The sequence below is a fragment of the Pocillopora verrucosa genome, chromosome 1, assembly GCF_036669915.1.
Source record: "Pocillopora verrucosa isolate sample1 chromosome 1, ASM3666991v2, whole genome shotgun sequence".
Taxonomy (NCBI): Eukaryota; Metazoa; Cnidaria; class Anthozoa; order Scleractinia; family Pocilloporidae; genus Pocillopora; species Pocillopora verrucosa.
The window spans coordinates 10465874-10536672 of NC_089312.1; the positions used below are offsets into that span (position 1 = coordinate 10465874).

At 37.7% G+C, this 70799-nt stretch overlaps 7 protein-coding genes across 7 annotated transcripts; 4 read left to right on the forward strand and 3 right to left on the reverse strand.

Moving 5' to 3' along the window:
* Window positions 1–1086: 1086 nt before the first annotated feature.
* LOC131780591 (probable E3 ubiquitin-protein ligase HECTD2) lies at window positions 1087–16926 on the forward strand. Its single transcript, XM_059097202.2, has 21 exons — window positions 1087–1313; window positions 1388–2034; window positions 3485–3587; window positions 3700–3789; window positions 3966–4030; window positions 5990–6035; window positions 6486–6595; window positions 8647–8692; window positions 9339–9441; window positions 10165–10288; window positions 10855–10954; window positions 11652–11759; window positions 11947–12079; window positions 12730–12818; window positions 12964–13125; window positions 13328–13402; window positions 13877–13964; window positions 14407–14513; window positions 14859–14974; window positions 15366–15515; window positions 15930–16926. Exons 1-21 carry the CDS (start codon window positions 1206–1208, stop codon window positions 16048–16050), a joined length of 2691 nt encoding a protein of 896 aa, XP_058953185.2. The 5' UTR covers window positions 1087–1205; the 3' UTR covers window positions 16051–16926.
* A 1440-nt stretch (window positions 16927–18366) lies between these two features.
* LOC131780584 (charged multivesicular body protein 3-like) lies at window positions 18367–23782 on the reverse strand. Its single transcript, XM_059097196.2, has 7 exons — window positions 23625–23782; window positions 21633–21693; window positions 21323–21502; window positions 20481–20602; window positions 19801–19912; window positions 19311–19351; window positions 18367–18851 (listed from the first exon to the last, which is right to left on the reverse strand). The coding sequence occupies exons 1-7, from the start codon at window positions 23667–23669 to the stop codon at window positions 18759–18761; spliced, it is 654 nt and encodes a 217-aa protein (XP_058953179.1). The 5' UTR covers window positions 23670–23782; the 3' UTR covers window positions 18367–18758.
* A 34-nt stretch (window positions 23783–23816) lies between these two features.
* LOC131780583 (aspartate aminotransferase, cytoplasmic) lies at window positions 23817–33146 on the forward strand. The gene is made up of 9 exons (XM_059097195.2): window positions 23817–23977; window positions 24111–24301; window positions 27580–27688; window positions 28694–28812; window positions 29325–29429; window positions 29828–29978; window positions 30661–30826; window positions 31072–31214; window positions 32173–33146. Exons 1-9 carry the CDS (start codon window positions 23860–23862, stop codon window positions 32313–32315), a joined length of 1245 nt encoding a protein of 414 aa, XP_058953178.1. The 5' UTR covers window positions 23817–23859; the 3' UTR covers window positions 32316–33146.
* Window positions 33147–51337: 18191 nt separating this feature from the next.
* Window positions 51338–54340, forward strand: LOC136281087 (neuropilin-2-like). Its single transcript, XM_066167308.1, has 4 exons — window positions 51338–51395; window positions 51921–52213; window positions 53209–53347; window positions 54018–54340. Exons 1-4 carry the CDS (start codon window positions 51368–51370, stop codon window positions 54338–54340), a joined length of 783 nt encoding a protein of 260 aa, XP_066023405.1. The 5' UTR covers window positions 51338–51367.
* Window positions 54341–56519: 2179 nt separating this feature from the next.
* On the forward strand, window positions 56520–57617 carry LOC136281135 (neuromedin-K receptor-like). Its single transcript, XM_066167357.1, has one exon. The coding sequence runs from the start codon at window positions 56520–56522 to the stop codon at window positions 57615–57617; it is 1098 nt and encodes a 365-aa protein (XP_066023454.1).
* Window positions 57618–58249: 632 nt separating this feature from the next.
* On the reverse strand, window positions 58250–59365 carry LOC136281163 (E3 ubiquitin-protein ligase TRIM71-like). The gene has a single exon (XM_066167408.1). It carries the CDS (start codon window positions 59363–59365, stop codon window positions 58250–58252), a length of 1116 nt encoding a protein of 371 aa, XP_066023505.1.
* A 26-nt stretch (window positions 59366–59391) lies between these two features.
* On the reverse strand, window positions 59392–60444 carry LOC136281190 (E3 ubiquitin-protein ligase TRIM45-like). The gene has a single exon (XM_066167472.1). The coding sequence runs from the start codon at window positions 60442–60444 to the stop codon at window positions 59392–59394; it is 1053 nt and encodes a 350-aa protein (XP_066023569.1).
* Window positions 60445–70799: the final 10355 nt, after the last annotated feature.

Here is a 70799-nt window from a genome sequence, read left to right on the forward strand (position 1 = left end):
GAGGGTAAAGTGTTGTAAATCATTGGTGATATGCAGGTTTTCTGCAATACTTGTCCCTCAAGTAGAGCAGTTGCTTCTGACACATTGTAGGAGACATTTTCGGATGCATTAACGGGATGAAAATTAATATTATAGCTACAGAGAAATCATTTTTACAGGAGCGAAATGATAACCCCTTTCATGACCCAAATTGAGTGTATTTACATGAGCAGTGTTAACTAGAAGAAAATTTTTACTGATGCTTCGTCAGGACCCGACAATTCGACAATCCTCTGAAAACTCATCCTTTCTTCATTCTATATTTTTGAATGGAATTGATCAAAAATAATTAAAAATAGCGTTGATGTAGGTAGACGATTCCTGAATAGATTTTTCTTTCTTTTCTTATCATCAAAACAATCACATTTATAAATTTGATGACAAGGAGACTTTACATCCGTTAGATTATATTCTGCCCGTCAATTCACGAAGGGTGAATGTTTCCTATTTGTATCCCAAGAAAAATCTTCAGGGATTTAAAAGGGATAAGTTTTTTCCGGCCCGAGAAACGGAACACCGAATTAAACAGTTTGGTTGTAAGACATGTAACAAGTTATTGGTCTGTATTTATCCCATTATGCAAATCAACAATATCAACCTTAAGTCCGGCGATTATTGAACTTAATTTTAGACGCCTAGACTGCTTTTATTTATTCCGGACTTGAAAATGTAATTCGCCAATATTCAATATCCTGTAAAGAGATTAGAGTTATGCTTCAAAAACGCATATTCTGAAATCTATCTTTGCAGAAACTAGGAATACAAGGTTGACCTAAGGAACTCTCACTGAAAAACTGGCTCATGCACTCAAGTGTCTGCCTCTCATTTCCTCTGTAATAGAATTTACCTGGCGAATGGAGGAAGAAAATTGCGTAGAGGCATATGAAAAATTGATGAAATTGTTGACGATACTACCATACACCTGTTGTAAGGAAGTCTGTGGAAAGTTTTTCCTCCACCAATCAGATTCCTGTCACGGTAACCAGCCAATAAGATTGTGTTGTCATGTTACGGTTGAACGCACCCACTCGCGCCAATTACCAACAAAAATGGCCGTCGGATCTTGTGCACAGCCGTGAAACAGTCTCTCTTCTTTCTCTATTTTCGAAAGCTGGTTTTCCTCAGCGCCTTGAAAAATCAGTCCGATGGATAGTTAGAAATACGTTATGTCTGGTGGTGGCTCAAAAAACCCTTCCACTCGTCTTTTACCTCCGATAAAAAATCCTCTTTTTAATCCGAATGAAGATCCAGAAGAAGTTAGGGTTACATCCGTGGTGAGTTGTTTGTGTCATTTTCGGTGTATTTCTATGTTCACGGCCTGCTGACCATAAGTGTATCTGTCTTGCAGAATAGTCATCCAGAACGATCTCGTCCCGGGAGAAGGTTGGGTGGTTTGGGGAATCTTTTCAGTTCACGACATCGAAACTCTGGCTCTCCGAGCAAGGCGCGCGAAGAGATCGAAGGATGTCGCGAGGATGCTAACGAAAACTTGAAAACGCTTTCTCCAAGTAGCAGTAGGCCTGTCTCGAAGGAGTCAGAAAGATTAAATAAGGGAAAGACTATAGCAGTAGAGGCAACAAAATCGGACACGGGGTCAGGGAATGTGAAAACGGTGAACTCAAGGGTGCCTAATTCATCACGCTTCGCCCGTAACCTCAGCAACCCAACGGAAGCTGTTAACGACACTAACTCCGATTCTAATTTGCCACTTGATAACGAAAAACATATACCTGTTTCATCTTCAAAGCAGAATTCAAAGTCTGAGATTACCGAAAAGAAGAGACCTGCACTTCTGCATAGAGACAAAGAAAAGCGATTACTGGTGAATCAACATTGCAATGATGACTGCAAGATTAAGTCAGCGAATTCTCGTCATGAAAGACTTCATGCAACTTCCTCTTCGGACACTGAAGTGGTCTCTCGTCGTGAGATCCGTTCACGAAGAGAGGAGAAAAAGCCTGAAAGGATAAAATATCACGATGCCTTGTCGCTAAGGTAAATGAAATTATGTTTTGGTTGTGTTGTATATGATATGATGTCATGCGTGCATCGCGATATTACACGCATTAGAGCACCATGAACAGTAAATTTCACCAGCTTCACTAGTCACAGAGTAGCAGGTCTGAAATATTCGTTTTACGCGTGTTATAAACCCGAAAAACCGAATCTTTCGACACTTTCTATCTCGAACCATCTTGTTTTTGTGATCGTGTGGGTGGTCTGGAAAACAATACGAGAAATTAAAAAAGTTTTGAGTGACATAACAATTTCCCCACTTCCATTGCATGCAAAGCTGTTGGTAATTGGGATTTTCCAATTTCCCATTTTTTTTCTCCAGTATGAAGTGCATTGTAGTTGTACAGTTTATGGCTGTAAAGTTTAGGTAAAACTATGTTTCAAAGCTTCACTATTTTGTGTCCCTGACTGAAACATGAATCTGACCCGTTGTGAGTGGTATAATAAGAAAGAAAACTGTGGTCTTACATAACTACTTTTGTTATGTAGTTACTGGCAGTGTGGCGTATATTATTGATATAAGTATTACTTTAAAATCTTCTGTGGAAACTAAATATGCTAAACTTGCTGAATTCAATTGAATTCTGTCAAACAAATGACACAGAAGAATCATCAGGAATACCCAAATTTAGGTTACTTGATTTAGAATGCTTAGTAACTATTTATTTCTTAAGTTTTGTGACATTTAAGAACACCACCATTAGCTACACAGTCGGTTTCTCTGTTCAGAGAACTATTTTTCATGGGTCAGGATATATTACTGAACCCTTGATAAGATTACCAGGTCCCTCTAAAGGAAAAGAAGAGTTGTCTAACTTGAAAAATACATGTGTGAGGAGAGTGGGCAATAAATTATTAATCAATTTCTTTTATTTAGAATGTTTTAACCTCTTTACTTCAAAAATGTCACTCCGGTAAGGCCTGAGATGGAGGTGTTCAATCCAACGGTTTAATTTCATACTGTATATTTATCTTTATTTTACCTGTCTGCATGATCATAGCAGTTTCCCAATATTGTCTGAATAACTTACTTGTTTGTCAATGTAGGGATGAAGGGTTAAAATTTGAGTATAATTGTATCAATTCCAAAACAAGCACTTTCTCTGAATAGGAATAGTAAAATTCTGAGGCTGTTGACAGATGATGGCAATAATTTCAAATTTCTTCCCTGGCTGTACTCCAAAAACACTGCCTTAAATCATGTTTCTTAAACCATAGATTTTTTTTAAATTACAACTAATTGATCACAAACTATTAACAAGATATTGTCCATTAATGATGTACTTAATAGAGGGAACTATTCAAGATGTGAGGTAATTTTCTGTGTGCATAATTGGGAGATACTTCCAAGACTTGGATCAAAACAGGATGTACTTAAGTGATGATTTTTTTTCTTTTTTTTTCCTTTTTTTTTTTTTTCTTCTTTCAGGAATGACATGAGGACAGCCTTGGCAACTGGAGACTATCAAACTCTTCTAGAATTTTTGACAACAACGTTTGATTCTTTCTCTGAGATGAATGAAGTCTTCAAGGTGCGATTTAATGAAGCTAGTGAACTTTGATGTTATGTCCGCTTCAAAGTGGTTACACATTGTGCAATTATAATATCTAAACACATCCTGTTTTGTTTATTTTTCTTTGAAGCGAAAAGATGAGTATAACTCTGAAGAGTTCTCTGAAAGTGGTATTGATCACGACTTTGTCAGGATAGCATATGAAATTGTTCTTACCCTGGTAATTTATGAATATTTATTCGATCTAAATAATTATATTTTTGCGTGAATTTCATTCTTTTTAATTTTTTAGAAGTAGGTACAATTTCAGACAAGAAAATGTGGTGGATTTTGTTCAAAACACAACTGTACTTGTACTGTGTACTTTTTAAAATCACATATATTTTTACATTTTAGCCTCAAGAGGTACACAAGAATGTTCTCAAGTCTGTGGTGAACAGCCTGTTACAAGAAATCAAAAGGTAACACATGCATAGTTTTTTGTTATAATGGAGTAGTGTTAAGGATTTTGAGGTAGCCAATTTGGAGAGAGGTTTAGTGTAGTGGGATCCACACTCCCAGACATGATCAGCTGGAACACCTCTCCAAACAACTTTTGTAATGTTCTTCACCTGCCTTCCCTTCCAATGTTGTTAATTGCCAATGTGTTCATGTCATCTTGCAGATCAACATTGAGTGGGGTGGGGTGGGGTGGGGGAGGGAGGCAGGAATTGAGAATCCCAATATATTTGTCAGGGAATGTGGGTTTACATGTAATCATACCCAGCCTTGCCTTAGAAAATGTTAGAAGTTTAGACTATGGGTATTGTGCCCAGTGACAAACCAGTTACTTTTAGTTTGAGGAGGGGATGAAAATTTATAAGAAACAAACCCTTTTAGGTTGTTTGGCTGCTAATTGATTCTGCTACAAGGTGCAAAGAAAGTCTGTTTTACAGCTTGCCCTTTGGATGAGCTGTACCTTACATCTACTAGCCTGAAAGTAATTTGTACTGGCCTGAAAAAATTTTTTCACAAGCAGAAAAAAAAAAGAGCTGTTTTGCTCTTGGTGCTGCCACAGTGTATAATTTTTTCTAAGTCCACCATTTGCAACATGTGAATGATTAACATGCATTTTAGACATTTTAGAATTTAGAAACACATTTTTTTTGACAGAAAAACAGGGTTGAAACTTTGAAACCAAAGTTCTCAAGGGACACACTAAACGATAATGTGGACTATATGAAAAGCTGCCTGCGAGAGCACTTCATTCTCCAGTTTGCTGCCCAAAAATTTTCCTGCCAGAGTATCTCTTAGCAGCTGACAGGAGAGATATTTAAACTATTAAAGGGAATGAAAATTTGATAGCTTTCATCAGTTTGCTTCTCATTCAAAAGTAGTGCATTCAGAAGATCATTTTTCTGAAGAAGGTTTGTTTGAGAGTCGGTTTTCCAAGTCAAGTTTCAGTGAAAAAATTATGCAAACAAAAATTATGCAAATTTGTGGTTCATCATGTTACAAGTAACCAAAGGTTTTTTACGTTTCTAAAGCACAAAAATGTTCATTTCATTTCTAGCAACTTTTTGTCTAAAAGATTAACAGGTAAAAACAATAATATGTGGTCTATATATTTTAATCAAAAAACACCTGGGGTATTGCTGTTTAGAATTTACCATATTGAAATGCACGTGACCAATATTTGCCAACCATTAACCATTTATTATGGTTAACCATTATTAACCATAATAAATTTCTCACTGGAGTTCAGGATCAAAACCTTTTGTTTACGTTCCTCACAAATGATTATGAAGCAAAATTTAGACAAATAGCTTTCTCTGGATTAGTAAGAATTATTAACATTTACCTCCCAAGTTTTTTTCAATATCTGCTTTTACTTTACGAATGGGATCTCAATATGTCTCGTCTGACATGTAATGCTATACTTTGTCTTGTTATGCAGATTTCACCTTGTCGGAGCGACTTTCGGTCTGCATGAATTTATTAGGAATTTAAAATATTTTTCTATCAGTACTTCAGATCTGTAATTTTAATTCTCAGAAAAATGTTCACTTGCCTTTTGGGCAAGTTAAGCACAGAATTCACTAGCCTGATTGCAAAATCCACTAGCCCTGGGCTATCAGACAGAACTTTCTTTGCATGCTGTGCTGATACATGTATTTATTAACTTGAATGTACATGCAATCTTTTCTTTTTTGTTCTTGTAAACATTGGGCATTTCCAAAATTTTTCATTCTCCCTCTAAGAATGTTATGTTGAGTCACTAGCTGCACTCTTTGCAATTTGTTGAATAACAAAACACCATGTTGTCTGGATCATTTTGTGTTACTCTTGTCATAGTGAACATTATTCTTATAAGGGTACAGTAACTGCAGCTGCCATGGTTCACTCAATATAATGTAAAACCTTTTATTTGCTTTTCATAGGCAAAGAACAAAGGATGATCTTAGGGCATTCACAATCCTTCTGCAGGTAATTAATGAACTGTTTTTGCAATACACACAAGAGTACATTTTTTTCATTTTCAGAAATATGAAAGTAAACACAAGTAGAGGTTACAAGCATTTCTTTTGATTATTGGCTGCCTAAAAAATATTACACTAGAATGCCTTGTGATAATACAATAAATTGAACTTGGACTGTAGACTGGGTTCAATGTAATACCCCCTACCGATGTAGCCTCACAGTTTCTTAAAAAAGGTAACCCCTTAATGAATAATTCACTCTCAGGTTTTCATGTTACCATGTTCCCAACAATAGCACTGTCACAGTGTGGTTCTATTTCTTTGTAAGTAAACCATACTCAACCCACAATTCCTCTAATAATTCTGGAAAAGGGCTTACACTTGAAATGCCACACTTTCTTTAGAAACTTACCCCCCTAATATTAACTGTCTGTAGTAACTGTCTGCTTAATTTCAGAATCCTCAGTTTGACAAGTCATCAACATATGTAATCTTTGCTTATCTTCTGCGGCAAGTGTCATCTCTCACAGATGGAGAGCATCAGTACCTTGTTCACTGGTTCAGAAGGTGATTAAATTTATGTCATGAGAATAATGCATAGATTGTGTCAGTCTTTGATCCTAAGGGAGGGTGGGAAAGTGTTGTGGGTTCTGTGATATGCATAATTTTTAAAGAATACCACAAAGAAATGAAAGCATTGTCATGGGAGTGAGGAAGTGACAGGCTCCAAGATGTTACTCTCTTGCAGAGGATTGTAAAATAAAATAAAAAAAAAACAGCAACAGAAACAAAAACAAAAAACCAATAACCAAAAAAATGAAACAACACTTGCACGCTGTCCTCAGTATTAAGACAATTACATGTATTTTGATTTGTTCTCTGTTATGAAAAGCTAGGAATACAGGACATTTCACACAAAAGACTTTTTGCACAAGTCTTTTAGCACAAGTTTGGAACGTTCGCACAATTCTTAGTGGTCATTTCGCACAACAATTATAAGTGAGAAACATCAATATAAAAGGTATACTAATTGATACTGATAAGACATCTCACCTTCACATGTCACTTTGAATAAGATCCAACGACGAGAACGTAGACATTTATTTACGTAATAACTTCAACTAGATTGAAACGCTTGTGAACACGATTACTTGAAGAAAGGAACAAATTTTTCTCTCTATGAAAATGTAAAGAACTCCCTATTCGAACGATTACTTCTTTTACTTTTCATTTGTTAAACGAAAAACCTTTTAGTTTTGACAGTACATCATCCACTACAAACAAACGAACATGACGACCCAACGCTAAGGACGCCATGTTGATTTCGAAAGTAATTGTCACCAATCCTCCCTCCTCTGAAGTCAAAGTAAAAACCTGCAAACTGTATCACTTTTTATTTAAAAGGAGAAAAGACCTATTTACAAAATTTCTGTGTAAATATATAAAATTCAAGTTCACGGCCATGTTACCCGACGAATCATGCAAATTTTAACTCGCTACTTGGTCAAGACTCATAGAAATTTAGCCCTTTCCTGCATTCATTTAAGTTATAGTACATCTAAATTTCTTTGTTTGTTTTGATCTTAAGCTTGAATGATTACTTATCGAACGGCTAGCATATAATCTTTGAATTACTTTGAATTCTTAAAACTTTCGTGAAATCATTTGTTTACATCACGGTTGCTATGACGCTTATCGATCGATACTGAACTCTCCATCACCTAGGTAATTGTTATTAGAATAATTTGAAAGGTTACTACTTGATAGATGTATTAAACTTCTCGATCTTTAAAATGATTACAGATGGAACTTGTCTTTCTACAAGATCACTAGTCACTACCTACACTGACACGTTCAAGTTGTCAAATCACAACACTTGCACATGCCAACATTCGATGTGAATCACTCTCTGACTATCGAGTTATTAACTGTTTTTGCTGTACGTATTACCAGTGTGCCTAATTTTCATTATATAACGAAGATATAAGAAGTAAGTTTTCAATAGCTTTATTTGAAACTCTTACAGATCGATAAAACATGCTATTTGAAGGCGATCGAACAAGGAGGGAAGACTGGTGACAATACTTTTGAAATCAATATGGTGTCCTTAGCGTGGGTCGTCATGTTTGCATGTTAACTTCGTAGTGGACGATACTGTCAAAACTAAAAGGTTTTTCGTTTGACAAAGAAAACGTTACAGAAGTTGTCGTTCGAATAGGGAGTTCTTTACATTTTCATGGAGAGAGAGATTTGTACCTTTCCTTTCTTCAAGAAAGAATAGTGATCGTGTTCATGAGCATTTTGATCTAGTTGAAGTTATTATGTAAATAAATGTCTACGTTCTCACCGTTGGATCATGTGAAGGTGAAATGTCTCATCAGTATCAATCAATATACCTTTTATATTGATGTTTCTCACTTATGATTATTGTGCGAAATGACCACTAAGAATTGTGTGAATGGTCCAAAACTTGTGCTAAAAGACTTGTGCGAAAAGTCTTTTGTGCGAAATGACCGGTTACCAAAGCTAGCTATTTTTTCTTTTTCTTAGAGTACATGTATATATACAATGTACTTACTGTTAGTTAACAGAAGTGTATTCTCTTTGACCTTTTCTAGATTACCTGTTAATTCCTTTAAGGCCATTGTAACAAGGGTAGAGCAGGTAATTTCTATTTGTATACAGGTAACATCTGAAAAGGTTTTGGTGTATATTCTTAAAATGAATTACAGTTCATGTTTTACAAAACTTGAGTACAGAAAGGATAAAGATACTTTTAAGCTCTAAGTGAATAAGCTAATTTACTTGCTACGGTAAAAACAGGAAAATATAGCAGTCTTTGTGTTGTGGTCTCTCAAAGTAAAGTGGTTTTAACAAGTGCACCCCATAAATTTTTATAAACACTGTATGATGGACTATGGGCTTATCCATTTAAACATTAATGTTCAGTAGTTGCTTCATTGTACATGCCCTGGTTGAGGTTTCTATGGTGTTTACATAATATGGCTGTTTGGCCTGTTGTTAATATCCTCCTGCCATGAAAAGCATTACAATCCATACAAAGATATTTTCTAGGTGATAAATTAAATTTATTAAAATGTTACATTTTAATTAAAACTTTGCATCTAATTACAATTTAGTTTCACTATCGACAGGAGTAAACCAAATCAATATCCACTGTAAATGCTTTTTTTAAAACTGGTTTTAGGGAAACATTCTGTAACCAAGTAATAAGTTCTTAGAAGCCAGCAGTCACTTATTTAAACTTGTTCATTCAAGTTCTCTCAACAAGTTTTGTCTCTCTGTAAAGTTTATCAGTGTTCGTCTCATTCCAACCAAAACCAATGAGCTACCGCCTGATGAGAAATGCACCTGGTGGATTCCTTCTGCTGTTAAAGTTCTAGCACTTTTGAGTATGGTTGAGTTAATTTTCTTGATGAATAAATTTATGTTAATCTCCTTATGAATAATTTAAAGTTAATTTTCCTCATGAATAATTTTGAGCATTAAATATTCATCGCCTACTCTAAGTACCATAACATAACATGGTAGAGAATTTGGAATTTAAAAAAAAAAATTAAGTTTCATGATCTAAATAGCCTTTTGTGAATTTCTGTGGAAAGCTATACTACAGATGCTATATTTAAACTGACCTTTTTATTCCTGACCATTGTAATGTGTTATTGTTTAGTATTTAGTTATATCAGGCTGGCATAAACTTGAGTCTTGTTATTTATAGCTGATAAAGTTCTCACTCAGTAATGTCATAAATTCTGAACTGAGCAAGATTGATTCAACATATATTTGAACATGGATTTATTTTCAAGTATTAAGTAAGCTTCATTATGGCACAGCTGTGAGAATAAAAGATAGAGTGAAATTCCAATGAAGGATGCAAGATTTGCCTCCTCAAAACTCAAACACGTACTCAGAACTCAAATATTTAAATATATGATAGAACATTTGAAAACGATAACATTGGGTTAAAAAAAAAAAAAAAAACAGTAACTGAGTACATCACGATAAGCTATTCTTCACCTCCTGTCCATTGAGGCATTGTGCATTGAACCTTTGATTTTAATCTCTTTGTGGATTATGTAATTTTTAAATTTTGTTGTTGTTATTGCTGTTATCAGATGCCTCTAACTGGCTGTTCACTCCTCCTGTTGTCAACCACAGTTTTTTCTACAATCACTCACTAGATCATATTGATCTGATGGCTGAGTATTATTCGTGGCAGAATCCCACAGCTAATCCTGGGTTAGTAAAAGTTCAATATTGATTTCAGTTCAAGTTCAAATTTGTTACTTGTAAGTAACTTATAGACTGCACTATTCCCTACCCACAAAATAGCGTTGTAGCTAATTGAGGCAAGAGGGAAAAGGGAATTTTAAAGTATTACAATTACAAGCTATCAGGCTGAAGCTACTTAAGAGTACATATGCATGGAATATTACTATTACATACATGTGCAATGTTAAAGTTTTAATAGAGCAATTACATACAATACCAAATAGTAAAATTTGAAAATAAAATTTGAAATAAGTTAATTAGACATTTCAGTTTACAAATTGCGTAAATAGAGAAAAAAATTAGGCAATTTTGGGTCAAAGTTGGTGGTGATCAGGAAAGTTTGTAATAACTACTGAACTTATATATGGTATATGATGAGGAGTTCTTTGTAGCCCAGTTGATATTGGAGTGAATCATAAAATCAGAACCACTTATAACTAGTTCCTCTTCCTAAGTGGCTACTCAGATTTTCTCTGTTCTATACTTGTCATAAATGATGGTAATACTGATTTAATTTTCCTTTTTGGTTTTAGAAAATTCTCCTTCTGCCAGTACCCTTTCATTCTTAGCCTGGCAGCCAAACGTTATATTATGCAGAAGGACTCAGAGTCACAAATGCTTGTCATGGCAAGGGTAAGAACAACCTTTTGACATGCAGATGAATCTGTGATCATTTAAATAAACAAATAATAAACAAATATATGTTTCATTGTTGCATTTATTTTTGGCTTGCAAATGAAACTGTTCATAAACGGTGTACAAATCGTGTGTAGCCAAAGTTTACATATTTGTCTTGATGGGTTGGAGATATAAACTCCTCACCTTCTTCTTAGGGATACACATAGGGGTTGTGAGTCTCTCTTAGGGTGTTCTATATCAGGGTTTGAAGGCCTTTTTTTCATCTAAATAGGTTCAGCAGGTTTTTAGGGACATTCTTGATCAAGTTTGACTATGAATATACAACTTGAATTAAATTTTTCAGCAAAATATTTACTTAAGAGGTGCCTATCTTCCCAGTATTTCTCTACGGGTGCCAGGGTTTGCACAGTTATTGTTTTCAGGTCTGATTCAGACCTTTTGTGACTGTAAAACTATGAAACTGCTGATTTTTCTGTATTTTTTTAGTTTGCCAACGCACCTTCTTCTGAAAGATTCTTCCTACAATGAATAATATTGACGAATGTTGCACTTTTCCATCTTAAAAAAAAACATATTTTCCCACGCTTCAAGAGCTCTCATATGACTTTGACCATCTAGACTGTGATGTGTAAGGGTATGTAGAAGTCTTTCTCATGTGATTTATTACTTGTCTTCTTTTACTTACCAACAGAAAAGTCTTGTGGCCAAAGTTCAGAGAAGAGAAATGCCAGACATGGGAATGCTGTTCCTCAACATCAAAGTTCGTCGCTCGAACTTGATTTCTGATTCGCTGAATGAGGTAGAATTTTCCAACACAACAAGTAAATCTAGAGAATTAATTTATTCAGCTAACAACTATTTATTTGTACTAAGTGATTGCACATGTAGATAGAAACATGTACTTTTATTTGTTGACTGTTCTGCGTATAGAATTGTTTCTGCGTTAACACTTACCAATCGTTACAATGTTTTTCCCAATGTCTTAGATTTCCAGAAAGCAAAGAGACTTGAAAAAGAAGCTAAAAGTCACATTTGCAGGAGAGCCAGGGCTGGATATGGGTGGGCTAACAAAAGAGTGGTTCCTTCTGCTCATTAGAAGAATCTTCAGACCAGAATATGGTAACGATATCTGCGTTTCTCTTCTTCTTTCGTCTCTCGATTTGTTCATTCCCTGTTCTCTGTAGTTTGAATTCTCTCGCTTGTGATTTCCCGCCACTGTGTTTTTTGCACCCAATCTCTGGGACTTAGAAGTTTCACAGCTAACTATTCCTTTCCATGTTATTTTAATCATTAAAGAACCAATCAGACTGCTCCAATCCAGTCCTTTCTTGCTTGCAATTTTTGTGTTCATTCTTTTGTGTCTTATTTTACGGTGCCTTTATTAAAATACGAACTCTGGGGTTCGAGCGAAGCTTGTAATTCTGTTTCATTCTTCCTTAAATCACCATCGCAACGGACACATAACACTAGATACAAAAGAAATGAATCGAAAGACTGTACTGCAATCTCTACTCAGGACATGTCCTTTCAAGCCCTCTGTGATGACATACTTATTTCCCGAGAGGTTCGCAACTTGTTTGATCCACCTCCAACTTTATTCAGTAGCTCGTTCATTTACGTTACAGAGAAGCGTACCAAAGAATGTATGGAATTAAATATAAAAAGCAACAGTGAGCGACACTGAACATACCAGTACCTATCAGTGAAGTGCCCCTTTGTTGAAATTCTTGCTGCCTTCAATCACTCTATTATCTATTTCATTGCTATAGGTATGTTTACTTATAATGAAAAGTCAAGAACCTACTGGTTTAGTAAAACATGTGTGGACAATGATTCTGAATTCAACTTGGTCGGTGTTGTATCCTTTTTAGACTAATTCCTGTAAGGTTTAATAATGAACTGGTATTTTCTTAATATATTTGGTGAAGTTTACATGCATGTGTTTCAGTAAAGAACCAGACTGTTTTTGTGGTTTGCATTCTTGACATTAATTGTTGCAATAGCTGATGGGATTAGCGGTGTATAACAGCATTATTCTGGACATAAGATTTCCTCCTTGTTGTTACAAGAAGCTGCTGAGTCCAGCTGTAGTTCCGTTTCATAATCCTAACGCCACAGTTGGTATCGCTTCATTAGGACTTCAGGATCTTATGGAAACAATGCCAGTAAGTTATAAAATAAAAACGTTGCATCGTGTAAACTTTATTTAGTAACTGGAAGTTTGCTCTCTTTAGTTGAGGGCTTTTGCAAGTGCGATGTCCAGGATTTTCGGTTGATTTTTGCGTCGCGAAAATTTCTGTTTAGCATGTACGGAACTAGTATTTGACGACACTCAATCGAAGTTGCCATATCGTCTTTATTTTGTAGGATCTTGGTCGAGGCTTGAAGGAACTTCTGGAATATGAAGGTGACGTGGAAGAAGATCTTTGTCAAACATTCCAGGTTAGTTGAGACACTATCGATCAGGATAACAGGTTCTGGAGTTACATAGAGAGAACAAAGCGGTGATACACAATTGCGATAGGCACATAAAGGGGGAAAGATGCTTTAAGAAAAGAAACTGTTTGCTTAAAGACGATGAGGCAAAATCGTCTAAGGGGATAGCAAATCAAGGGAATTCATTCTAAAGCTTGTAAATGATGAAATGCCAATGCAAAAGTTAATAAATAATGATATGGACAATTAAAGTTTACTTGATTATGTATAGAAAAGACAGTGAGATCTACGAGAAACACCTACATGTAAGAAACGAGTAGAAAGTCGAATACAATGTTAAAAAGAAAATCACTTTGAAGATAAATAGACGTGACAGATTCTATACTTACTTGTGTCCTATAACTTATTTTTTTGCCCTTGGTTGTAATCATCTTCAGCTTTCTTTGGTTAGACTTTTGACGATGGCTGCTTCATTTGCAGATTTCTTACACTATATTTGGTGAAGTTATCACCCATAACCTCAAGCCAAAAGGTGACAAAATCCCCGTTACTAAAGAAAACAGACAAGGTACATGTATAAACCGTACGTAGTATGTTAACTGTAATTCTTATTTCATCGACCAACCAGGGGCCTCTCTTGCCTCAGCACAGAAGGGTTTCTTCAACAATGTCAAATTACCTTGTGTCGCATAGCAGTAATTAAAATTGTATTCCTCATTGATGACCAAAAGTACTATGCGTTTGATCAATCAAAGTCGCGCGCAAGTTGGTGTGTTCGAAAGTATATCTGAGCAAGGTTTCAGAATTCCAATATGTTGGGCATTTCGTGTGTATAAAAATGGAACATTTTTTGCACGGAGATCATGCTGTAGGTTGAAGTAAAAGGCTATTGACGTCCGCGCAGTGTGTTAGTACAGTCGAAAAGCTGATATCAGTGTACGTTCATCCCAACTCGAATAGGGTGTAGTGCATGTTAAAGCTTACAGTGGAAACGTCTTTCTTTTTTTCAGAATACGTGAATCTTTACGTGGATTATCTGTTAAACAAGTCCATCTACCAACAGTTTGCCTCCTTCTATCATGGTTTCCACAGTGTCTGTGCTTCAAACGCCCTCATTGTTAGTATATCAATTGTTCGTTTCCTCTTACATTTGTTCCACTGTGCAGCTTTTTAGTCAGATGAAGTACTCAAATGTGTAAACTGTCTGCGCTCTGTGACCAAAAAAACCAAAAAAAAAAAACAGGCAAACCAGGTCCAATGGTTTGATCTCGCCTTATTCAGAATATTAAACATGGTGACGATTTCGGTAAGCAGGTTTTCAAGCCTGAAGGTTAAGTTTTGAAGTTTCGTTAACTCAAAATCACTTTTAGTTGATAACATGGTAGTTTTCTTTGAAACTAACTTGTTCCAATGGAGATTCAACATAAACTGACGCGCATGTATTTTGCGGCTGTGATCTTAGATGTTACGTTCAGAGGAAGTGGAGATGTTAGTCTGTGGAAACCCTGAACTTGACATGGATGCTCTAAGAAAAGTAACTGTCTATGATGGCTACACCAAGAATGATTCCGTCGTTAGGTATGTAAAGGACAACTGACACAATTCATTCGTCAGCTGACGTTTCGAGCGTTAGCCCTTCGCCAATCGCAGTGACGAAGGGCTAACGTACGAAACGTCACCTTTTAAACTCTTAAAGGTGGCTAATTTACGTTATCAACGCATTTGATAAAAGTAAATTACCCTGTTATACTCTCCCATCGACGCAGCACCACAGTTTTTTAAGAGACTTACCCCCTTATTTATTTGTAGTAGAGATGATGTCTGGCAGGCAGACAGATAGACAGCTTAAATACAGACAGAGTAACAAATTTAGACCAAGGCAGTCATCAGGCAAAAGGATGGTTAACTCTTAGATCTAGAGGTTACCAAATCTTCTGCGACAGTCTGTCTCATTCCCTTCAATCTTTAGGTATTTCTGGGACGTAGTTCTGTCCTTTTCTTTGGAGCTGAAGAAAAAACTGCTGCTATTTGCAACCGGAAGTGACCGTGTACCGATCGGTGGGATGGGCGAAATGGAATTCAAGATAATCCGTATGGAAGTAGCCCACAGCACCAGCATGTGAGTCAATCTACACTGAAACATCAGTTGCGAACTAAGTTCGAAAGAGCGCATTCGACTTTTGTTGAAAAACCGGAATAAACGCAACGGTTTCTCAGAGTAGAGGAAATATCAGAATGAGCCGATGAGAACTCAATTTAATACTTGTGTGGGAACTCCCTGAAGCGAAAGAAAAATGTAAATGAAATAGCTTTAATCTTGCATCCAGTTGGCTTAGAGCATAGAACGTGTTTTAAAGACCAATCGTGAGCGTATAAAGCAACCCGATGCATTCCAGGATCACAGGCAAATAAAAACTACATGAAAATTTCGTCTGCAGTACTAGACTTCAAGCGTCGCATATCTTTCATAGAAAAAACAAATAGTGACTGATTTACGCGTATCTAACGATTACATTTGATTCTTTCTTTTTAGGTTGCCAATGTCTCACACCTGCTTCAACCAGCTTATTCTTCCTCCATATAAGAACCGAAAGATCCTGAAGCAAAAACTCACTATTGCTATTTCTAACGCAGAGGGCTTCGGAATCGAGTAGTGATCACAATGGAAGGACTTTGTGAACGTCTCATTCTTCGCTTACCATCAGTAGTTATCCAATCCCGCAAAGCCGGACTTGGGCGGGAACAGCTCACGAGACACACAGCGATCTTGTCACCCTTATAGGAATGCATGGACATTTTAACAGTGTAAAACGTGTCAGAAGAATATTCTTTTTCTAATTCCAACTTCAATCAGCGGGACTAATCTTAATGTAACACACTAAGAGTTATGTATTGATTTGTTTACTTTATTTCAAAATTTCCGATTGCTCTGATATTTCCCTTCTTAAAAAAGGAGGACCCAACCGTTTGGTTTGACTGACAATTTCATGCTTTTGCTGTGATCGGTAAGGAAGGAAACGTTTTCAATGAATTGGTTTTAGTGGATCATCGCGCAACATCAGAGTCGATTAAAACATCAGTATTTGACGATTCTATAATCGAAAATCGCCGGTTCAAGTGTACAGTCTCGGCCAAAATAGTGATCTGACCTCATTTGCAGAGTTGTGGCGTCTTCCAAAGGTTGTGATATTTGGTAATTGTTTTGCATTGACTTCTTCAAACGCGTTAATGATTAATTTTTCCCAAGACTTAATTGTTAAGTAATTTGTTTTTAAAAGTGTACAGGTATGACAGTTGTAAACAGTGTATATACCTAGTCTTCATATTGAGATAACGTTTTATCAAAAGGACGATTTGTTTCAATGAGTGAATAGATGTTTTGAATAGTACTTTCTGTTGACAAGGGCTCTTGGTATTCTGGTCACTTTCTTTTAGGAAGTGAAGTAAAACATTTCAAGCGTATTTGATCCTAAATCATTTCCCGAAAATTCATTTGGAAAGGAAACAATAAAGAGTGCTTGCTTGTTAAATTGTGACCGTGGTGAGTAAAAAGCAGAATGTCTCAGTTACGAATGCTATCTGCTTTCGAAGATGACGTGACTCTTGAAACATGCCTATGAGCAATTCTCACTCTCCCGCAATAATGTTGTTAATATCTGCAAAAGATTGGTGTGTAGCTCAGGGAGAAGTTACAGTTAGTCACTTCTTGGAATTAAAAGTTAATTCTTTACAAACCATTAGCGACCACGCTCTTTGCGTCGCGCCTTTCATGGCTGTTGACGATCAAGCCTTTCCTTGCAAGTGGGTTTACCTTATTAATAGTACGTAAAGTTTGCGTTTTGCACATTTCGAATAGCTGAGGCGTTCTTGGGCTTGAATATGGGTACATGTTGTTCATTGATCGGCAGGAGGTCGTGGTTTCAGCGCTGTTTGCATATTGAACGAGGAATTCGAATATTGCCAGGATAGGAGCCGACTAATTCTGCCAAACAAACTTCAAGTCGTCGCCAGTAAGTGCGCATGTGTTCCAGTTCTTCCGTTCATCGCTCAGTGCTGTGCACCGAATGTGAGAGCAGTATTGGCAACAAATTAGCTTTAATCGTCTTCATTGTGGAAGATAACACGATTTTCCATCAATGCTACGCGAAAATTACAACTGAATTGCTAGGAAAGTCGAGGAGGAAAGTGCGTGTTCTGCGTGATTTAGTACATTTTCGCAAAGAATTTTCAGAATTTTGTACAGCGCACAAAGTTCACACACGGTTTCAAGGAGCCAATGCGATCAGACCTCTGAAGATGGGAACTTCCCACCAACAGCATACGTTTATGAATTTGCCATTGGGTGGAACAACATCAGCAACTTAGCCAGACGCGGACTATATCATAAAGGGCGGTCACTGTCGTACCAAGTCCACACGTAAAGCAATTTAATCATTTCAAACGATTCCATTTTTTAAAATATATTTTGCGTGAAATCGACCGTAATTAATTTGTTCTACACATTTACTCAAGTGAACTAAGTAACTATTTACATGAAACCTTGAAACCTTCATCACTAAAACAAGAAAAAGCTACAAAGGTTTACTTCTCTTGCTGAATTAAAGCAAAAAAGGGCAAGAATGTACGAACTAGCGGGCTGTAAACAAGATATGAGGTCACTTTCTACGATTTCCTACAGTGTGTTAGTAGAAGGAACCCTGCCAGCGAACCATATGCTCTGAATTATTGGTTTTGACTTAACCAATAGAATCACCCAGCCCACGGCTCTGGAATTTAGTTCTCAGTCGTCTTGTCACAAGCGTGGGACAAAAAAAAAATTTTTGAGTCCCTATGAGGATCGAACCTCAGACCTTCGGATTCCGCACTCCGATGCTAGTCAGAAATGTCTTGCTTTCACAGAAATCTGAAAAAGGAATCTGGAAAGGCATTCTGTAAAGGAATTCTCCGATAAGAGCTTATTTGCTACCGTAGAGAGAAAAATCAACTTCATTTATTACCTTTACTCGCTTACTTTGTACTCCAGTTTTCACTGCTACCTTAGCAAATGCAACTTACTGCTCCATAGTGCTCTACGGATTTAAATCTTAACTTTTTCACTGCTACGAAGCGAAAAGCTCGTCGCCTTTCTTGTTCTTAAAAAAAATAAATGTAACTAGTTTAACTTAAAACCTGGTTGGCTATTTTGTGCCATTCAGTTGCAATGTGTCCGAGACTTCTCTTTAATGGAGTAGAGCTTAGAAAGAGAGAAGGAGAAGAAAAGGCAAGATAATGCTAAAAAAACGTACAAAAAATCTGAGATGCTAGTTTTTCTAGTTATTTCAACCCAGCTCCAGGGTTTACATAGAATCTCTTGTGCAGTTATTTAACTTCGCAAAGCCTCCAGTCGAGCCTTCATGTCCTCCATTTCACCTTCATCATCTGATGGAACCATCGCTGCTGCCCCTTCCTGTTCTCCCTAAAAGAATGGGAAAGAATTTTAAAAATAATCATGTCATTCTAATCATGTTGTTGTCTTCAAGAAGGAAAAAACAATTTCGCTACCACATGCAGTGTGTGCCCTGACTGTCAGTTATATTGTATTTTGTTCAAATGAGAACAAAAAAACTGTTAGCAGTCATAATAAGCCATGTAGTTAAAAAAACAAGTCAAACTGAGGCTACACATGCATGATTACATATTGTAATTGAAAGGAAACTTGATCAAAGGACAAAATATGCAAAAGAAAGAAAACATAAAGCAGTTTCATCACAGTACAACACCATGTGGAAAGAATTGGATAAATACCAGCTAATCCTTGAAAGAGGAAATAAACCAGTTTGTTTGGCATTCCCATAAGTTATGTAATGGTACAAATATGATAGGATTGACTCTAATCAGTGATGCCCAAAGGAACTTTTCATATCATAATACTTACCGGTAGTGTATCTGAGACATGCCCAGCTTGGCCAAGGGTACCTAAACAACAAAACAAAAACTGATTAAAATACTTCACACTTGTGCTGTTTGAAAGAAAGAAAAACTCTTACTACAGTAATACACACTCTCACAATTACATGTATGTTGAATTGATCACTAAAACTGGCTAGTAAGTAACCAACAGAGATTAAGTGATTCAATAACAGAACTGGCAATTACTTTGTAACAAATGAAACAACAACCTAACCATAATCAACTCAACAATTAAAAAAAGAGCAATTACAGTGTAGTAGAATTCAGGGTTCATGATTGATAATCCTCCTGGTTCTAAGTGAATCAATCAGCATTGACCATATTTCTTCCACTCAAATTCAGCAGCTCAGTGGATCTTTCTTTTTTTATTTTTTTCATGCTCTAAGTTCTCCACAGTACATGTCCTTTTTGCATTATAAAACTATAAATTAAAATACAAAAGCAAAATATATGACCTTTTGTTACTTCAAAGAGAATTTTATCAACTTCTTCCTGAGCAGCCTCCTCCAGATCATCATCTTCTAATACTTCAAATGTGTCTTCTAACATCTCTTCAATTATACCAGCCTGCATGAAAATAGGTTTAATGTAATTGAAAACACATGTTAACCCTTTAAGTCCTACTAGTGACCTAGACAGAATTTCTCCTTACAATATCAATACAATATCTACCAGATAAGTGATGAGAAAAAAAAATATCAATTTGGGGATAATTAATGGATCCAATACTAAATTCTCTGAACTAACATTATGAGAATTGTATGGTTGACAGTGAGGAGAATTACAAATTTGATCTAGGCCTAAAAGGGTTAACAGTTACCACACTGTCAACTCTAAGTTTAAAATATAGCATAATGTAAATCTAGAAGAAATGCAATGGTATGAACAGCATCTAGAGCAATGCATACCTGAAACCACATACTTTAGAATGTGATTGGGAACTGACAAATTCTAGTCAAGTTAAAATCATAAATCTAATGAAAGAAACTATTCTGTTATGTCTCTATAAATAGAAACCTTCCCTCAAGTTCAAAACAGCTTGAAGTTTGTAAGCATGCACCAATAAATGATATACTGTTAATGTGCATTGCTCTCAGTTTGCTTGCACAGCTTCTTTGTCTTCTTCTGCGCATACCTTCATCATTTCTTTAGACATTTCATTCATTGTGGCCTGTATCTCTGGCACTTTCACCAGTTGCTGCATATATTTCATCACCTCACTACTCTTTTCTAGGGAACCAGCCATTCGCAATGTAGCTGAGAAAAATGAGTACAAGTAGTGAAATTATTTTTTAATATATGATAAGTATTCTGTAAGTCACTAATCATAATATATTCTCTTGTTATTCAAACAAGCTCGTGATAAGGGACCAGCCATTCAAAGTGTGGCTGAGAAAAATGAGAAGTATGGTGTCTTCCATTATAGAACCAAATACAATAGAGCTGAAATTTTACCAGTGAGTATATAAAATTCTACCACAATGATTGAAATTAATACTTGGTGCAAATTTCAAGTCAGTTTGGGATATAAGTTTGGTAATTTAATTTTTTCACATACTAATAAATACAAGATTACATTCATGGAACTTGTTTTTAGCAAAAGAATGTCAATTCTTGCAAGAATGACAGAAAAAGATCATCACTCATTTTTCAGTGATGCTTCCCTCTGAAATCTGAAATACAATTCATGTACATGTACATCTGGAACTGTTTTATTTTAGTTACCTTCCTCATACTCACAAAAAAAATTCAAAAATACAACCACCCTTGCAAAAAAGAAAAACTAATTCAATCTATAGAGAAGATGAAATTTAGTCAATGTTGATACACCTTTTTCTATGTACTAGAAATAAAAAACTCAATTTACTTCCTTACAGAAAATTTATAGTCTCAGTACCCTGGAGAACTGCTACATATAGCTAACCCTGGAAAGTTGACAAAGGTTTTGCTCACACTCAGGGTGTTAAAATGACTCACCCAACTGGTTCTTCATGCTCATCTCTACAGAGTTCAACTGTGCTTTAGAGGAATATATTTTGTTGACAGCTTTTCTAGATCTTATAATTTCTTTGGCCAATATTGTACAAACATCCTTGTGCCCTTTCTTTGCAGCGTCATTGAGAGACCTTTTAGCTTTTTCTTCCTCTCTTTGAATGGCTGCAAAAACAATAATGCATCATGTTTTGAAAAACAATTTCCAATGGTTAAATTTAGTGGTGAATGGCTAGGAATACCTCATTGACATTTTCTGCATATCAAATTTAAAAAAGATCAAGCTTGCACTTACCTCTGATTTGTCTGTCAAGAGCACGACCTTCTTTCCTCAAACCTCTGCACCATTCTTGTACCTGTACATTGTAAAAAGACCAAGTTACACTGTGTATTGACACTGATTTTTGAGCCAGTCACTTCAAGGTTTATTCATTTTTTCCTGACCAATTTTTTTCTGCCTTGTTTTGGTAGCTGATAACAAATGTTAAATTTTAAACATTATTAATACCAAATGTTGTTCTGCTCCAAGTCTCTGAGGTTAACAGATTTGCAAAAGAACTCTGCACTTCAGGATGAGTATCTGCAAGATGTGTGTGGTTTTTGAAGGACTCCTGCCCCAACCTTATTAACTTACCAACAATTTGGCAAGATAAGAATTGATTTTGATTTTTCACTGTTAAAGGGTTCACCTGAAACATTCCAAAACCAATTTGAATTTTAATAATGTTCTCCTTGTTCAAACAGAACAGGAAGCCATCACTGTTGTTTAAGGCAAAAGCATGGATCTTATGTTAGAAAATATTTACTACTTGCTTTAAATGCTTAAATTTGCTTTGCATCCTATTTTTCTTTGCATAGTATTCATTATCTTTATCTGAATAAAAAAAAAAATAAAAATTACACTTAATTAAAAAATTTCAAAATACAAAGTAGATAACAATTTGCATGAACAACTGCCTAAACACTGCATACCTTCTGAGCACTACATGTCTAGTGAGAGATCACTAATAAAAGATAACAGTGATGTGTAATTGGATGTAGTGTACATGTACTGTAGGTTAATATTAGTGAATACACCTGTAAGTGTAAAGATCATTTTTCAATCAGTAGCAAGTGAATATGTAATATTTTGATACAAATTATCCTGGATCAATTGCAGAACTACCAATCACTTAAATCCTTTCATTCCCAGGAGTGACCTGGAACTAATCTCTCTGTCCAATGGTTTTATCATACTCTATCTAGCAGGCAGGTAATGAGAATAAGGGTAAATGTCAACAACGGAATTCATGATCCAACACCAAGTTCTTAGAAGCAACAATTTATGGGAATTCTATTATAGATAGTGAGGAGAATTACTATTGAGATCTTGAGAGTGAAAGGGTTAACACTTTAACCCCTAAGAGTAACTAGCATCTAATTTCTTGTTACAATATCACCCATAACTTACACATTAAGGTCATGAACATAAAGGAATTGATCACCATTTAAAGAAGCTCTTGATTGTTAAACAAATTCTCCTTGTGAGCACCAAGTCATGGTTGGCAGAGAGATGTATAAAGAACAGTAAGGAGAATACGCATAATGAAGTTAAACTGTAAAGGCCTGAGAAACTTCAATGTATCAGTGCTAGAAACTACCACAAACAGGTGTATGTATATGTACCATTTCTTGTATGAAGGATCTTGGTATCAAAAAAGACATTAATAAGAAAATTCAATACCTCTGGTATAAATATTGTTGACAAAGTAAGAAGTCCTATCTGTTCTCAATCATAATCAGTAATCTACAACACTTGAGCTACATTGAGGGCCGTCATCATAGAGTGGTCACAGTCAGTTACTTATAATTATCTCGTAGTTTAGTTTGCAAATCACATATCTTCAACAGCCTCGTATAAATTAACATTGGAGTTTGAATTATGTCCCATAAGTAACGTTCCCTAAAGCTGACGATCGCAACGAAGCTCCGTTGCTTTCACTGGTGTAAAAATCGAAGTTGTCAGTTTCATTTTGAAAACTCAACATGCACTGTACTGCATGCATTATAAGCGAGTATCTTATCGCCTGCAACGGGCTTGGAGCGTGGCGATACAAGTGTTCATTCAGATATTTCATCTCCCTCTAATACTTTGTAATCGAAAAGAAAAAGCACATACGGATTTTACTTGCCAATATTAAGCTGAAGTAAATAACAAGTAACATATCACATTTAATGTGATGTTCCTCAGTAGCTCTAGCATAAAAGGATCGTAAACGTACGTAAAACTCCATATAAGCTAACAAACCTGTTCTTTTGGTGCTTTCTGCGGGGTTTGTCCAAACAATCCCATCGTAGTTTTCAGCAAAATAAGAAGAAATGTTTAGAAATGGAACGAGTATCGTTCATTTCCCCGTAGTTTCCTAAAATAGCAATTTTTGGACTCGTGACGTCACGGCTGTAGTCGATTGCGGTTCGGAAGGAAACGAAGCGTGCAGCGAGCAATTATCGACAAAATTAGTGGCATTGCCTAGTGGCACGACATGGCGGCTGCTTCGATCTTCAAAGATGTTCCTGGAGTTCCTACAGATCATGTTTTCTGTGTCAATCAGATGTACAAAGATGACCAGAATCCCAATAAAGTCAACATGGGAATTGGAGGTAAATCTTACTTTAAAAATCAGACAAGGCATATGAGCAGATATTAATATTCATTAACGGTCTGCTAATTTTAAGTTAGTTCGATATCCTGTCTTGGGATTAATTAATTTTGCTTCTCTGCTGATTTATCAAGCTTATCGCGACAAAGATGGAAATCCAATGGTACTACCAGTGGTTTTGAATGTTGAGAAGCGACTCGCTGAGGAAATCGCATCGAAAATTCTAAATCATGAGTACTTATCAATCGATGGTCTAAAGTCCTTTTGTGATGCGGCTAGCAGACTGCTTTTGGGAAATGACAGCCCTGCGCTGGTAGAGAATAGGGTAGGTTTGATACACACTTAGCATAAATTATCTCCTCTCTTTATACCATGGGAACTAGGGCTTATAAAATGATGAAGTTCAGCTCTATTACGTCATTGGCGGCCATCGCCTCGTCTGTTTGTTTGTTTGTTTGTTTTTTTTAAAGCGGGCGCGGGGGGGCCTAAGCAAAATTTGTCAGCAGGGAGGCCCAATATCAGCATTGCGGGCATGTAAATTCTTTTGGGTTGTTTCAGTGCTACCAACTGAAAGTTTTTTTGTTTAGAGGAGTACTAAAATTATCAAACCCTTGAGACAGGACAACACTTTAATATAGTTAACCCTTTCACTCCCAAGATCTCATTTACAATTCTCGTTACTGTCTGTTATATAATTCTTGTGATGTTAGTTTGGAGAATTTGGTATTGGATCAACTAATAATCCCCTAATTAATATTTTTCTTTATTCTCATCACTTGTCTGCATGATATTGTAAGGAGAAATTCTGTCTTGATCACTCATGGGACTTGAAGGGTTAAGACAGCTTATGCCTGGGAAACTATTGTTGTCACAAAACTTTCCATGAAATATGGATTATCTTTCTGTGAGTTAAGCACTGATCATGAGGTATGGATGATCATTTTTAAATATTGTCAATAGAAGGTGTGGCAGTGTCTTTGGAGTGGGTGGTAGTTGGGGTGCTGGCAGTGAATACCATGTCATGATTTTGTACGATTTCATTGTGAAATAAGAGAATGTGTTATTAAGATTGACATCTTTGAAGGTGTTTTGCCTAGATATTTTTCTCATTAAGCATTACAACAAAAATAGGTTTATATTACAAGAAAAAAGAAATCAATTGAGACAAAAGATAAAAGTGAACTGGTCTTCAGTCAGAATAATTGTGAAAATGAGAGAGGGTTTAATGAAAATCAGTTAACAACAATCAAGTGTTTCATAATGTTTCAACAAGCCAGATTGGTCAACTGAAAAGCTCAGGCTGGTGATTAAGACATGCCTGATATGACAACATGAATGATGTATAAACCCTGCAAAGCATCTTAATGAATTACACCACTTAAGCTTAGTAAATACAATTTAATATCAATTGTAAGCAAAATTTTAGAAAGGTTTATGCGTCAAATCTTGACATGTAACAAGAACAAGTGCTAGTCTACTCTGAAAAAAATTGAATTTAACATATACCACTTCTCTTCAGCCATACAATTCAGTCATGCCTTCTTTTCCCTCTAGTTAGTTGCCAATTGGAGCCACTAGAGACTATTAATAATAATAATAATAATAATAGTAGTAAAGGCTTTATTACAGTGTATCCATAGAATGGCTCTTCACCCAAGTAAACTAAGTTAATCTACACTAAAAAACTAACAAATTCATGATGATAATGTACAATTAATAATTATAATACAAAGCATTTGGAATTGAGACCGAAGCAAATTATGACAGATGAGATTTCAAAAAAGTAAAGGCGTGCTTTGAAAATGATTTGCTGTCCACACATGATTTTGTCCCTGAAGGCAGCGAATAGAAGATCCAGGCAGCAGTGTCCTAAAAAGTATTACTACTAAGTCCTTATGCTCTCAGTTAATCCAGTTCAGCTGGGGTGTTGACCTTGGGATTTTAAAGAAATCTGAGAAAACAGTACTGTAAGGAATAGGCATAACAGGTTTGATGAATTTATTTTGTTGGCAATACATATATGTTATTTGCCGGCTGGGAGGTCTGTATGGTGAAAAACTGTGACTGAGGTCTTGAAAATACTGCCCGAGGCCGTAGGCCGAGGGCAGCATTTTCAAGACCGAGGTCACAGTTTTTCACCATATGGACCGACCCTTAGCCGGTAAATAACATATTTATTGTTTTTAAACTTGACGAAATTCTCTCCGAAAGAACCCGAATGATTTAGGGCTGTAAATACGGCAAGATCTTCCATAAACTGAACAATTTTTGAGTGAGGAAATGGTATTTAAAATAGAGGTGATGCAAATTAAAGAGAGATGCCTCAGCGAAACATTTTCATTTCCGTAACGATAAAGGTGATTTAAAAGGCTTCGAAACAAACTTTGAAACATTATTTTTACAAGTATCTGTCACAATCTGACACCTGTCAATTAGAGAGCGCGCAAGAGAAAAAAAGCGTAGGAACATTTGAAAAACATCAGAACTAGTTTGGCAAGGGCTGTCACGACAATGTTTTCTTCAATGATGTCAATGATCTAACGGAAAGTATTATTCACTCTCATCGACCATTCACTCATGTACGAAGATTTACCTCTGTTCATTAAGTAAATGGCGAGGAAAGTAATTGTGAGTAAATTCAATTTTTTTACTTTGAAGTTGTGAGAGTTTGCTGGTTTGTTTGCTGCAATGGCGTGTGTGACTCTGGTCTTTCCTTCACAAAAACTAAATTCGAACGGCACACTCCAACGAGACACAAGGGAATTTAATGCGGCCTTTTCTCAAAAAATTCCTTCAATTTCTGTTGTGCAATTTACGGTACAAATGTCTAAATTGAAGGGAATTGGAAAGACTTACCGGGAGCGTATATTTGTTGTAGAACTTAAATTAAAACTTCGCTCGCTCTTTCACTACTAACAAATTGCTCGAGAAAATTCAGATATTAAATGAATGAAAGTTCCATCGTTCAGTTTAACTGTAACCAAATACTTCACGTGTCAACTTTCTGGGTACTTTTTGTGAACGATTAAAATTAATTATAATTGCAGACGGTTTTTAGGCCGCTTGTCAACTTCGTAATGACACTATTGTTTATTCAAATTCATTCTGAAACCAATATTTTTCTGTCAACCAAATTGATTTGATAGAGAGAAAAGAGAGGATTCATAAGTTATTTATCGGCTTGAGGTAGTGACCGACGTGTTTGCTTAAAAATACTGCCCAGCCGAAAAACGAGGTATATTTATGAAAAAAATGACAACGAAAGTTGGGATGCACTCGGCGACTCAAGAAAGCGTTACCGTGGCCCGTGGGCAGAGATAGGAAAATACTGACCGGGTAAAGAACCAATCAGATTGCAGGATTCGTTACCGTGCCCTCTAAAAAAACAATAATAACTTTTATTTAATATAAACTTCATGAAAAACAAAGAAAAGAATGAACTGACCTCAATTTCTTTTTTTCCCAATAACCTTTTTGTCAACATCTGTATACGTGTAATATCTCACACCAATGCTTCAGTGCTAGCACTATTCTCTCTTGTTTGTAACCTCGTGCTGGAAGAACTTTTTTGTCTTGAAATGTTATATTCATCTCTTTGGACAGGTTTGTTCAGCTCAGGCGATCTCTGGCACAGGAAGTCTTCGTCTTGGGATGGAGTTCTTGAAGAAATTCTACCACTCAGAAGTTATCTACGTCTCCAATCCTACATGGGGTGAGTACTTTCTTTTTATTAATAATTTTTAAATGTGATTATGTTTGTGCTGATGATGTTTCGTGTTGGCAACAGTAGTGTAGAGGTGACCACTAAATGGAGTTGAAAATTATAGTGATTAAGGAAAACAAGTTCAGGACGTTGACAAACGACCACTTAATACGGGGTGACTGCTTAATAAGATGCTGCTTAATACAGGTTCAACTGTAATGTACTTTTTCCATGGGAACAGTATTGCAAGGGCTTCACTAATAAACACCCACCTACTTTGTTATGGAGAGTAACTTTTACTCCTGGAAATTATAGGAGCATTGATAGACAAAAGTACTTAACAACAATCACCTGCTCTACGTTGGAGGGGATGTTTAACTCCTGGAAAGTAAAAACGTATGCAGTGTGTATCAACCAGATTGAGAATCTTCATTCAATCTAGGAAGATAACAATTGGCCATGATAGAAAGCAAATTTCTCCTTTTAAAGGGTTCAAGTGAAAATTAATGTATGAAAAAAACAAAACAAAACATGATACATTTTTTGTTATATCTTCCAAAAAGGCCTCTTCTAGTGTTTCTGCGTAAACACTGATTATCAGGCTGGGACAATCTGAAAAATTGCATGGCTTCTTGGAACAAGAATAAGCCATTTACAGCCCTCTAAAGCAAACAAAGCACATTCTTATGTCCTTCCTTGATAGTGGAGACCTTTATGGAAAGACTTTTAAAGAGAAGGTCTACTTGGCCACAGATATTGCAAAAAGTGTCATGGCTATTATGCTGGAAGCACATCCAAACATTCATGATCATCACTCCATCTCTATATTGGAAGCCCAAGTGAAGCCCTTTTATCTCTAATTCAAGTACACACAAATGTTTAGTACTTGTGCATCATAACATTTTGCTCCATTTAAGTTACACTGTAGGTTTTTCTTTGATAAGAAATATCACTTTTAGTGCAGTGAAATTCTGATGTCTACTACAATTGTGTTTGTCTTTCACATGTTTGTAGGAAACCACAAGAAGATGCTCTTAGCCACTGGTTACAAGGCTGAAAACATCAAGGATTATCGTTACTTTGATAAAGCAACAAAAGGTTTGGATTTCCAGGGCATGTGGGAAGATTTAGAGGTGAAAATGCAACATAATAATTTTTGTGCTATAGAAACTAAAGTTATAGATAGAGCATTTTTTTTTTATCTTAAGAGGGAAGAGGTTGGGGTCTTAGATGGTAAAATGCTTTGAGAAAAGTAAAGAGCAAAGAGCAGACTAGTGTGAACAAAGTTGAAAGTTAAGTATTAGGGACAGAGTTGCATGGAAAGGTCTGTTCAGACCTATCTGGCAATTCTCTGGGTTACTGAAACGACTTTGAACAAAAATTATGTTTAATGATTATGGGTTTTCAATGCGTTACATCTTTGAACCCTTCCATGTGAATAGAAATTGCTAATCAGTGCATTTTTAGCTATGTAAAGTATGTATTAGGAACTGTGCAAAACTACTTGCGCATCTGAACATCAATTCTGTCGAAAAGAAAGACATACTCTACTATAAATGAACTTAGATGGAAGAAGATGGCTAAGAATTAAGTAGAATGAACTTCAAAAACTTATCCTCTATTTTGCTACCATTGTTTTTTCCAGAATGCTCCAGATAACTCAATAATCCTGCTTCATGCCTGTGCACACAATCCAACTGGAGTAGATCCCGACCAGGAACAGTGGCAAAGGATTGCTGAGATAATGAAGGTATTCTAAACTACTTATTCACATATTAATCAGGTGTCCCAAATAGTTTCAAACCAGTCATTACACATTCATATCAAATACATGCCTATGTAATTGATATGAATATTTGATGCTTAAGCTGTTCAGTGTGTTGTGCTTCTGTCAGGGAACGTGGATGGTACAGCTGGTTAAGAGAGCTTGTACCTTGTTATCCTATCAGTCAGCTCCCCTGGGTACTGTGGTACAACTTGTACTGGGTACTTGGTACAAACCCCCCCCCCCCCCCCCCTTAAAAAGAGTATTTCAAAATTTTGAATTGATGCTTTGAAGAAACACTCCATTGCTGCATCTCTTATGTTACTTTATAATTTAATAGTTACTTAATGGTGCATTTGGTTTTTTTTTTTACTTTTTTCCAGAGAAAAAAGCTGTTTCCCTTGTTTGACATAGCTTACCAAGGATTTGTGTCAGGTGACCCTGATGAGGATGCTTGGGCTGTACGCTACTTTGTTAGTCAAGGATTTGAAATGGTCATAGGACAATCATTTGCCAAGAACTTTGGATTATACAGTAAGTACTTGTGGCAGGTGGTTGACTGTATTTGTGAAAACAAAAAGATACAAAGTTAATTGATACCTCCTCCTTTCCCTTGCTTCGTAATTTCACAGTGCCAGGTATCAATGCAGGGATACTCTGATGTGTGGCTGTTAGGCAATAGCCTGGTTTACCCCATCTTGGGCGACACTTGTTGTGGAATGAATTTTAAAGCTATCTTTGCAATAATGAGTACCACTTTAGCAGTAGTGAAAACAAGACCTGAAAAAAATTCAGGCCTGTATGGGATTTGAACCTATGACCTCTGGGATACTGGTGCAGTGCTCTAACAACTGAACTAACAAGCCAACTGGGAGCTGGTCATTATGTTGGTTGGTAAGAAACCCATGATGAAAAGTGACTGTAAATATATGAAATCATGTATGTAAACTGTTGTTCACAGCAGCAGCCAACTGAAAATTGTTCATTGGCATATGCTTCCCTATGAAATGTGAATAGGGGAAAACATGAATAATGAAATGCCCTTACATGTATGACCCAGGGCTTAAAGGGGTTTTTTGAAGATAGACATAGGTTTATGTATTATTACCTTAGAAACAGCTTTTGATGGAAGCTAAAAGAAAGATTACTATTTAAACACTGAAAATATAAATTTTAACTAAAGTATTTGTTCAAAGCTGCTAATTTTTCTTTGCAGATGAGAGGGCAGGTCATACATGTGTGGTGACAACAGATAATGAAACAGCTGAACGTATCCGTAGCCAGCTCAAGGCAATCATCCGCCCAATGTGGTCAAATCCACCCAATCATGGTGCACGTATTGTAGCAACCATACTGAACAACCCAGCCCACGCTGCCGAATGGTAAGAACGATCTGTTAGCTGAGAGCCAAAATTTCATCACTGTGAGTGTTAATTCATTTTTCTCACGTGGATCAATTTTCTCGTTACTTACATTGACCAGGAGGAAGGGGAAGATTTTCCGGGAGTCTGGCACTAATTAACAGTGCCAGATTCCTTCCAGTTTTGCCAGAAATCTCTGGTGATTTACCAAAAGGACATTTCTTATTTCAGATATGTTAATTAATTTGATATTTTGTAACTTTTAGGCGTGAAACTTTAAGGACGATGGCTGGGCGTATTTTAGAGTGCCGAAAACTCCTTTACAACAAGCTGAAAGAACGTGGAACACCAGGAACGTGGAACCATATTGTGGACCAGAAGGGAATGTTTGGATTTACAGGATTGAATGGTGAGTGGTTTTGTTATATGATTGCATGGTTTGCATAAATGGAGACTTCTGCAAACCTTTGGTTAAGGTTATGAGTTAAGTGTCCCATTACTATTGGAACCTGTCCCACTTTTTCTTGTTTTTTTTCTTTTGTTGTTGTTGTTGTTGTTGTTTTTTTCCGCATGAAAGGAGTAGGGTGCTCTAACTGGAAGTCTGTAGTTCTAAAAGTCTAAAAGTCTACCTAAGCCGTGGCGCATACAGTCTGGAATACCGTGACCAGTCCATCGCAAGGTTACTCCTCAGCTTTCTCTCAGGCTTCCCAGACAATCCACTGGTCCCATTTGCATTCCTGGGTGGAAAAAGGCACTGTGAGAGGAAATTGTATTGCCCAAGAACACAACACGGTGGCCAATTTACATTATCAACTACATGTAGTTGATAAAACCAAATTATATATTGAAAGAACTTAAAGAGAGAACTTCCTTAGTTAAGACAATTTGATAAGTACAATTTTTCAAGGGGGTTGTCAGGGGCTATATTCTAGGAAGTCTTTTTTTTTTGGCAGTTTTGTTTACAGGTTTTCTTTGCTGGTGTCTTCAGCGAACAGTTTTTCGTAGCTCTTCTTTAGGTTTGCTATCTAAGTCAATCAAGAAATGGTGTACTCGAACCTTTATGAACATCATCGCAATTTAAAATGTCATTGAAAAGAGTTTTCAAAAATTTTTATTATTGTTCCTGTGAAGGTACAAGAATTTCCTTTGTTATTCGTGATTGCATTCTTCATGATGCAGCAATTCACCATTTTGACATCAAGGAAGATGTCTGGCAACGTTTAAGGGGAGTTAAAAAGGTTTCATGGCACACCAGGAAGTCCTTGCAAATCTAGTTTATATACTGCGAGACAATTTTCAGGGGGGTTTAACTGAAGTGCCAGTGGAAACAGCGTGATTTCAAATGATCATGTTGTGTTTCTCTGCAGTAAAACAAGTGGAATTCTTAGCCAAGTCTTACCACATCTACTTGCTGAACAGCGGACGGGTAAACATTTGTGGGATCACTCACCATAATGTCGACTACATCGCTGAGGCGATTCATGAAGCTGTCACCACAGTTACCGACTGATCAAGTCTATAGTTTTCGGGTGCTGGCTATTTTTGTTGTTGTGAAAGCTAATCTGTGTGAAACCTGCGTGCGTGCGTGCGTGCGTGCGTGCGTGCGTGCTGACACATCATTCACGCCAGTGTGAAATCGCCCAAGAGGTATTCGTGTGAATGGATAAAGCTGACAGTCATCTCATAATTTAACGATTTGTATTTACAAGGGACAACGTTTGTCAATCAGACAAACTGAAATGCGGTGTGATCACTTATATTTTAATCGTCCGGTCAATTGTGGCTGATTTTATTTACAAAGGAAGGTCTCATTTGTATTAAAATTTCCCTACTGGGTGAAATATCAATAAACCTTTCACCTTCAATACAAAGTTGTTATAGCCATTGTCAGGGCGGAGCCTGTAAGCCGTTCAGTGATTTGATGCAGGATAAGTGTTGTGATAATTTTTGACTCCAAAAAACCCACTTATTATAAGAGTGCAAAAAAGACAGGGTGAATGACATGCGGAGGGAACGTGCGTTACCTCTATGAGAGCTCTTCTTGTGCAAGTACAAATGTTTGGAGAAATAGTAAATTTTCCAATTTGTTCAGGCAATTTCTTACGCGAAACTTCGTTAATTACCACGACTCTTGCTCGCTCAATTTTAATCTTACCAGCTCATGAGCATAAATGTTACCTATTAGTTCAACAGAAATAATATTCAGTAATTATCTTATATTCACTTCGTGTTTGCTACAATAAAAACATATCGCGTTTAACTGAAAAATGCTCATGAAATAACATTGCCGTGGGCACATTGTTCTCATCATAAGAATCTTTTTACGCCCTGAAATATGTGGTCGTCATGTTGAAATAAAAAGATGTACACATCAGTAGATTTGCAGGTTCCTCGTGAATCCTTTCGTAGTGCTTTGTTCCCTGTCAACAACATCTCTGCACACAGTTTCGGGCACTCTCAGTCTCTTGTTGGCGAGACATGCCTTTAAGTTAGCTCATGAATAAAAAAAGTCCAACGTAGCCAGCTAGACAATCAAATTGTTGAAACCGGCATTTTACCCTCATCATATAAACAAATTCCCAAATTTCATAATGTAATAGTTGTAATTACCATAGTTGGCCTGGATTGGTTGTGAGCGCTCCAATCAAGCATGTTAAACATACCCGAACAAAGAGAAAATCACAGAAATCACAATGAAAACCTTGGTTGATGTTAGCAAGGCAGTAGCGTTACATAAATCGTAGTCGCAGCAAGTGATATCACAGTTTTCGGCTTGGCCAATGTACTTGCAAGCCACTGTGTTACAAAAATCTGCTACAAAACATCCTCGCTCATAAACATCAAACCTTTTTCCACGGATGTCGAATGTTGACCTTGTCTTGGCGCAAACATCTAACCATGGCTCACAAACGTATTTTGTTCGACTTGCATCACATTGAGTCCAGTTCGAGGAAGAATAACATGTATAACACGTCAAAGATAAACCTAAAATAATAATTTAAAAAAACTCAGTGAGCAATTTGATCCTCAAAATATGGAAACGTCGAGACCTAGAAAATATTTCCAAGACAAAAAAAAAAAGGAAAAGCCTATGAAGAGAATTCCGACATGGATTCTTCAAATATCATAGTATATATCTCCTCTCTAACGTAAGGTTAGATTCTCATTACCTGATCAAGGTAAATCTATACTGACCAGTAAGGTGAATACACATATCTCGCTCATTTAATGAAGTTATGAAAACGGCCACCTGCCTTCGTTGTGACAGTTTCTAGAGTATTCTGGTTAATATGGAAAGTTTAAAACTAACATGCAAATTTGGCTGAAGCGTTAACAAATTTTTATTCCATCGCATCTATGCATCAATATACAAAAAGTGGAATTGACTTTAATATCCCTATGTTATCTTGAATTTTTGAAAGATGAGATCCTGTAAGAGACAGTGAGTAAGGTGATATCTGGTGCTGGTGTGAAAATAACGGTCGTGAGCCTGGATAATCTGCATCAGTATCACCCTCAGTTTTGCATCCGAGATAAAAACTTGCTCCGTTATTATGATTAAAGAGTATCGACCTCAGCAAAGGTCTTCCACATGGGCATCATTACTATTTAGCTGTTGAAATCATACCTTAAGCCATATCGATTAACTGACCAAGACGTATTATAAAAGGACAGTTATTAAGTTCCTTACAAGCTATTGTTTCGACAACATGCTGTTAATCTCTGTGGTAGACTCTTCAATCCCCACGGAATCTCCATTAAACATGTATTTATGGGTTTTAACAAGCCTTGACTCCAGTGTTAAGTGGCATGAGGAACATAAAGTGAAGCTATCATTTAACTGTTCCTTCAAGTCGGTAGAGATTGTTCTAGGCCGGCTTCAGCGCTTAAAACCGATGAAGAAAAAAAAAACAGTCCTTCGATGTAGATTAATTAAGTGATGAAGGCTTATACTTTACCTTGTGCATTTGGAGAATTAAAAAAAAGGTAATATGGTGCAACCTTCATGGTCGCGACCATCTAGGTTTTTGTATTGAAATGCGGAGCTGTTATAACCTTGAAATTCTCTTCACAGTGCGAGAGTTACATGTCCGTCCTTTACATATTTAGACAGTAAGTCTTTCATTCTCGATCTTTATTCTATTACTTACCAACTTGTACAGTCGCCGAAAAGAAAACATATTTAACCAGGTCATGCATGTTAACTTGTGAGTAGAAATTTCTTCTTCTTTCTTTCACGGTGAATGTTGAAACCGTTTTGACAACGCCTAACACTGCGAGGTCTCCTGACCCATCAATCCTTGCGCAGTATTTTCGGAAGAAAGTCGTCGTTGCTCGTAGCAGATAATCGTACCCGAAGAATTTCCGACGAATGCTATTGGATAAGCATACTCTTGAACATGTTTGTCGGAGGAGTTTATTATACTCTAACGCAATTAGCCACCAATTGCATAGACAAGAAACAAGGAGTGGGAAATCACCACAAGCACTTTAAAAACATAATGAAAACATTAAATAAAAAGGGAAGATATATTCTTCGCATTGTGGGATTAAATAGCTCAGTGCGGGAACATGAATGATGATGAAACTAATCCCGAGTTCTAATTGGCCACCTAAGCGAGCAAGATGAACTATCTTGGAACACAAGTAACACAACACCAAATAAAATTTAAGTTGACCAGAATATTCGTTATAGAGTGCTGTGTTATGTGTCAGACTTGTAAATAAACAAGAAGGAATTCGACTTTTAAATTTTTAATGTGACTTAAACAGAAGAGTATTGTTACCTAACAATCATCAATAACCCCTTACTGACGTTTTATACAAATGAGTTTATCTGTTGTTTTGTTAAACTTAATTATTCGCCCATGGGGAAACTTTTAATCGAAGCGGCAGATGATAAGTTTCTTCTCATGCAACAGCCATCTTCATTTGCCATCAAGCCTTTTTTATGAATGAATTTTGAATGCATTATGGATAAATTTTAGAAAAAAAATTTTAAATTTATTGTAACATTATTTTTCGTTCTTGTCAACTAAACTCCAAACGGTCGTTAATGCAAATAATAATCAAGGTGGGTGCATAGTTATTGTATTTGTGTTGTTAGATCAAAACAAATTTAACACTTTTATATTTGACATCCCTCTTCAACCGTTAGTATAAAGCTATGGTGCGTAACAGCGCAAGTTAACAGTACATCGGTAAGTAACCGTAGAAAATCAACTTTTTCTTGCTACGTCATGATTTGTAAGTTTTTGCATTAAACATTAAACAAAAGTAGGAACCTAAATTAAAATTATAACTTACTCACAGTATTAACTTACATTTCAAAATCAGCAAAAGAATTCGATCGTAACTGAACGAACTTATGTATGGTGACATAACACTTAACTCTTTCCAAACTACTTTGCCTTCGTTTACAAGAGTTGACGTCTTTTTTTTATTATTATTCCCGTCTCTTGGGTCTTTTGTAAGAATGCGGACTGAAAGTTCATTCTAAAACTCATCATTTAATCAGAATTATCCTTGATGTTTTCCAAAAATACTCGCCCTCCTCTAGAACGTCTTTGAATGGCAGTAGCGTACAGGCGCTATATTACTATTAGTTTGCGATGTTATCTTATGTATATATATATTTGAAAATTTTAATCAAGGATTTATTTAGTTTATGGTTTCGTTTCTCTTAGTTCTAACAGAAGAAATTGGCCATCAGCTTAAAACTGCCATGCTCTCAAAGTATCGGAATGATTTATGGAACCAGAATGCTTGTGTGCTTCTTACACTTTTGTTCATGGTAAGATTTAGTTATATCTATTTTCGTGAGGAATTAAGCGATGGCCTTACCTCATTACACAAAATGAAATTCAATTTGGATTCTCTGAATCCAAAACTGTTAACTCACCGGCAGCTTTCTCTGCCCTAAATGAAAGTTTAAGTCAATTATATCCCAAATTTGACTAGATTACTCGAGGTTAGAAGGGTTTCAGCGCAAAAGTTTATCAGACTATGCTTATGTTATATGTTATAAATATTTTATTATCAGTAACAAGGTCAAATCACCCTCGTCGCTCTGAAGTCAGCATGTGACCTCTGTAGTTTAGTGTTAACAGTAAGTACTTATTTTCATGATGCTTGCCGTCAACAATCTGGGAATGTTAAGGGTTATATCTTGATAGGAGGTATTTTGGAAAGCCTCTAGAACGGTATGTTTCACAGTATGTGGAAATGACCCGTCAGGGCTTTAAGCATTGCCTTCTTCAAAACGGCAGGTATATAATTCTAATGTTGCGCAAGGTTAGAAGGTATCTCAACGATAGAATGTCTTTTATGATCTTTTGCAGTTCATCGAAAGTGGAAGTGCTTTTCAATTTACTGGTAACTTTCTAACTGTATACAAAATATTAAATATCCATAATGAGTAATCTTTCATGGGAGAGGAAACGGCATTTAAGGCAAAAGCTTAAGGCGAAGGAAAATGATGAGAGGAATTCATGGTCTCTAAATAAAGGGCGTTATGTCATCTTTAAACAATAAACTGAACTTGCAACAGGTGCTCAATGACTGATTTTTGCCAATCATCTTTAAGAGCACTGACACAAGGCTGACGTCAAGGAAAAACGCTTTCTTTGTCTCGTTCAAAGGGGTTTATATTTTATAAAATAATTGCGAGACTTTTGAAATTAAATCAAGAGTAGATCTCCATTAAGTTTAGCAGGAGCTGTTAACAACCCCCCCAAAATGGAACAAACCTTTAAACACTTAAGCGCCACGAGGCTGTTGATCATATCAGCCAAATCAATTTCCGATGGAGAGTATCTCGATGCCATTATGGGTCAAAGAAGATCGCACGAATAATTGCGATGAGATTATCAGTAACAAACTCGCTTGCAGCTGATCTGCCGGCCCTTGTTTATTTAGCGGGGAGCCCACAAAAACTGGTTGAGAGTTTGAACATTTCAGTCCAAGAAATGGTTGGAAATTTCGAAAGACTTCTCAACACAGTGTTAAATTGCGATCAATATTCTTGGGTGTTATCGAAAAAAAGGTTGATATTACATGGAATTCTAGTTTGCTGCCGAATCCTTGAAATGACAAAAATTCGTCGTCCTCAACAGAGAAGCATAGAGCATTCCAAGTGAAATCAATTTTATTATGATAATAATGGGAAATACTCTTATCGATCTAATCTTGTGATATAAAAGCTTTGCAACATATTAATACAGCTCTGTTTATTCTCCGTTTGTCTGAGTTTCCTGAGGTTTGTTCCTAAGGTATAACTTATGTGTTAAATCTCATTCAAAGATTTTGACATTATTTATTGTCAAACTGAACATGCGCAGCCAGGAATGTCTGATTGTTTCATCCATTTTAATGAAATTTGTTCTCAGAAAACTGTAACTCTGCATTGGGAATGGAAAACTTTGAAATCCCTTCAGAATCTCTTCAAGCCTCCAGATCAACGGCGCACTGGGAATACTATAACGCCAGAATCAACGATTCAGTAACTGGCTGGTGTGTCGGTAAAGTTAGCGATCAGGAATGGCTTCAGATTCAGTTTAATGGCAATCATTACATCACTGCTGTGGCGAATCAAGGCACCCACAGAGGCTTTGTGATTGAATTCACTTTGGCTTTCAGCAGAGGACTGGATTGGTTCGACTACCACGAGAACGGCACTATCAAGGTTAGAGTCAAATCCTATTGTTAACGATCCAGCAATTAACAAAGCCTTTGTTAGCTCATTTAAAAGCAAAGGCAACAGCTTAAAGGTCATCAGGAGCCACAAGAGATCAACAGTCCAATCGGATATATGTTTTGGGTATCATTCTTTAGTGGGATTCTACGTGAGGTCCTTTTAGATCACTTTTAGGACAGAAGCCGTACCGTTATCTCTTTCATGTTGTAAAATGAATGACTTTATTTTACTTTGTAATTCTGTATTCTCGACAGAAATTTATCCGCAATAATACAGCTGACAGAAGGGAAATTGTGATGAATAATCTCTCCTCTCCAGTTATTGCAAATATGATTCGAATTTACCCCAAGCGGTCTATTGATGACACTTGTTTACGCCTCGAAATATATGGATGCCAAGGTAAGTAAGAAAAGCCAACCATGAAGAAATGATTTGAAGAAAGCGACATCAAACCAAATAAAAAAAAATTATCTATGAGAGGGAAAAAGCATTCCGATTAAGTTGTTCTTTTCGTGTTATAGGTTCTTTGTAATGTAAGTTTTTCTGTATCATTTTGAGATTAAGAAGAAAACTTAATCGTGTTTTGGGGGAAAACAATGTAGGATAGGTAAAAAAAAAGTTTTAAGAATATTAGATAACGAGGAGTCCCTATTTATCGGCACAGTCCGTCGCACCAGTAAATAAATTGGCGGAAAAAAAAAAAAGAAGTTAGCGCACCGTGCAGAATTCTGGTAGCGAGATGCACGAAATGTGTGTACTCCCAGAGCTTCTCACTTATTTTTTTTTCCTCCCACTACAAAAGTTCGCCGAAAAAGAGGGACTACCCGTAGTCCAACATTTTTTAAACTTATTTTTCTTTTGCGTGCGACACGTCTATCAAGTGATGTCACAAAAATACATCGAACAGTGCTCACACCACAACACAATAGCTAGTCATTGAAAGGTCGTTAAAGAATAATGTGGGTGGTTAGAAATCTTGCTTGGATACGATGAAGTCCGTTTCGTTGCAGCTTGTTTTAACCCATTTGGCATCGCGGATGACGCAATTCCTGATAAATCTATGACGTCATCGTCAAACCTTGGAGCTGGTTTTGAGGCATTTCATGGCCGACTGAACCGCGCGTCAGGTAATGGTTCCTGGTGTAAGGGAAAGCTTGATATATCGTCATATCTTCAGATTGATCTCGGAAACAGGTTTCAGGTCAGCATGATAGCCGTGCAAGGAAATCGTCTTTACGAGTGGGTAACTGTTTTGAAGAAAAAAATAAACTGCAGGTAAGTGAGTTTATTCTTTATTGCTTTTCTGTCAGTTAAACCGCCCTACCTCATGATTTTTGATGGTTCGCACATTTAACATACCTACTTCTTTGGTGCGGCGGCATTTAAGGAGCGTTTGGTCCAGTCATGTTCCGTAATTTGGCGAGATGCAGTCAAGCCAAATTAAACATGGATACATCAAACAAGCCTGATGTACCGCCAAAGCATACCAACTTGGACCCGTATCTGGTGATGTTCTTAGCGCGACAGTTACGTTAAAAAAATCTGTCAGGTATTCTAGAGGGTGGCCCGCGGGGAGAATAGAACTAGTCAATAAATGGTGCCGTCACACGAATGCGTGACACTACGAGTTTCCTTCCGGTACAGCGAGCAACGCGATGAATCGTGTATATACAAAGGGCATTTTAAAAACTAGAAAAATTCGGCAAATTTTACTGCAAGTCTTATCTCGAGGGAACCATCACATAAATAGTGTAGTTGTCTTCAACTGCATGCGTCCAGCCGTTTAAAGCCAGTTGAAGGAACTCTCGAAAACAGAGGTGAAGTTTACATTTATGTTGACATTTTCAACCGTTTCTGTACAAAAAGACCACTCGGAGTTTCATTACTCTTCAATGAATTCTATGAAATGATGGCGTTGAGCACATTGCGATGAGTTAGTTAGATGGGTGTAGTGCTTTCTCTAGTAATGTGAAGTATCTTTCTCTACACTAAAGCAGTTCTGAAGAAATGAAAGGAGAGCAAAATCTCCCCGCCGCCAACGGAACGTCAGCTAGCGTAGCTTTAGCGAATAACACAAGTGAAAACAGTTCAACTACTATTGCACCAAACGTTACCACGATCAACAGCACTTCATCGAACTTCACAAGTGGAAATATGTCATCTGTTAAAACAGAAAATGTTACATCCGTTAACAGTCAAGGAAATGTTACTCTCAACTCTACTGGACATATATGTTTTAAAAAAAGGATAATTCGTTCTAAAGCCTTTGTGAAATCGTTTACTCTTCAGTACAGTGACAATGGTGAACTTTGGAAGACTTACCACGAAGGAGGGAATGTCAAGGTATGTGTGCTAATAACATGTCGAGTCCTTGGAACTCACCCAATCACACTGCAGCTTTGTGAGAAGCTGCTTGTATAAATCAAGCTCCTGAAACCTTTGTGGTCGATTAGAATCTGTTAAATGGGAGCATAAAGCAGATTATCTCAAATTAACTAGTGGTATTTTTGGTTGAAGAAAAGTTTGTCGTCGAGCACTTTCGCCCAAACAAGCATTCAAATGAATTTTATTTTCATCCATTTTGTAGATATTTGAAGCCAATAATGATGCCAATACAACGGTAACACTTAAAATATCAAGTCTCTTAATCACTCGCTACATTCGAATAGAGCCTACAAGTTGGAAGAAAGAGGCCTGTATGCGTGTGGAGGTCTACGGTTGCAAAGGTATAATAAACTAACTCCACTCTCCCTTTGGGAGTGACCAGAAGCTCTGAGAGTTAAATTTTTCATCCCCGATGAGTAGTTCCAAATGGTAGCCCTGGTTTCCATGAAAAATCACGTGGGAGTGCTGTATGTGCTGTACATTTCATGTCTTTCAAAAGGCGAGATTGCATCTCTGAGATTTTTACGATTTCTATATCACGATTTTGCCTCCTCGCTTTTTGTATTAATACCGTTCTTACAATTAGAATATTATATCAGACGTCTGTAGACACACAAACGTAATATTTTGTCCGTGTTACTGCACGGATAATGATGGAGTCAAAGTTAGCAGCATGAATTTTCCACAAATCATGAGCAAAATCAATCCTTTGATTTTTGTCCTTGATATCATTGCGTCCAACCTTGAGGAAGTCAGTCTAAGCTTTGTGCAACTGGCTCAAATATCTCTGCTTTTTGTTTTCTCTCTATATAGAATGCACAGGCGACCTGGGTGCCGGTTCAGGCGTAATCCCTAACAAGGCTATGACCGCCTCCACCAACTTGGGTCCAGGCTATCAAGCCTGGCTGGCACGGTTGTATAATCCACACGGAGCCTGGTGCTCAGCAACGAATGATGGAGATCAGTATCTTCAGATCCAGTTTCCACAGATTCGCAAGGTTCGTCAACTGGGAACGCAGGGTTCTGTTGTTAAGAAAGGATGGGTGGCAAGATACTCGGTTAATTACAGCCAAAATGGAGAGGAATGGAAAGAGTATACGAATCTCAAAACAGTCGAGGTAAGCCATGATGTCATAAAACTATGGTTTGGAAAATAAAAATGAAAGACGCATGTAAGTATGAACACATCAACAACGGTTATAAACACATCAACAGCGTTTGAGCCCATAAAGAGTGATTCCCTTTTATCAGTAGTGAAATTTAAGGTCGCAAAAACTGATTGAATTCCCTCTCTGAGGAGCTCCAACCAAAGTATAGAACTTTGCTTCCTCTTTTCAAAGGCTCTTTTTTTCATAGATATTTGATGGAAACGTGAATGAACACGAAGTTGTGATAAAAAACTTTGTACATCCTTTTGTTGCCAAGTTTGTCCGCATCCGACCTGTAGCGTGGCATAATGCTATCTGCCTGAGGATAGAACTCTACGGCTGCCCAGGTAACGTTTCTTACATAAAATCATGGTTAGGGGAATCATAATCCCTTTGGAGAAGGCTGGCTGTCCATTTTATCTCAATTTTGTATTTTCTGAAGTAACTAGGAGCCTGGTTATCACCTCTCTAAGATGGAATGCAAGTATTTGAAAGGTTACCCAGCATTTCGCCAGGTTTCCTTAGCCATTATGTGGTGCCAGCGCGTGTTTCTGAATAGGGTTTTGTTCTTTTGATCTTGTCCAAGAGCTCAACATAATGATCTTGGCTGGGCCTCGAACTTCGTTTTTTTTATCTTTTTGATCTGTTGTCCATCGCTAAGTGTTTGCCCCTGCAACTCTCATAACCACAGCACTATAACAGACTAAATTGGCCCGGATTTAGTCTTAAGCACAAATACGGGCTCAAACCAACATACACAGTTTCATAGAGCTTTTATTAAGTGTATAGTGATAGAGCTTGTCCAATTGTGATTATGTCTCCTTGAAGATTAAAAATAACGGCGAAACATGTGACAGAAAACATGGTGAAACAGAATAGTTACCTTTATTTACACAGAGGAGGGGGAAGTGATCGAAAAAACACCCGCAGAAGCTTTTTGAAAGGGATTTGTGTTGATACAGGGTAATTTGAAAGTACATTCATTCTACTGGCTCTATCTTGTCTTAATCATCATAAGACTTAGGATCTTTCGATGACTTTCCCTCGTAGCTTGTGACAATCCTTTAGGTATGGAAGCACATGAAATTTGGGACGGAGACGTAACAGCAAATAGCTACAGAAGTCTTTATGAACCATACCGAGCTCGGCTTAATGGCGCCAGCGGATGGCAGGTCCAAAGCGATCGTTCTAACTCTCCCTTCATTCAAGTAAAGTTCGGGAGTGGTGACTTCACGCTTACAGGGGTGGCGACACAAGCCGTGCATAGCAATCTAGTCAAGTCCTATACCCTCTCGTACAGTTACGACGGCATAGATTGGGTGGATTATCGAGAAGATGGAAGAGTTAAGGTATTTTAACGTCCCACTTTCATAAAATTACAAATTTGGTGAGTTCAGAAGGGAAGGAGGGAGTAATGGTCAATTGATGCATGTACATGCCGTTACTTTCTTTCAGTCAAGTATTACATCGTTCAGAATCATTGACATTTTTGCTGGCATATAGATGAAAAATATTTTTGGAAAATACAAGTTTACATTCGTAGAATATCAAATACTTTCACTCTGAGAATATATTTTCTTGAGCAGATCTTTGAGGGAAACAACCCCTCCACCAAGACTGTAAAGCACGAATTACTCAGGGAGGTCATTCCTCTGTACATCAGATTAAATGTGAAGGATTCAACGGCTACATACGCAGGACTTAAATTAGAACTTTATGGCTGCAAACGTAAGTACATAATTTTTCCTGTAATTTGTTCTGCAGTGGCTCTCAGCTCTAGAATTCGAAGTACGAGACAGCAGATCTACTGATTGTTTCACACTTGAACTATTCCAAAGACTGATGGTGATCGCGGTGATTTCTAAGAGCGAGTCATCTTTCCACGGTCTTTTTAGTTTAATTGGCATAGATGAGCGGTATCTTGTAACAGTTTGAGAACTGAACTCCAGCATGGGTGTTCACCTTTCTTTATTGGGCTCTCAAATTCATTAGGAATAAAACTATCACCTTAAGACTCTCTCGAGTTTCATTAAGGAGCGCACGTCAGCGTTTTAATGTAGCCACAGTTTACCCAGCACCCCTCTTTGATTTAGTTGGAAATGGATGGGTAGGGGGTAGTGAGAGAAAGGCAAGAACTTTATTAATTCTACCCTTCTTCCTTTCGCCCATAAAATCTACTTTTCTTCCCAATATCCGTTATGTAGGGATTCCGATATAAAGACCAGGTATGTTGCGATTGGGTGGTCGCGTTCCGAGCGGCGCTCGCCAAAAAAATTGCTCAGGGAAGTAGTCGGTTTCAATCATGTCGAGCGAGCATGGGAATCAACTCCGGGATTTGGTTGCGCATTATATAATTACAGTGTGAAACTGTTGTAAATACTTGTGAGAAATTTTTATTGTTTTCGTTCAGTGTAAAGCACCTATATGTATATTAACAGGTTGACAGGAAGAATGGGTTTTATAGATATCAAGAAACAATTGCTGGAAAATGATAGGGACGTATTGTGGAGGCGTTCAATTATGTTCATTTAAGAAAAAGTTGAGTTAATTCGTTTTACAGGTTACGTTGTTGTCAATAACAACGATGCTATTGGTCGTCCAACATCTCAATCTGGAAATCTGACAGACACCTCTGCGCTTGCAATCGATGGCAACAGAACTAATTACGCGGCCAGTTCCTGTTCATTTACCGGCGAAACTGAGATACCCTGGTGGCAAGTCTATCTGCAGTCAACGAAGACCGTAACAGGAGTATTTATCGTAAACCGTGGCGACAAAAACTACCGAGAGGTCACAGAACTATCAATTAGAGTCGGCTTTATACAGAACAGAGGAGGAATTGGAAACCCGACGTGTGGTGGACAGTCCCATTTTTTCTCAAGAGGCGAATCCAGACTGGTTTCCTGCGTGCCGGAAGTGGAGGGCAGATTCGTAACCATATTTGCCCTGCAAGTCAATTCATCGCTTAGCCTATGTGAGGTGGAAGTTGAAATAAGCGATATAGGTTAGATTGTCAGTTCTTTATCTGGATTAATTACATCGTAATTGATAAAATTACACAATATCAATGCTGAAGGAAACCGATAGTCTGCTGGTGACAGCAGACGCTGCTCGAGGGCAAAGGTTGCTATGTTGTTACTCGTGAAAAAATCCTTGAGTAATTCACCTCAGACTGTCTTAGTGTTAGTCAGTGTAGGAACGAGATTAAACACAGATAACGTAACAAAACCGTTGCATGATACCTACGTGAATTGCTACGACCTTAGAAAGAGTTGTCATTTCCTATTAATTTCAGATTCAAATAACTTTTACTCCGTTCCTATTCAATGCGGAAGATTAAGTGATTGCAAAGTAAAAGCTCAAGGAAGGATGCATTTGTACTATTTAAACGATTTTTTTATCAACATTGACAACCAACAATATTAGACAAAACAGCTTTGACTTTATCCACGCCTCCCCTTTCTTCGTATACTTTGTATAACTAAAAAGCACAGATCGGCATTATTGTGGCTGTCATAGTTTGCAAACTCTTGTCTTTTCCAAACACTGCGTCCCTGTAAAATGCCAATGATAGTTTATTTCCTTCTTTTGTGCATTAGTCAGTCAAGAAGGTCTGGGAATGTTCTCGGATCGTATCCCGGATGATCGCATCACTGCCTCGTCTTGGCTCAGCGCCAAACATCGACCACGTTATGGGAGACTGGACAGGAACATGGGCCACGGAGCGTGGTGTAGTGCACGGAACGACGCTCAGCCTTATTTGGAAATTGACATGGAAATCGAACACATGATCACTGGTATTATTATCCAGGGTAAACATCGGCTGTCCTCCGATAAGCTCGGATTTGCTTGGGTTACCGAGTTCTTTCTGTCTTTTACCGCCAACCGGGAAAACTGGACTTTTGTTACCGATGTTAAGACCAGCCAACCTATTGTGAGTAAAATCAGCCGTACGGAAATGTCTTATTTAAAGCTAATTTTGTTTCAGGATTTACAGCCTGGCAAGGCTTAGACAGCGCGTCTGCTCTTCCTTAATAACAGAAAAAATATGCCGCAATCAGCTCAACCCTGCAAGACACGCGTTTCTCCTTCCTCGGGAAGATTTGAGTCGAATCAGTGAGTGCTTCGACGGGGGTCTGGCACTAATATCAGTGCTGGACTTCAAGACCTCATACTTTCCACGGCCGAGGAAACGCTGGTGCCGAATGCGTAATAAAAGGGGCCTGTTCATATGCTTGTAATGTTCAAAAAGCAATCGTGACTTCGCAGTCATCACTTAATATAAAGAGGTTACTACCTAACTCTTATCACAGTCTTTTAAGTCTCTCAGTAATTGGTCTTAATGTTGAGATCTCTTCGTATAGTCACTGATTTCATTTCTCGAATACAGGGAACTTAAACAAGAGAGGATTGTTGAACCTACCTTTTCGTAATTTTCCTTTAATTGCATAGCGCAGCATCTATTGAACAAAATTGGTTTTTATTATAAAGAATAATACTTTCTTCTTTTGCTAACAGTAATGATGATAATTGGACTAAGCGCTCTCTGAACGATTGACGAAGATTTTAATGGTCGCTTACTATTCGCTGTTGATTTCTTGTTTCAGAGATTTCTCGGAAATGATGAAGTTAATTGGAGAAAAAAAATCGGACTGCTCGGGTTTACTGGCCGCTATATTCGCTTTCACCCTGAGAAGTGGATTAACCTGCCTTGTCTCCGGGTGGAGCTCTTGGGAACTAAAGGTGTGTTCTTCTACTGGGATATACAGTCAAGTACACTGTTGAATCCAGCGGCCCGAAATACAAACTTATTAATCTGGCTTTGTGTTTCGATCATTAGATCAGATAACTGTAAATTTGCTTGCTCAGATCATTAACCCATCCACTTCACCTTAATCGTTTGCTCATTATAATTGTGGTTTGTCCTTCGGATATAGCTAATGTTCAGATAGTGGGGCAAAAAGTCGACATAAAATGAATTTAAGCAAAACTTCTCCAAATCAATACACATGTCACTGTTAATCATGTTTTTTTTAATCATAGTTTGTTCCGCTCCCTTGGGAATGGAATCAAGACTAATACGAAACTCGGCCATTCGTCATTCCAGTTATCATTCAAATTACTATGGCTATCAAGCAAGGCTCAGAAATAGTTATTATTGGTTACCACAAAATGCGGATGAATTCGCCTTCCTTAAGATTGATTTTGGGGCTTACAAACAGCGTTTTACCGCATTGGCCATACAATCTGGGGGTGGTGGCTTTGTGACCAAATTCAAATTATCCTACAGTGTGGAGGGCTGGTCGTGGAGGAACTGGATCGAAGACGCCCGCGAACAAGTGAGTAACCTGACATAAACGTTCTCATCTTCTTTGTTTCTAAAAAGGAAGGTTTTTTGTTGATGAATCTCATTTTGGTTCCCTTTTCCCATAAGCCACTTTTTGGAAGCCATGGAAGCAGATGTGCCTTCATGACCTCGATCCAAATATTAGCGAGTTTAAGAAAACCACGACGGCAACGGGAACGGGAACGTCACTAAACAAAAGGTTAAATGAGCAGAGCAATGGCTCTGCACGTACGTTATAAATCTTTGTAAATCTCTTTGCGTCCTCTGCAAAACAACGTGAAATGACCAAACTTTGCGTTGTTTGGAGAACGCGAACGACGACGGATAATTTTTAAAATTTCTATTTCTTATTTGACGCCATGTTCCATATTCAGTTTTGACAGTAAAAAAAAACAAATTAAATGACTTAAGATTATCGCGAGATTCGTTGGTGAAATAAAAGTACATTTTCTTAACCGGCGTTGTCCACGACGTCGCCGTCGTCGTTTCTTAAATTCCCTATTTTCCCGTTAGGCCGCCCACTTAGTCTGTAAGTGCATGTTATTCTTGATAGAAGTTATATTGGATATTGCTCGCCATCCCAAAATCGCAATGCAAAAAGGCTCCTTGATCTGTTAGTAATTAAGGTTCTCCTTGAGATCATTGATATTTGTCATCCTTCTCTTTTCATTGCCTTCTCAGATTTTTTATGGAACTAAAAACAGAAGAAGCATCAGAAGATTTTTTTTGCCGTATTCTGTAGAAGCACGCTACTTACTAATCAGCCTTCTAGCTTATGTCGGACGTAGGGATACTCGTATTGAGGTCTATGGATGTAAAGGTTTGTGAAAGACAATCTATCTGTCATGATATGAAGGCCAGGGATGATCTGAAGGATATAGCGACCAAAAACCTTGTTATTTTGGTGTTTCTACTGTTGCGTTACATTCCATTGAGAATTTCGTGGTATAAAGTTATTGAAACCATAAATTCAGTTTAAAAAGGAGACGGATTTTGAAAACTATTAAAAATAAAACAATTTAATATTTGAAATTGGAATCGTAAATGGGCCAAGTTCATATCACTTACACTACGTCTTGGTCTTACTAAGTCCCTTAGAGAAAAACTTGGCTTAGAGTATTTTCTAACAATCCTCATCAGTCTTATGTCCCCAGGTTTCGTTCCTAAAATTACCGCTGAATATATAGTGAAACTCTGATACGGGGTTGATCTTGAACTAACTTGAATAAATACTGGCAGAAAAAAACTTGATGTGTGACCATGAGATGATATAATGTGAGCGCTAAACAGGCCACCTAGATCAATAGATGAATGCACACTTGTGAATGAATGCACACTTGTGAATGAATGCACAGCGCATAAAACCTTATCCGACCAAAATAAGTTCAAGAGCGGATTTATCGATACTTAGAATTTCAAACTGCAACAGTAGACATCACTCAGTGTCTCTCTGGAATAATACTCACAGGTGGTTAATTTTAAAATATCAAGTTGCCTTCAACTGCAAGCACTCGTCCCCTGTTTCTGTAACATACAGCGACCAGGAGTATGTCTACTCTTCTCGGTCAGGTGTCTTGTACCGTTGTTTGTTACCCATTGCCACTCCTGAGTGGAGAGGGAGGTTGAAATAGGAAAGTTCCGCGCCTCAGAACAAATCTCACACTCTAAAAAGTTATTTTATCGGTGACTTGTGCAAAGTTGTATGATTATGTCGTCTCTTGCTAGGGGATTATTCTGCCCTTACGGTGGGAGTTAAGCGCATCGACAAAATTGCCAGTTCTTCTATGACCGCCTCAAGCTGGAAACCTGGTTACTACCCTTATGCAGCGAGGTTGTACGGGTCGATTGGAAGTGGTTCTTGGTGTGCGGCTGCTGCCAAAAAAGATGAATATCTGCAGGTGGATCTAGGAACACAATACAACTTGGTCAAAATAGGGCTGCAAGGTGACGCTGCATCGGGCTCAGGAGTAAAACGGTTCTACATTGCTTACTCCGGAAATGGAGGAAAGTGGACTGATTACATGATACATGGAGTGGCAAAGGTAGGAAGAGGGGGGGGGGGGGGCTGGGGGAGGAGGAGGTGTAGTCAAGTAAAAAGTAAACTTCACTCGAGAAATTTCAATTTTATTCATGTTGTTTTTTTGCGTCTGAACTTGTTAAAGACCAACACTAGATCTATCAATGTCTTCTAAGTATGAATACATTGGAATCAGTTTGCAAATAGTATATGCTGGACAAATCAAAATTTTTCTTGAGATAAAAGCATGGTCTTCCTGATCCTATTGTAAAACAACTCAATAGACAAAAGAAGACAAAAAAATATGATCATATGAAAAACGAATGAAGTTGGTGCCGTCTTGCAATCAGCACTTAATGAATGCCTTGCAAACCTTTGATTGCTTCTATTATAGTGACTTTTAAATTCGTAAACTTATCTCTGGTTCGATTTGTTTAATTGTTAGTAATAGAAGGCCTTCCCGATCATTTTCTTGACTTTCAGCAATTTGAAAGTGTAAGTGGTGACTCATTACTCCGAACCGTTTTTGAACGAACTTTTATCGCGAAGATGATCAGGATTATCGTAAACAGCTGGAACAATTGGCCGTGTTTGAGAATGGAGCTGTATCACACGGGTAAAACAATGAGATTTTCTTTTGTTCAAAAGGCGTCACTATATTGATAACCTAGTAACAATCAAAACATACACTTTTGGTTTTATTCTGTGTAGGTTGTAAAAACGACTTGAGCTTCAGTCTTAAAGAAGCCAAAAATGGAGGATACACAGCATCAAGTTTTCTTGGACCTGGGTTTGAGCCATGGCGTGCAAGCATTCTCATTTCAAGCAAACAATATGGCTGGTGCGCAGAAAACAGTTCAGCCTCAGAGTATTTGCAAATTGATCTGGGAATTCTTCATCAAGTCACTGGAGTTTTGACCAGAGGAATCGTTGCAGGGGTTTTAGAGAAGGAAGCCTGGGTGGAACAATACACGATTCAATACAGCATACTAGGAGATCACTGGATTGATCACAAGGAGGAAGACGTCGTCAAGGTGAAGTTTTCAAAGCAATAATTCAAATTTGGTTCGTTTTTCGTATGTACTTCTTTCAAAAATCTTAGGTGCAAGTGCTACGGCATACAACAACATATGAAGTCTCGGAGTGATAGTAGATGATACCTTTGAATAAAAACAATGGAAAGCTGAACGCTTTATCACTTAGCATCAGTAGGCATATTCTCCATACTTTTCTCTATGCATTTCCTAAGGTGCTGACAAGGAGAATTTGATTATTGATCCAGAGCTTCTTCAGGGGGTGATCATTTCCTTTATTTTTGTGATTTTAATGATTAATTTAGGGGGATATTATAAAGATAAATCAGATCGTAGTAATTCTTAGAAGTTAATCATAAAATGTTAATGGTTTAAAGATAGATGAAAAAAAGTTTTAGGAGGACCTTACATTATTTTATTGATATCTTATGAGGATTTAGGCGAATTTTAAAAATACTTATTAGAAGCATCATATCGAAGGACAATGTAATTAGCCCAGAACCAACGGAAGAGGATCTCAATGATGCAGAATCTCTGACGGTTGAATACACCTTTACAATATCATTTTCCAAAACGAGAAGTATTAAAGAGGAAAATCATCCCTAATCTTTAGCAGTAAATCTGAACAGAAGAACCTCCAACGGAATATTGACCATTGCATCATTCATTTCTCTTTTTTCTCTTGGTCATTAAACTATGGACGCTAAATTTTATTTAGTGCCTAATGAAAAGACGATGATCTTTTTTTTCGTGTAGTTGCTGAGCATGGTCCTACTCTGTAAGCGACATGGGGTTTTTTTTAACATTTTTTTTTTTTGCTTGCACAACAGACATATGATGCAAATGCAGATGCAGTTTTTCCAAAGAGCCAGGTCACCAGTTTCCACGCCCGTTTTGTTCGAGTGATTCCTGAACAGTGGCATTTTAGACCATGCATGAAGTTGGAACTCAAAGGCTGCGAAGGTGATTTTTTTTACATTTTCTATTGATCCTTTTGTGTGACGCGGACTGTGGAACACATCGTCAGAGTCAATCGAGGAGTTGATTATCAGTCTATTTCGTTTGAACGGATTGGTCAGTTTTTTTTCTTGATGGTATTGGCTGTGAGACTTGGCTGTGATTGTTAGTTAAATCGTTCTTATCATTGCGTAGTTTATGTTAAGTATGTTGACAATATTTGTCGACCTTTTTTGAGAAGTTTAGCTTCCTTAGCGCCTGCCTTGAAAGCAGGTCATGCCGTAGGTTTGACACACTCAGTCCCATCCAATAGTAAGTTGATGTTTCTAACTTCACGTTTTCTCGTCTCGAGTTTGTATTCTGTTAGTCTTACGTTGAGGTTTCCAGTCAGGGTGATTCAGGTTGTTTATCAGTGGATCCTTTCATCACTTTCCTTTAAATATTAACCACGCTGTATTTGTCTTACAACGTCATTGGATCTTTTGCAAATACGAATTCCTCCTCGCCTTTTGATAAACTTTTTTCATTTAGAGTGTTCATCCCCATTGGGAATGGAGCATGGTGAGATCAACAGCAACCGAATAAAAACATCAACTCCTACCTCAAGATCTACTAATTCTCGACTACGCCACGGATATGAGTTTTTGGCTAGTTTCTCCTGGGACCCATTTATTCAAGTTGACTTAGGGCCGGAAAATAAACGACTGACGGCCTTTGCTTTGCAAGGAAGGGATAACACTTACAATACTTGGGCCGTCTACGTGAAATATGCAATCGGGGATGGGTCAGAATGGTTTAATTATACAGAAAATGGAGAGAAAAAGGTACGATTTACTTAACGTTGTATTATATCATGAATTCAGTGCGGCCAAAAAGTTTTTTCCTTCCGCACATTTGCTCAAGTGTTATAGTATTGCAGCATCAATAGATGTCCATGGGTGAGACTTGCTGCTACAATGACTAATGTTTTATTAGTGCACCATACCGAGAAACTATACACTGCTTTGTACGTTCACAATTTCCAGGAAAAAAAGCTTTAAAAAGGACAGTTGCACTTTGTTGGTTCTTTTGTTAGTATCAAAAAGACTAGAATAAATGATAAGACGTGGGAAGACCACCTTAAGTCCACGATTAGCGACCAAGACTGTATGCGAAGTCTCCTTAATGTTTCGACTTAGCTTTTATATGTTAATTCTTTCCCAGTTTTAATTTTTTAGCACTGAAGTTCTTCTAACACTTCTGATTCTATTCCACTAATCCTTTAGCGTCTTATTAACGCAAATAATGCAGTTATTATAGCCATACTTGACAGGTCAGCTGACATCAGTCAATTTGAAGAGGAATTGAAAAAAGGGTAAAGTTTAGGAAGAGACTCTTGCTACAGGATAATCCTTGCAATTAGTGACAAGAGCTTTTCATGATTAAATATATATAAATGAATTTGGGGGTAGAGTCTACCTTGGCATAAAGTGGTCAATGCTGTGGTAGCAGAGCTAAGTATACATAAGTTAAAGAATTAAAGAGGACCCATTGATTCTCTGTGACTCTGAGCTTCGTGCCTAAGCGCTCGTCAGACAGAACTTGCTTGAAAAGGTGACATGATTTCATCTCATGAAGATGAAGTATGCGGTCTGAATGTCACTCTCCACATCAGAAGTCATTACATCGTGAGAGAAATAGTTAACACTTTGTTATTTGAAGACAGGGAGGTTCCATATTAATGGACTAGGTAAATTGATTATGGGAGAGATTTACGTTAGAGCTGACGTTAACCTAGAATAAATTGCATGTCAATGAATGGATTTTTTTAATTTGACAGATATTTGAAAGAGACCAACACATGGACATGATAAGCAAACATTTCTTCAAACGTACCTTTACGACTCGTTTCATTCGTGTTATGTTACTTACATGGTCTTTTGATGCGGGCGTTAGAATTGAACTGTACGGCTGTCCAGGTATGTACAGCTTTAAATACTGAGGGAGGGGCGAATAAACACATGCATAGAGTTTAACAATGAAGGGGAGGGGGTGGTTTACAGATCAACAACGTGCTCATTGAGTGGTTCCTTCAATTCTGACGTTCTTAACGTCTTTTTGCATTTATTATTTTTATTTCTCATTTTCATTCTTACGGTTGCTAAAGAGCTCTAATATACATAAAAATCATATAATGAAGACCAGTTTTTATGTGCAAATCAATAATAAATGAAACGATACCATTTCCACCATAATTTGTAGGAGTGAGTACCATTGTCTGTTTTTCTAACACAAATTGTAATTGTTACAAGAGTTGATTTTGTTCGAAAGAAAGAAATAAAAGAAATAATACAGTTTACTTTGGAGAGGAGACTCTGATAAGTCAGAGTCTTAGTTTTACACCAGGAGGACTGTCAGAAAGTATTACTCATCTTGATCACGACTTCCACTCTTTTCAATACCGTGTTTCCCTTTCTTTTCTCGAGTATCTCAAAAAAGTAGAGGGAAAATACTCTTCTCTTGCGTTTATCAATGCGAAAATTGAATTTCATAAGTAAAACTTTACGGCTTTGGTCTCTTTGAGCACCTTGAATACTTTTCGAAAAAACTACCGAGGCAATAACGTAATTATGGTATGCTTTCCTTCAGTGTGCGAAAATCCCCTTGGCATTGAAGGTGGTCTTCACAACATTACTGTATCCTCCGTCTGTGGAGTTGGGTACGAACCTTGGCGGGGACGACTTAACTCTGCAGGGATCTGGCGCCCTTACACCAATCAAATATACGAATTCCTTCAAGTGCGCTTTGATCAAGTGATGACCGTAATAGGTATTGCCACTCAGGGTGATAGTGGCCCGTGTGGAAGAGTTAGGAGATTCTGGTTGTACCATAGTTTGGACGGAATGCGATTTGAATTATACAACGATCCTATAATGGGAAATGTAAGTAGAACAGGCCTGTTTGTTCAATAACAATTTTAATCTTCACCATTTTTTCCCTTTTCCAGAAAAAAGAGAAACTGGGTATGGTATCAGGAGGTTTTGCCCCATTGCGAATTTGTTCTCGTACCACCTTTGCGAGTTCGAACCCTGAAGTTAACAAGCACAAATTATATTTTTCGATTAACATGCAACTGTTTGTTCTTTAAAGTAATTCTTAAAATTTGCTTCGAGCATAGGAATAAAACATTGTCCAACCAGTTCGTTTAAGACCGGAGTAATTTAGTGGCCTTACATTACTCGTGTAGGAGTCTTGCGTCAGTTAACACGCTTAGGAATTTCTATGTCAGCCAAACTTTTGTTCATCGAAATACGTTGGTGCTTAAGGTGGAGGCGAACTCGCAAAGGTGTAGGGGCGAGCTTGCATTGGGGTGAAGCCCCATTCAACTTTTGACGTTACCTCTCTTCCCCGTAGACTTCGTTCCCAGTCTCACTGGGTTTTCAAGCCCGGCAAATGTTTATGGGAGGAATGACTTAATCTCCGGTTCAGTGTAAATGGAACTCTTTATTCACATCAGTGTGGATAGTAAGCACTTTCAGATCGTGATCTGAAAAGTTATACATGTAGTTCTGAAACCTTGGGCTGGCAAGAGAAGCGTCTTCTTCAAATTTCTGTAGAAGATTAGTAGGTCACCAGGATTAATTGTCGAGGTCGGCTCCTGCTCCAAAATTTGGTTAAAAAAGCATTGTTAAATTATGTTATGCATAAGTTTTAAGTCACCGGAAAGTTATAATTCCATTGGCTAAACTTTTATGGATGGGATTTCTTCCTTGCTGAAAATCTGTACTTTAAGGACCTTACTAGGTTTTCGCGGGTTTATCTTTTTTAAAAGTGATAGAGAATATTTTCAAAATCTTTCAGCGGGGCTCATTTCATGTATTATTTTTGTAGAAATGCCTCTACGGAGCAGATTCCAGATTTAATAATAGCCAGAAAAGATAGATACTTTCGGGAAATTTCCTTTTTCTCGATGTTGTTTTTAAAAGGCGGCAATAATTTTTTTTCAAGAAAAAGAAACAGAAAAGTCTTGCACCCACACGGTAGAAGCAAAACGCTCTTTCAACACTTCTCACCAAAAATTCATAAATGGCAAGATGAGAAAAACAAATTTCCTGAAACAGAAAAATGGCACTCCAGGAAAGTGGTTAAGAGAGAAAAAATAAATTTCATGCCGTCAACATTGGGATGTGAATTAATAAGGTATTTGTGTGGTGTGAGAGAAATCCTGCAAAAAAACCTTTTGTTAGTCAGTTTGACATTTATTTTTGTCGAAAATTCTTTCATAAAACAGAACAAAAGAAAATCAGTCCCGGTGCGCTGGCATGCAAATCCAAAGTATTTCTCTCAGTTTCCATGATTTTGAAATTCATTCGTCTTGAAGGCATAGCTGGGATCACACCTTTATTTTGATTTTAGTTACCGACCCAAATTTTATGAATTATATAATTCTCGTCAATGTTTGTTTAAATCTTCCTCTACGTGTTTATCAGCGATGAACCATAATGGTTGAGCTTTCTAAAGGATCGCTCAATGAGTAACCTGATTCAATAGTGTTCTCTTTAGTATTTAGTTAATGGTAACGAACGGAACACCCATTTATTCTTGCTAATAAAAACAGCAAAATTAAGCCAAACACACCTGCTAAGCTCTATCGATTTCACGTTGTTTTGTAGCAAGGAGTTAAGTGTTCTAAACGTGATTTCCTTGCAGTGAAATAATGCGGCATACGTTTCTTGGTTTGCTAAAAGTAGGATAATTTCAGAAATACAAATTCTTATTCAAATTGTGAATACGGCTTCGCCACGGAAACGGAAATAGAGCTATGTGGCTCAAAGCAAATAAAAATCAATTTCCTACTTTGTTGTTTTAGAAACTCATGATAAATATAACGTGAGAACGCTAATTTAAACTTTTGAATTTAACTTTATGAACAAATTACATTGTTTGTCCAACGTGATTGCCTTACTTCCTAACAGTTTTCATCTTGGGATTACCTCTCGCGCGTTACAAAGACATATATTCACAAGTGTTCATAAGAAAGCTTTTTCAAAAATGACCCCTATGTTTTCTTTGTTCATCAATAATGAAACAAACGAGACCAACTTGTCAACTGAAAAGCCAAATTTAGGAAATTTGGCCAATGAGACAAAAATGGCAAAGGCTTTAAAAACGCTAACTTTGTCTACATTGATCGCTGTCTCAGTTTTTGGCAACTGTCTCGTTGTTGCATCCGTTTACAAGAACGTTAACAAACGAATGCGCGTTGTTGGTAACTACCTGGTGGTGAACCTAAGCATTGCAGACATGTTGCTGGCAATTTTCAGCTTGTCGCGTATGTTAACTCTCGTTCATGTTGGCTACGAGTGGCTAGTCGGCGGATTATTGGGTTTGTTCCTTTGCAAAGCGCAACACTTTTTTATCATCCAGTTACTGTTTGTTTCTACGATGAACTTCATGGCAATTGCTGTCGATCGATTTGTTGCTGTTTTCTTCCCGTTCTCGCTGATTTTGAAAGGGAAATTGTTTTATTTTATCGTCGGGGCCACGTGGATCATTCCTAGCGCTCTATTCGCCTTTTACTGGAAAATGATGGACATGGAAGTGCGTGGTGGTACGACAGTTTGCTTTGCGAATGTGCTGAAAATCTTTCCAACTGTAAAACACTTTTATGAGTTTAAGGTCGCAGAAAGTGTGATTGTTACTGGTGTTACTCTTACAATAACAGTCAGTCTGTACATCGCCGTTGGAGCGAAGTTATTTCTCAGACGGCTTCCAGGAAATGAGCAAGAAGCAGACACGCGTCGTAGGGAAGCAGTTGCACGAAAAGTTTTCCGAATGATGTTCATCGTGGTATTGGTGTATTGCCTGTGTTGGAGTCCGCAGTGGATTATATCAATCATTTGTAATTTGGTCGAACGCCAGAGGCCGATCTGTAATAATCCGAATGCAAATTTTGTGAAACTTGTTGTCGCTTATTCAAACAGTGCAATCACGCCGTTTATCTATCCCATATTCTCTGGAAACTTTCGCACAAGCTTCCGACAAATCTTGACGGGCGGTTTTTGCTGGAAACGTGGAAGGGTTGCCCCTGAGGATCAGAAACGCAATTCCTCACGCAAAAAGCACTATAAGGCAGAGCCAGATGATGAAGTACAAAGCCACAGACCAGAGGTGTTTCTTTTGCAAGACCAGGCTCAGTGTAAACTTGTGCAAAAGAAAATTATTTCTTCAGAGACAGGAACAATGTGAACGAGGTGTCTTTTTTAATCAAATCATTATTGCGATAGCCTCTCGCTCACGCTTTTATATTTCCGACCAAAATATTTTCTTTTGATTTTGTGATCACGCATTGTACCCTAGTAAGCATTGAGAAGCAATAGGATATTTCTATTGATCCCTAAGTTAAGACTGACTGGTTTGCTATTAAAACTTGTAGAGAGTCAGGTCCAAGAACTCAACGTAAAAAAATTTCTGTTTTCTTCATCAGTCACTTTTTAGTTTTGTAAAACAAATTTGCTAGCATACGATTCCTTATGCTGTCAAGTTTGACTGAAGTTTCTACTAAGATGTCCCTTTCTTGAGACTTTTTTATTATGAAAGCATATGAGTTATTAATTTACTTTGTTGCAAAAAGGGGAAACTATTGTAAATGCTTATAAGAAGAAGGTGAAAAACTAAAATAGTCTTCATTAAATATCAACACCATGCGCGTGTTAACGAGAAATGTACTTGAAGGAAAAATAACATCATTCCTAAACGGTGCTTGTAAGAAGGGAATTTGTCACAATATGCAGTCCATTGCTTTACCCTTCTTTTGACGAGAGGATTCTATCGTCATTACATCGCAGCCCCGGCTACAAACACTGACAATTATCAAAGGCTTAGTTCAATATGTAAACTTTGTCTCTACAGGCCACTAGAATTCGCCCATCTGGCGTCGTTGCTATTCCTGTTGGATATGCTAAGCAAGAGGCACTTTTACCTGTGAAGCGACCGTCTATAGAAAATTGCTGAACTCGATTATTGTTACAGTCACATACGAAGAGATTTTCGGAATGGTCCAGATGAATTCCTAAAGGCCAGTTGAATTGTCCGTCTTGGTCTCCTTGTTTCCCAATCTTGTTTAAGAATGTTCCTGACTGATCGAAAACTTTGATGCAATTATTTCCTCCATCGCACACCAGAAACCTGTCTTTATAAGAAATGCAGCTTGTTGGTTTGTCTAGTTTTTCTGGGCCCTCGTTTCCAAATATTTTCATAGTCTCACCTTCGAGTGACATTATCTGTACCCTGTGATTAGATTCCTCGGTTACAACAACGCGGAGTTCTTCATCCAAGTAAACATCAGACGTCTTAGCAAACTCTCCTTTCGCTCTTCCATATTTTCCAAAGCTTTTTACACATTTTCCTGTGCAAACATCTGTTTGCTGAATCCTATGATTTGATGAATCTGCAACCAGAATGTCGTTATCACTTACGAATGCCAAACCATGCGGGTGGTGAAATTTTCCAGCAATTTCGCCTTGGCCTCCAATTTTTCTTAAAAATGTTCCCTTTTTATCAAATAAGAAAATGCAGTGTCCGCTGATGTCCGTAATGGCCATCTCTTCTTTCGTGTTCACTGCAATTCTGAAGGGTCTTTGCAGCTCTTCTCCGTTAGAAAGCTTCAGGTCCAACTCGCCAACCACAACAATCTCACATGGTACTGCCAAAACAGTGAAAGGAGAAGTCTGAAGTTTATTGCCACTAATTTTCACTTCAATGTTGTAGGCACCAGGTGCTTTGGGCGTAAAAATCAATACTAGTTTGCCACTCTCTCCGTCGCAAACCATCACATCCGTGACATCTTCCATGGGTTCTACGGTTATTTCGATTTCTTCCTTAAGATCCATGCGGGTGCTATAACCTCCAACCTTGGGGGACAATAAGAATTCTGCTTTAACACCAGCTTGGAGAGTTTGATCCAGCCCCTCCAAGTTAAACTGATCAGGATTCATTCCCTCCGAAAAAACTATACCTAGTTTTAGATCCTCCATAGACGACGGGACAAATTTGATGAAGGAGGTATCGTGATGAATTGGAAATTCAATTTCACGAAGTTCAATAAATTTTGTCGTAAGTTATCTTTATTCTCCATGACATCTGAGCTCGAGCTTCTTTGTGACAAATTCTCTGCAAATTCAACAACTTGATCCATTTGTTTCACCAGAGACTCGGTCGCAGCCTTCGACGAGTTAATGCTCTCGAGTCTCGTCACGCGTGTGGTCTCGAGAGAGGCGATAGCCTCTTTCTCGCGTTCTCGAATTTGTGCGATCATATGTTCGGCTGCTTGAATAACTTTCGCTTTCGCGCTTGCGACGTTTCTTTCCAGATTTAACTCTGTTTCTTCAATTTGTCGAAGAACTTTCTTCAAATCGGTTCTCCTTTCTCTGACGAGTGCTGCGTTAGCCGTGATGTTTCCTTTCTCGTTTTCAGCCACGTTGTCGATTAAATCAACTTTGTGGTTTTGGTGATCCGTGATGATGCAAATATGGCAGATGCTCGATTGACACTGAAGGCAGAAAAATCCTTTGATCTGTTTCTTGTGGAATTTTTTTGAGCAAAAGTGCTGTTGCTTCAACAATGCCTCGTAATCTTGATCTTGAAAGTCCTTAACTGGCATGACTTTGTGTTCACCGAAGTCGGTGCTCATCACTTCATGAGCGTTCAAACAGTCCAAGCACATGAATCGAATACAGTCAAAGCAGTAATGGACGTTAGACTGGCTGGTCTTCTTACAGTTACCACAAGTAATGCTTGTGCCATGACCACTCTCTCGAACAGCGAGAAGACTTAATAACCTGTTGTGAAAGAAACTTGCAGGTAAATTGTGGAAGCGATTTCCTTCTGGCAGTTCGATTTCTGCCTGACACTCAGGACATCGAAATTTTCCATTTCTTTGGCTCTTTGTGGCATGTTTTTGTAAACAATCACAGCAAAATGTGTGAAAACAGGATATGATTTTCGGTTTCTTGTAGGTTTCGAGACAAATGGAGCAAATAACTTGTTCAGTAAGGTTTCTAAAGAACGACTCCATTGTAAGACTCGTACGTTAGGAAACGCTCTCTCAAAGAAATATTGTCAGAGATTCCGAGAAAAACAGGAAGTTTCCCATCGCTCGGCGTGATTGGCTGGTGGCGAATCGCGTGACGCGAGCAAGCTATTCTTCTACCAATAATCGGTGGCGTTTTGACGTCATGACTGCTTTTATTTTTTCAATAGAAAATCTGTCTCTTTTGGCCTTTGTCAGAAATTAGAATATTCTTTCATGTCAGCCACGTGGTGTAGTCAGGGGTCGGTGATGATTGAATCTGTCTGGCACTTGTGTCACTCCTTAGACTAAACAAAGTCTATTAAGAGCGGTCCAAGGCGTTTCACATCGGAAAAAATGTTTTGCCTCAAACTCTGCCCATTAACCTGTCTTTTGTAGTAAGGAAATAAAACCACATTAGTTTCTGGAAAAACGTTAAAGAAAAAATTTGAGAGCTCTCAATAATCAAAGCTCCTAAAGGCCCTTTTGTGACCCCAAAAGTCAACAAACTCGCTTCTCATAACACACGACATACAACAAGAAATCGTTTATGTTCCTAAATTGTGCGATATATAAGGGGTTTGGAAAGCATTTCAATTTTGACATGTGCTTATTTAGAGGTTCGCCACAATTTATTTTAAAAATACCCCTCAGACAGATTTCTGAAATTGGTCAGAAGTACTCTTTCTTGGGTGATATTTCTCAAGTCCAGACCTGACCGTTGAAAACTCCGGTTGATTTCTTCTAAAAAGACTTTCGAAAGAATAGAAATATAAAAACATCGTGCACTTAATTTTCCTCGCCCTATGTTTGCTTCATTTGTCGCGGTGTAACATGCCAGCCACGTGGTGTAGTCAGGGGTCGGCTGATGATTGAATCAAGCATTAAGGCATGATTATCAATTTACTTCTATTAAATATTTTATTGATTATTTGAAGCATTCTTTGCACCACTGATATGAATCCACTCAACCTTTTTTTAGCAACCGTTAGCAGTGACAATTAAGAAATTGCTCACAGAATTCACTTCCTAATGTCTCTTGCAACTTTGACCACTTCTGTATCTCCGCTTTCATAGAAGCTTTCCGCAGTAAATATAACAGCAGCAAGTTATTACCCGCATAATGCAAGGACTTGATCCGTTTCCAAGCACGCACACAGATCCGACATACTGCAACCACTTTCAGCTTCATTGAATGATTCTTTATTTTCCTGGATTAGACGCAAAATTATCGTATCATAAGCATGTGCATCATAATTCTAGCAACAAGTACGATTTACTCCAGATGTAATGCGAAGGGAAAGCAGGGCCATGTTTTCTGAAAAGCTAACTACGCGAAGAACGACATGTGCTAAATAATTTTGACCACTGCGTTTTGTTATTATCGGTCTCATAAAAAAGGCGATAATACCCGATCTGTAGCCCCTAACCACGATAAAATAAATGAGAAAAAAATTATACCTGAGGGCTTTAGTGTGGGAAGAAACTCAGGTAAGAACTTGACTTAACTCCTTTTGAAGTTTTATTTTTCTTTGTTGCTGTTTCTATTTAGTCTATTTTCTCGGGCTGTTTGCCTTTCCATCTCTCGCTGCTCTTCGCTGGAATTTGGCCTTATTACCCTCGCCCTTTCTTGTTCGGTTTCATGTTCCGGTGCCTCTGCCTATTTTGTTCAAGTTGTTTGTTGCTCTCTTTCGCGTTGCTCGTGACTCGTGCTCTATTACTTCTTTTTCTCTGTGTCTTTACCAACTATGTTCACGTTCACTCAATCACACTTTTCAAAAACTTGAATAAAGAATAATTTCTTCCCCTTGAAATAGCTTTTCTACCAACGTTGTTGCTTTGCAACATCATAAGAGATCGCAAATTGCTGAGAAATAATGTTTTCAACGACAACTCAATAAGAGTGATTTCTCGCCAAAAATGCGGGTTGCAAATCCTCTGATAGCACGCGTGATGCCCTCGTGTTGTGCCTATGACTGCAATGGGACACTGCATTCGAGTATGCGCGCTATAACAGTTTGCTCACGTGTGTAATAGCGCAAGCGCATACGATTGCATTCCTTTATCCTTCTCCCTTATGGGTTTCCTTTCTACACATGTTATGTCAAGATTTGTGCTCGCATTTCAGCTGTTCCCGCATGCCAAAATTAACACCTTTGTATGGACGATTGGTTATACGTTGACTCGATAAACGAAATTTTCTCGGCTCGATTGGTTATCAATACAAGCTACACATGGATTTATAATTTAAAAAGCTGATCTATTTTGCAGGGTATTTAAAGTTTTTATTTACTATATTTATTTATTACACAGACACAGTTGGGTGAATAAGCCGCATGGCCCTTGGCCTTGCATCAGCTAAAAGTACCATCAACCAAATTCAACTCGAACCCAGAATCTCGTCGGCTTTTTGCAAGTGTTGCACCCGCGTTGTGCTGAAGAATAGTAATGCTTTGGTGGCGCGCCAGAAATTCTATTGGCCGTAAATGATAAAGTAGCACCTTGTACGTACGGTCACACACCAAACTAAATTTTCTGGCTTGATGGGTTACTATTTATTCTTATAAGCATGAGGCTACGCTGCATGCACTTCGGGCACTGCGGGCTCCGCTATTTAGATATTAAAAGCGTATTATTGCAGTGGAAATGCAGTATTCAAACGCTATCTTTACTAACTTCCAACAGGAATTACGTGGTAATGAGAATAACGACGAAACAAAATTTGTGAAGTTACGCTACGTTATAAAGGCCCAACACGTTCGCGTCAGACCGACTTTTTTTTATAAACACAAATGCATGAGGATTGAGTTATACGGATGCTCTGCTAACGGTGAGTGGGTTATTTATTTTGAAGTTATTTACTTTTCAAAACACACATAAATTCAAGTAAATCAAACGTCCTGGTTAATTCGCCAGAAATTCTGGTTTCATGAAAAGCGGACTCTTCTTTCGGTAATCTCGAAGATTAATATGCCGCGAAATAGAAGCAAATTGTATACTTTACTTCGAAGCGAGATTAAAGCTTACTGCCGTTTAAGTTTCTGTTCCACTTTGCGTCTCGCCAAGTTTCTTTGAAATTTCTCTGGCACCATTTGTATTTCTGGATGCAGAGAAGCACTGCGAGAATAGAGTGTCTGACTCATGGTAAACGCAATGATTCTGACCAGCTCTTCAAATCCGCTTTCCATCATGCTGGCCAGTGAGGAACTACGTCTCCTGAAAGTATGTAAAAAGGGCCTCACATTTCGTGGAAATGTCCTTTACAACAAGAATTGCATTTGCCGAGAAACCTGACATATGCAGTTTTAGTTAGTCTCCAAGGACCATGGTTTTCTAATTCCAACTGGCATTACCTCATAAATCAAGAAAGAGGTGGGAATTATAAGGGTTCCTATCGGGCGTTATGTATGCTCTCTACTCTGTAATTGATTTTTCTTTTCTATTGGTTTCAAGTCCTATTGTAGGTCTCATTACGATTTTTTTCAATTCGATTCTTAATCCGTATTTTATCAGAACTAGAAGGTGACAAGTCCATTGGGTTCGAGACTGGAAAGGTAGCAGATCAATCCTTGACCGCATCAAGCACTCTAAACAAGTATTACCGACCTGAATTTGGCAGACTGAACAGTTTAATTGAAGGAGGTTCCTGGTGCGCAAGAGAAACAAATACGAGCGAATATTTGCAGGTGGACCTACAGGAGATACATAAGATCAGTAATATCATACTACAGGGAAAGTACACAGGCTCTGCGCAAGGAAATGGATGGGTTACCAAGTTTTCAGTCACTTACAGTAACGATGGCATTGTGTGGAGCCGACACAGCGAGGGTGGAGTACAAGTAGGCGTCTTTTCTTTGGATGCGAACTTCCACAGCTGCTCTTTTCAATTATATTTTAATTTATGATAAACTTTTAACGTACTTAATTCTCAGTAATTAATAGGCGAATCACTAATTATTTGATGTGGGAAGGCACTGCGCAAAGGTCTCCTTTACCTAAACAGATGAAGCCTGTGTGCATCGGCTAGTTTTGAAAGCAAAGCTTAAAAAAATCGTTGCTTAAAAAATCAAACCTGTAAAACGGAAATAGATGTTCAGTGCTGTCATATTGGGTTCCTCCACTCTCCGTTCGTAGTTTTTCCTTGTTCTACAGGGTAATACCATCGCATACCATGCCCGTTCCTTGCTTTAGTATGCGTATAACCATGGAATGAGACAGCTATTTACAAAATAATTAAGACTGACTTAACGGAGGGTCAGATTGGTTGAAATAGCAAACTTTATCAAAGAGCACATATTCCCCTCTTGTTTTACTATTATGAACTCAGCTCATTATTGAAGCTTCCTCTTTCGTTGAATATTGATTTTAAGCTTTTGATAACAGGTATTTCTGGGAAATGACCTGCATAACATGACAAGGAATCATGAAATAGTGCGATCACTGTACGCTCGTTTTGTCCGGCTGCATGCAGTGGAATGGCATCAGCTGATTTGTATGCGAGTTGAGTTCATCGGATGTAAAGGTACGTACAACTTTTCGAAACCACTGAATTGCGGAAAAGGTCATGTCAACACCAAGAACACAAAGAATAGACGTACAAGTTCAAGTGATATTAAATGTGGTTTGACAATCTTACCATCAGTTTTTTTTCAGTGCGTCACGTCACTTCGAGAGCATAATTTGGTTAACCCTAAGTGTTGATCGTGGGTGTTTGGTGTTTATGTAGTATACAAATGAGGAATTTTAGCTGCCTGTCGAAGACGCTTGCCAAGTGGGCGATTGAACATTTTGGTTGATCAAGTAGCTATAATAATTGATAATGTATATTTCTCGAAGATTTTTGTGGCGTAAGCTTTGCCTAAACTTGGCAACACAGATAACGAAGGCAATAAAGACTACCCGGTAGCCTTGTGATTTGAGTGCCAGGAATGTAGGTCAAGAGGTTCCGGCTCAAGCCGTTGTCAGGTCACTGTGTTGAGATTTTTGAACAGGTTAGGTGACTTTCACAGTGCCTCTCTACATCCACGTATATTGAAAATTTTAATTGGTTGTTTATTTTCTTTCTTGTACGAAAAGAGTCACCTCTGACCTTTAATTACCGTAGCTTGAGCGCAGAAAGAATTAATAAACAAATAAACTGATAATTTTCAACGGATGCCTTATAAAATCGTTTTGATCGTCATAATTGAAGTTTTTACATGACTTTACGCAGTTTAAGGAATCATGTCATCGTTAATTTTAATAGCGTGTGCAAAGCCTCTTGGTATGGAAAATAGCCAGTTGACGCAGATATCCGGGTCCTCCAACCCAAAGCGTTGGCATTATATCAGACTCAATAATGATCTACCGTGGTATCCCCTTACCAGCGACAATCGAATATTTATCCAAGTTGTTGTAAGTCCCTATGGCAAAACTGTTACGGCTTTGGCCATCCAGGGACACAGCTACTGGGTCACTTCCTTTACACTGGGAACAAGTGAGGATGGCTCAGAGTGGCACGATTATTATGTCGATGGAAACGTTGTGGTAAGAGTTTAAAAGGGTCGGAGACTGATCGTAACGATTCATTGGCAAACGTCGTCTAATCATTTAGCATTCAATTTGACTGCTTCTCATGGATAATACAAACCTTACTTGATTTTAATTCATACCATTTATATTTCAAAAACTGTTGGGACGAGAAAAGAGAAATTATTGACGCAAGAAAAGCTTGCGGAGTTTAAAGCACTAGTTTTACATGTAATAGTGTAGTTTGATCGTCCGGGTGATTGTAGTCCTGAGAAGGACTGTTGTCGGTAGTGGTGACTGACGTTACGACAACCTGAGCGTAAGTCATCAACAGAGTCAAGTGATTATTTGTTGTCTTTCGAATGTTCTCGACTGACAACAACTATTCACTTGACTCTGATGATGACTTCCGCCCAGGCTGTTGAAACGTCAGTCACCACTACCCGGACAATCAAACTACACTATTACATGTTACCCCCGGGTTCAAACCATTCACTGTAATAGTTTTACAGTTTGCAGCGATAAGTTTCTGCAGATTATCAACCAATACTGATACTTAGTCGAACTTACGGTATTTGCGTATGAAGTAGCTCTGAATCTCAACTCAATAGTTTTTGTTTAAGACGAACAGACCAAATGGCTGTGTTAGCCGAGTTATGAGTTTGAGTTTAACATCATTCTTCAAAAGTTGCCTTGGTCGAACATGCGATAACGACCTTTCTTTGTTATTTGACTCATTTACTCTGGAGTTATGATATGTCGACTAAGATTAGAACGCATGCAATAATGAAATGAATGCAAACCAACACTCGTGAGAAAAATATAGTTGGGAGCTTAAGCACAAAGGTTTCTGAGACGCGATCAGTTTGTGGAAGTTAAAAGTTCTCATTGCCAGAACGGTCCTCAGCTACGTTTATTGTTACCTGTATACAAACTCGCTGTTTGGTCCTAACAATTTTTGAATTTGCGAGGCAGCCAACTATATATCCTCCGAAACTAATATTCCGTTGAGTATTCAAGTTAATGGATCCCACTGAACAAAATTTTTTTTATATCACATAATCTCTAAATGTTTCTTCTTTCCTTTACCGTGGCAGGTTTTTCTAGGTTGCACAACTCATTTTCAAACTTTACGCCGGCCACTGCCTAAGAAAATTACATCACGCTATATCAGGCTCTACCCTCAAACTTGGGATCATACACCACATATCAGTGTGGAGTTCTATGGATGTAATGGTAAAATAAGAATTTATGTACAAACGCGCACAAAAAACTGTCTTATTTTTAATTTCTGCAAACAAATAACTCTTACGCAAACCATTTTGGTTGCCGTTTAATAGTGAAACAATCATTCGCTGTGCAGAGAGTGGTTAAACGCTCTCCTTATCGTCAAAGAAGCTCGATATTGCAATATTCACTAATTAGCTGCAAACTTCTAGAGTGTGCCGAACCACTGGGAATGGCCAGCGGTCTCATACCAGACTCCGACATTCAAGCTTCGTCATTCAAAGTGGGCGGAGAACCCTGGCGCGCTCGTTTAGGGTCTGGTTCAGGTTGGATTCCATCATCTGTGGCATCATCAGAATACATTGTGGTAGATCTTGGAGAGTCAAAAGCCATAACATACATCGAGATGGAAGGAGATTCTCTCAAGAACCATTGGCTGAAATATTTTTTCTTGGACTACAGGATGAGCACTCGAGACCCGTGGACAATTTATGAACCTCGTGGAATAAGTGGGGTAAATATCTCGCCTTGATAGTAGGAGGTTTTTGATATCATGTTTCCAGGATCTGTTATGTTAAAGCCAGCTGATAAACAAACATCTTTTTGCTCGTTTGTATTTTTTTTAATATCCAATATCTGTTCGGTGTCATTTGTCGTTTCAAGTCGTTGTTGTCGTTGTTGTTTTTTAAACTTGTTCACTTTGTAAGTTAGTAACTCTATTCCAAACACTATGGTTCCACCATGTCATGCTATTTGTCATCTGTGCTGCATTCATTTGACCACCAAATTTCATAATTACAATGCACATTTAGAGATGAAGATCACCTGATTATCAGTCCGTTATAATTGGTGGTAGGGTATCGCAATATTTTCTATTTTCACAATTTTGCCTCAATTATTACATATCATTGGGCAACGTGCTTCCAGGTCCGCAGCACAACCTCAAAATGAAATGGCTATTAATTTCGTGTCACCGGTTTTTTAAAACTTAATCTTTTCGTATTGTGCAACGGCTGCTACATGTTATCTTAAAGGGTAAACAAATTAAACCTATCAAGGTCTTTGCTTTACTTGTAAATTAGCTTGAAAGATCGTCTTCTGCGCTGTCAGATTTAGGAAGCACGTTCGGCATCTTGGCTCAATTAATGCTTGTCTTTCATGCAGAAAATATTGGGTGTAGAGATGAAAAACATGGTGGTGACTATTAAAACAGAACAGAAGCTAGAAGCAAGATTTATAAAGATCCGCGTTGAGAATTGGCATTTAGGGGCCAATTTAAAACTTGAATTTTATGGCTGCGACAAAGGTAATACTTATCTAGTAGACTGTACATCACAATCGGGTAACTTAGTGTTAACAACTGAGTTGAAAACGTAAATTACCCACCGTAAAGGGTAAAACAACTGACGTTTCGAGCGTTAGCCCTTCGTCAGAGCGATTGGCGAAGGGCTAACGCTCGAAACGTCAGCTTTTTTATCCTTTATGGTGGCTAATTTACGTTTTCAACTCAGTTGTTAACACTAAATTACCTGCCATACTCTCCCACTGACGCAGCACCACAGTTTCTTTAGAACCTTATCCCTTTATACAGCACAATCGATAGCCACTATGACAAAGTGTGCAACGTGCGATAAACTGTTGATATTTGCTCTAAAATTCACTCCTCACAAGATTATTGAAAACTGATGTTCACTCCAATCATTTTGCTCTTTAGTCTTTTTGTTTTAGGAGATTTCCTCTGCGAGATGCATGACTCTGCAATTCCAAAAGGTGGTGATGGGCCTTAAGTATTATATAAAAAATTTATGAGTTGATATATGATCTGTGCACAGCAATAAGAGATGGTGGCCAACCAATTTCAAATACACAACTTTTTTGACGTAGCTTTTCATCACTATTTAGCAAAGACAATAATTTTCTTTTAGTATGTTCCGACGAAATCGGAATCGGAACTTGGGCAATAAAGGACCCTGCTTTCACCGCCTCTAGTTACCTGTCCTCACGCAGATACCCATGGATGGCACGCCTCGATGGTAGATGGGCCTGGTGCCCAAGCGAAAACGACACTCAGCCTTTCTTACAAGTTAGTCAATTATCTTACTGTTAGTGCAGAATGGGTCAAAACTTTTGTTGCGTCAAATAAGTGTATATTTACTGTATATACATGTGCTATATTAAAAGCAGAAGTTTTGGACGAATAAAAGTCTGGCAAAAATTATAAAAGGCGTAAAGTAAAAGAACCGTAGAGGTTTATGGGAAAACGATTTTGAAGTTAGATGGAACTATCAATAGTTTCTTCTGTATTCTGACCTAAGCGAATGAGCTTTGACAGAGGAAATTATATGTACGACACCTCTCTTTCTTTGAATTGTGCATTTGAATGGTGGAAGTAGTGAAATGACAATCCACAAGAGCTTGTAAACAGTTTATGATCTCATGTGATCCATTTGGTTTTACGAAGTGTTTTTAATGTCACACAAGATATGATCTAGATGTATGATCTGTGTTTTCTATCTTTTTTATCTACCGTTATTTTGCTAGCCATATGTGCTGTGAATGTAAAAATAATGATAACTTCTTTCCAGCCTAAACATAATAAACATGGAAAAGACAAAGATACTTATTTTATAATTCAATGTGCATCTCACCCATCGCAAAGTTTTTAAAATAATTTTTACCTGAACTTCTACTTATATCTATCAGGTGGACCTTGCGAAACCATACAAATTACGATTTATTGCCACCCAAGGATTCCACAGCTCGAACAACAGCGCTTGGGTACAGCAGTACACATTGCACTTTCGCAAAGAACTTTTATCTTGGATTCCATACTCCGAGAATAGCACAGAAAAAGTGAGTTATTAAGATACCTCTTTCGCTGCAAATCAGAAAATAATAACTGCTTTCAGCAAGGCTAATATAATTGATTTGTACAGTTACCTAAACTTACTGACTGCCTCCGGACACAAGCAAAGCCTGAATAATTGCTTCAAGCTGGTTATCGCGACCGCAGCAAAATAATTGTGTCCATGCACATATGCAAGTTTAACTTTGTCGGCGAAATACTCAGGAAAGTTTTTCAAACACATAACGTCACTTGTGATTGTGCAGATAGAAAAAAAAGATGATAACAGTTTGATATTGAAATGCACTTTTCACTATTTTATTCCAGCTAATTAACTATGAGCCTCATATCCGCCAGGAAAATGAGAATTTATTTGTTGTTATGATTTAGTTGTTTCCAGGCAACTCAGATGGAACGTCGATAGTCAAAAACAGGCTCAATAATGTTTCCAATGTGCGATACATTCGTCTTCATCCTAAGAAATGGCACACATTTGCATGTATAAGAGTCGAGTTATACGGATGCAAAGGTAAGACTAATCCGGGTTATGAATGATTTCCTAATTGAGGTCCTTTATAAAACCGCCATCTGATTCCTCTATCGGCGGAGTAAAAGTGTTCTCCTATGTCCAAACGAATCCTCACCACTAAAAAGTTAACACTGATAAAAGCGACTTGTCTAAAAAGCAGAGGTTTCTCCCCATATCCAGACGGTGCCGTTATATTTCCTTGCATTTTCGCACGAATCAATGGGCATAGATTCTTACGCAAACCAAAGACGA

What these genes read in the sequence shown, in the direction of transcription:
- LOC131780584 (XM_059097196.2), bottom strand. Translation starts at nt 23,669, where the DNA reads ATGGGATTGTTTGGACAAACCCCGCAGAAAGCACCAAAAGAACAG. An exon ending in TCTTGACAGACAAATCAGAG is followed by an intron (nt 21,503 to 21,632) that starts GTAAGTGCAAGC and finishes TTGTTTTTGCAG; the next exon opens with CCATTCAAAGAGAGGAAGAA. An exon ending in TCTCTTTGAAGTAACAAAAG is followed by an intron (nt 19,352 to 19,800) that starts GTCATATATTTT and finishes TTTGTTGTTTAG; the next exon opens with GTACCCTTGGCCAAGCTGGG.
- LOC136281135 (XM_066167357.1), top strand. Translation starts at nt 56,520, where the DNA reads ATGGCAAAGGCTTTAAAAACGCTAACTTTGTCTACATTGATCGCTGTC.
- LOC136281163 (XM_066167408.1), bottom strand. Translation starts at nt 59,365, where the DNA reads ATGAATCCTGATCAGTTTAACTTGGAGGGGCTGGATCAAACTCTCCAA.
- LOC136281087 (XM_066167308.1), top strand. Translation starts at nt 51,368, where the DNA reads ATGAAGTTGGAACTCAAAGGCTGCGAAG. An exon ending in CAGAAAATGGAGAGAAAAAG is followed by an intron (nt 52,214 to 53,208) that starts GTACGATTTACT and finishes TTAATTTGACAG; the next exon opens with ATATTTGAAAGAGACCAACA. An exon ending in TGAACTGTACGGCTGTCCAG is followed by an intron (nt 53,348 to 54,017) that starts GTATGTACAGCT and finishes GCTTTCCTTCAG; the next exon opens with TGTGCGAAAATCCCCTTGGC.
- LOC131780583 (XM_059097195.2), top strand. Translation starts at nt 23,860, where the DNA reads ATGGCGGCTGCTTCGATCTTCAAAGATGTTCCTGGAGTTCCTACAGAT. An exon ending in CTGCGCTGGTAGAGAATAGG is followed by an intron (nt 24,302 to 27,579) that starts GTAGGTTTGATA and finishes CTCTTTGGACAG; the next exon opens with GTTTGTTCAGCTCAGGCGAT. An exon ending in GGATTGCTGAGATAATGAAG is followed by an intron (nt 29,430 to 29,827) that starts GTATTCTAAACT and finishes ACTTTTTTCCAG; the next exon opens with AGAAAAAAGCTGTTTCCCTT.
- LOC136281190 (XM_066167472.1), bottom strand. Translation starts at nt 60,444, where the DNA reads ATGGAGTCGTTCTTTAGAAACCTTACTGAACAAGTTATTTGCTCCATT.
- LOC131780591 (XM_059097202.2), top strand. Translation starts at nt 1,206, where the DNA reads ATGTCTGGTGGTGGCTCAAAAAACCCTTCCACTCGTCTTTTACCTCCG. An exon ending in CTGTTACAAGAAATCAAAAG is followed by an intron (nt 4,031 to 5,989) that starts GTAACACATGCA and finishes TGCTTTTCATAG; the next exon opens with GCAAAGAACAAAGGATGATC. An exon ending in TTTCTGATTCGCTGAATGAG is followed by an intron (nt 11,760 to 11,946) that starts GTAGAATTTTCC and finishes CCAATGTCTTAG; the next exon opens with ATTTCCAGAAAGCAAAGAGA.